This window comes from Pangasianodon hypophthalmus, chromosome 3 (assembly GCF_027358585.1).
Source record: "Pangasianodon hypophthalmus isolate fPanHyp1 chromosome 3, fPanHyp1.pri, whole genome shotgun sequence".
In the NCBI taxonomy this organism is placed as follows: Eukaryota; Metazoa; Chordata; class Actinopteri; order Siluriformes; family Pangasiidae; genus Pangasianodon; species Pangasianodon hypophthalmus.
Window position 1 is genome coordinate 28,453,820 of NC_069712.1, and position 51,649 is coordinate 28,505,468.

General features: G+C 37.8%; 2 protein-coding genes across 5 annotated transcripts; one reads left to right on the forward strand and one right to left on the reverse strand.

Annotated features, from left to right (window-relative positions):
• Window positions 1-6,990: 6,990 nt before the first annotated feature.
• On the reverse strand, window positions 6,991-38,670 carry myom2b (myomesin 2b). 4 transcript variants are annotated; one of them, XM_053232638.1, is made up of 37 exons: window positions 38,528-38,670; window positions 37,039-37,145; window positions 36,444-36,501; window positions 35,957-36,111; window positions 35,091-35,177; window positions 33,598-33,686; window positions 32,315-32,365; window positions 31,197-31,361; window positions 30,548-30,709; window positions 29,007-29,148; window positions 27,802-28,001; window positions 27,663-27,716; window positions 26,240-26,367; window positions 25,608-25,791; window positions 24,374-24,548; window positions 23,477-23,598; window positions 21,151-21,338; window positions 20,934-21,060; window positions 19,509-19,687; window positions 19,249-19,363; window positions 18,540-18,702; window positions 18,313-18,419; window positions 17,527-17,571; window positions 17,140-17,276; window positions 16,732-16,876; window positions 16,515-16,577; window positions 16,022-16,089; window positions 15,683-15,796; window positions 13,966-14,053; window positions 13,833-13,871; window positions 12,458-12,563; window positions 11,740-11,903; window positions 11,044-11,080; window positions 10,863-10,885; window positions 10,710-10,765; window positions 7,473-7,932; window positions 6,991-7,154 (listed from the first exon to the last, which is right to left on the reverse strand). In XM_053232638.1, exons 2-36 carry the CDS (start codon window positions 37,122-37,124, stop codon window positions 7,519-7,521), a joined length of 4,236 nt encoding a protein of 1,411 aa, XP_053088613.1. In that variant the 5' UTR covers window positions 37,125-37,145; window positions 38,528-38,670; the 3' UTR covers window positions 6,991-7,154; window positions 7,473-7,518. The 4 variants fall into 4 exon arrangements, with proteins under 4 accessions (XP_053088613.1, XP_053088611.1, XP_053088612.1 ...); XM_053232636.1 differs by having other exon boundaries at window positions 6,991-7,158; XM_053232637.1 differs by having other exon boundaries at window positions 6,991-7,170.
• A 1,895-nt stretch (window positions 38,671-40,565) lies between these two features.
• Window positions 40,566-46,977, forward strand: rnaset2 (ribonuclease T2). Its single transcript, XM_026939513.3, has 10 exons — window positions 40,566-40,847; window positions 42,550-42,645; window positions 42,784-42,838; window positions 43,952-44,001; window positions 44,104-44,161; window positions 44,597-44,661; window positions 44,766-44,879; window positions 45,108-45,153; window positions 45,696-45,770; window positions 45,889-46,977. The coding sequence occupies exons 2-10, from the start codon at window positions 42,578-42,580 to the stop codon at window positions 46,093-46,095; spliced, it is 738 nt and encodes a 245-aa protein (XP_026795314.3). The 5' UTR covers window positions 40,566-40,847; window positions 42,550-42,577; the 3' UTR covers window positions 46,096-46,977.
• Window positions 46,978-51,649: the final 4,672 nt, after the last annotated feature.

Here is a 51,649-nt window from a genome sequence, read left to right on the forward strand (position 1 = left end):
TAGTGTACTGATCAAGACAAAAATGAAATAAATAGCAGATAAGTAACTGTGTACTGTGCTGGGAATGTAAAAATGCACTAAACTTGAAACAGAATTTACTTTTTCACTCGATAAAAACAATGAATTTATTTATTTCATTCACAGCATGGTTTCTGTGGTTATTTTAATCATGGCTCAAACGTTGCATGTTTCGTCTTCAGTGAAATATCTTATGAATCATGTTTGTTCTACAAATTATTTCCTCATAATCTGACCAACAACCTTAGCATTAAATGTATTTTTTGACAAAGCCTAACATACAGCTCCCATCTTGTCTGGATGATTGTACATACTTTCAGTCTGTAGTGCAGCACAGTCAGAGATTCAAGTCAGTGTAGATGACAGTATCAGACAAACTGCAGTTAAATAAAATAAAATGGCAGAATGTGGAAAAAACCTGACTGGTGTGTGTTACTACGGTGTCCGCCCATTGTTATTCCAGCTGAAACCGTTCTCTGAAACAGCAATTCAATTTGTGCCGTAGCTTTCAGGGCAGTCAGAGCCGTGCTACTGGCACTTGATTTCTGGCATATTTTCAGTTCCATTCAGGGATGAAATCTGCTGGAATGCATCAGGGGTGTGTGTGTGCCATTGGGCCACTGTTGATTCATTTAAATTGGTTCGAAATTCATTTAAATTGGTTTGAAAGCTACTTGTGCTGCAACCCAAAATAAATTCATAGGCAGGACTTAAACTGTGCACAGAGAATGTGTTAAATGTAAGAGACTCTAACATGGCCCCTAGTGAGTTTATTGTACTAGAGGTGTGACAGCGTATCCGTACCACTGTGTTAAGGAAATCTGAAAAAGCGCAGTGGTGGAAAGAGTACAAAACATACTGACTTGAGTAAAAGGACTGCTACTGTAGTAATAATTCACTTGAGTAAAAATCATCAAGAAAATTGCTCATGTAAATCCATACAATATTTACTTTACAAATTACTTTTTCGTATGTCTACAATTGACACAACTAATCTGAAAGTGTTCTATTTTCTCTTCTTTTCTCGTGTTAACTAAGCAAGTGGAGCTATTCTGAAGTGCAAACCACCACAATAATCAACAGTATATAAAGAAAGGTAACTTTTGCTGCTTAGCTAACTTAGCCAAATGCTTTTGGGGTTTCAGCAGCTTGCTAGGTTTGTTAGCTCATCTACATAGTTAGCTTTCTAGTAAAGATGCCCTATACACATTATCCTGAGTGTTACTTATAGGCTGTAGCTATATTTACATCAACATCAACCTGACATTTTACATTTAATACAGAGCTTTAATACTGTAAAACAGCAAAAGGTTTGGCTAATCTTGGTAATCTAGATAGCTAATCTAGCTAATCTATTTGGCTAATCTAGCTCACGCAGCTAGCTAATGGCTTACTTGTACAGCAGGGTGGATGTTGAGCTGTGAAGTGCCGATATCTCCACATGTTTTGGCTCACATATTTTGCAGAATGGAAAGTGGAAGATATCTGATAAATTGTGCCAGGGATGCTCATCTGTCTTCACTCTCAGACAATGCTGTATTTGACACCTGAAGTGTAGACTTTTGTCAGGTTTATTTTGGTTGGGTCTTGAAATTGAATTATGTAAAACTCACACATACTGTCTTTTAATTGTCTTACAATATCTTCTGGGGTTAAATGCTTTTTTTTTTTACTCTGTAACGTTGATCAAATATAAATGGAGCAAAAAAAAGTACCACTACAGTGAAATGTACTCAAGTATTGTAATGAGATTATGCTTAATGACTACATTACCCCTCAGCCCCTGCACATCACATGACCTTGTCACATGTCTCCACTGAGCACTCACACCTGTTCTGTGTTACCCCTAATCAGCACCCCTACTTATGTCCTGCCCTTTGTCTCAATTTGCCTAATATCTGTACTAAGTAGTGTCCAAGATTAGAATTAGTGTGTCCCAAATTGTAGTATATTGAAATGAGTTTCCCAAAGGTACCCGGATGGTCTACTGTTTCCGGTATATTTTCAAAGTTTGGAACAGTGGACACTTTTTCAGCTAATATTGCCCACATCTCCTTGCACGATGGAGGAGGAGTTTTGTGACGGTTTGCTTCCCTGAATTCAAGGACACATTTCAGAGAGGTGTAAATGAAATGTGGAAAAATTAATCAAGGGAATGATCAATTAAATTAAGTTATATAAGGAATAATGAATGAATGAATGCTGAAAGGCAACAAGCAGTTTGTTTACAGTGACAGTGTGCATAACTAGGCAACAACGTTCTCTTCCGTTACATGACGTGTTAGTATGTCCCAGTACTTCCATACTCTTTTGCTACACACTCCAAAGTATGTACTTTTTCTTCACAAAAAGAGTACATACTTCTAGTACATACTATAAGTAGGCAAATTGAGATTTTTGCTTCATATCCAGTGGTTAGGTTTACGGTTCTTGTTTCACGGTTTTGGTTTTTCAATAAAATCTGCACTTGCATCCGCTGCCTCTACAAAATCCTTGACACCACCCCTGCTGAAATAGTTACACAGTTTAAACACTGAGGTCACTCAAAAAAGCATTATTCTAGGTGCAGATTTTTAAAGCAAGTTAAATTGCTTTTTAAAGAACAAACCCATTAGAGGCAAATGAAAAATGAAATGGTACTTCTACATTGTTTTGATAATCTAAAGCTCGCACTGCTGTGCAGTGTTATTTTTCTTTTAATGTCGTCTTGGGTTGTAAGATTTTTCATTATGTTCCACCCCTAATTTGTGCCAAGTTTGTGTCTTTGCAACAGTACAAGTTTCCCAGTCTCTTTACTATAATTGTCTATGAAGTCTGTAGATGAGCTTAACATACCCATAGGGCTAGCGTACTTTAGTCTGCCACATCATATTGATGAAAATATTTCTACATTATCCACGCTTCCATATTCTAATCATGTTCTCCTCATTTCCTAATTTTCTTCAATGGCGGAAATAGCTTGGAGCAAGGTTGGCTTTTGAAAGTGCTCCTCTTTATGCAGTTCAGAAGAAAATGTCTATAATTTGGGGACTCAAGACAAAGTTCACAGTAATAAGCATAGTGTGAGAGTCAAATTAATGATGTAACAGTAATATGTCCCTGTATTATCCTGGATGATACATGAAGATTTAGTGTTTGATCTTTATTATGTATTGTATTGAATTCTCGAATCTGTATTGGTGTATTGGTGTATAACAGCATGGCTAGGACAGGCATATATTATATTGTTCTGTAATGTACAGGTAATTCACGTGGAATTTAAGCATCACGCCATGCTGTCATTAATTATTTTTCTATAACAGCATGCCCCACTGTGCCTTTTTTGGCATCATCTAATGTGACGGCTACTCAGCGTAAGCATGCTGATATGGCCTACACCATTCTCAGAAAAGACTGAGTGTTTTGGAAGAGCCCCACTATGGCCAAAGATTTCTGCCTTGATGTGTGATGGGTTTTCATCTCACAGTTTCTCTGACTCACCAACTTTGATGATGGCTGTATTGCAGCTCCCTGTCCAGCACTGCCAAGAAAGTTCTTGATGCACTTTCAAAGTTTTCCAGCTCTTTGTAGATTTGGGAAAGTAAACCGGCAGTGCAGGGATAATTTCAGGTTTTAGTGCAATTAGATAATTTTGCCAAATATAGTGTGTAGTGAAAATAGCACCATTGACTTTTTTTGGGTGGCATGGTGGTGCAGCAGGTAGCGTTGCCACCTCACAGCTCAAGGATCCCTGGTTTCCTCCCACCTCCCAAAAACATGCAGCTAGGTGGCTTTGGCTATGCTAATTTGCCCCAAGTGTGAATGAGTTGTACATGGCACCCTGCGATGAACCGCCATCCAGTCTAGGGTGTATTCTCCGGTGATCCACCACAACCCTGACCAAAAAACACTTTCTGAAGATTAATGAAAGAATAACAAGTCTTTGTGGTGTTACTCACACTTTCAGTTGAACAGTTGACCATGATCCTTTTTAGCATTTGCATATAAGAAGGCAGTCAATGCTGATGGAGTGATTTAATAAAGTTTTCCATTTGAAAACTGAGTCGGTCTGTAAAAACAAAACTGTTTCATTTCAGCAATAAAATGTTCCCTTCTCATCAATGAAAAAGTTAAGAGCCTTCTTAACTTAAACACTCTTCTGAGGAGTAGCAATAAACATTCTTCATCTGTTTCAGAGGATATCACCTCATGCAAGCTCATTATGATTACACACTAATGAATTATCTGGCATGTGCCAAGTCCTTGGGCTCCAATCTCTATTTATCATATCCATGTTCTATCTTAAAAAATGAAAAATGTGTTTAAAAAATGAGCAAAAATAATACAAAATTATACAATTTCCTATGATGGAAACGATACCATAGTTATGAACTTGACACACTGCTGAAGTGGAAGAAATGGATTACTGGGTAACAATCTGTAAATTTACGTGAATATTAAACTCTATACAGGAATTTATACATGACATTTATATCTAACCAAAAGTGTTTTTAATCTACGTGCATAGAAAATGTCTAGTATCTTCAGGAAAAAAAATTAAATAAACATGCAGTAAGGAATAACAAACACTGGGGTGGCATAATATGGCGCATAATACGTGAAGCACGTCCCAAAGTGTGTTTTTCCTCTTATACCACAACGATTAGATTTGATGCCAGTGATTATGAATGAATGACACGTTGTGCTTTTTAACTGTTTTCAGTTATGTTTAAAGTTATAAAGCACTGATACTGGAGACTCCTTCCATAAATGTTCAAAAAACCCATCTCCTAACAGGAAGCCTCTCCAATTTTTCTTTATTATGTAATAGTATGTTTCTTCAATCCATTTTTTATTAGTCTTAGATTATGTACAGCATTTGCCACAGGAATCCCTGTGTTTGAGCTGTTACTATAGAAACAGTACTGAATTAGAACGAGTGCATTAATATAAACCTTTCATTTATGTTACAGCTGGAATCACGGTGTGCTGTTAGAAAATTAATGAATCCACACCTTCTGATTGGAGAATTCAACAGTGCTGTAGTGTCATACTAAAATAAAACATTGCCATGACGTCTTTTTATACATCTTTAATTTTCCTGATTGATAGGAATATCTTTTTAAAGAAAGTTTATATTCCTTTTAAAAGTATATATTTATAAATGGATATTATTACGTGGAAAATCTCACAAAAAATATTTGTAGCTCAGAGATAATATACTGAATCATAGCCATGATTAAGTTTAGAAGAAAGACAGCAGGCAATACAGCAGCATAAGCTGGCTCTGCATGGTTCATTCAAAACCAACACGGCTTCAGATGCACAAATTGCTCAGGCTGTCTGAACAAGCAGATGGGACAAGGAATGGGTTTTAAACTGCTCTTGACTATACACAAGTACTGTAATTCATTTTGTGCTTCTGGATGTTTCTGTTCTATTCCTTGTGGTGAAAACTGGCAGATCCTCAAAGCACTTATATCCATTGAAGGATTAGCTGTGAGTGTAAATGTCTGGTGCACTCAGCAGTGGGACCATTAGCGGACATTTTGGCCCACCCCATCAAATGCCAACCAATCACTCTGCTGTTCCTTTCAGGTTTGCTCTAATGCTCTAATGATTTCTGGTTACTGTCTGTGCAGAGTTTCTCCAGTTCTCACCGTGTCTTCTTGGGTTTCCTGGGTGTATTTCTGCCTCACACCCAGATGTGTGAGGACAAAAGACAACAAAAAAATATATATATTCTCAATCTTGTGTGTCCAAAGTTTTGACTGGTAGTATATTTTCCTGAGAATACATTTGTAAACTTTCAGAAAATGTGGGGAAAAAGGAAGCAAGTCATATTCTTTTAATTTTGCAGTGTTGAACTTGTATACACAAACACCAAAAACCTCCCACTCTGTGACCGAGCCCCACCAAATACACAATCTTCTAGAGCTGAGGCTGTGTAGGTTATATTTCATGCTGTCATACTTGCTGTAACACTTGGACAGAGTCTGGTTTCGACAGGAGATTTCTGACTCATCCAGTGACTTAGTGTATTTGGTGTGGTATTTTGCCCACATTTTGCTCCCGGTTCTGTGATCCACCTTCCCACAGCAAATCAATGTGTAAAAATTGAGCCCCATAATTTGGTGTCAGAGTGGTTTCTCCCATCAGTGAAGCATGTTTTCCATTGATGCACCAGTGCCACCATGTGGTTATCTATTTTGCAGTGTTACACACTCCGTTTCACACTGTCCTACAAGCAACAATAGTTTTGAGTGCTGCAATCTGTTACAGACCGTGGGATCTCGCCCAAGTAAGTGTGCAAACACAATCAATATTTTTCCATAGGGTGAAATGATACATCATGAGGTGACATCTTGTAAACATGCTGGGGGGGGGAGAGTGTAGGATTTATGGATTGCCTGAGTTTCCATAGAAACATGACTTCTAAGCAAATCATTTCCAGTGATTAAATATGCACGATTTAATTAAAAGTCAAATTCAAAATCTAAACAACCTCAATTTTCACTACATTTTAATTATTTTAATCAAATTCCCATTGAAGTGCAATGACTGCTTGAGCAGTTTCATCATTAAAATGAGAAGGCTAGAAAAGAAACTATTTTTACTTCATATTATATCTGAAATGGTTAATCATCTTGTGAAGGCAGAGAAAAAGGATAATGAAAAGCAAAGTGAGAGCAAGGCAAAAATTAATGTATTTCCTGCTAAAGAGATCTATGACAGTAAGACTCAACTAAACTTATTCTACATTCCTAAAAATATGTGATGCAAATCAACATCATAGACTGAACCTGGAACAAGGCTCCGGTCCACACAAGACATTCCATATACATGAAGTGCGTGGAAGATCTTGTGAGTGGGTAAGATGCTGATGCAATTCAAAAACGCTTGACTACTGTTATCGCTTTTGTGCATTCATGGACTGAACGTGTGTGTGTGTGTTTGTGTGCATGTCATAAAAGCAACACAAGCACAACACAGTGAAAATGATTACTACATCTTTTTTAATAACACAAATGCAGGCAGAAGGTCATGAAGGTGAGGAAAGGAGAGGACATAAGAGGAGAAGAGGTTTATCTGAAGTGCTGTAGCAGAAACCCAGCACTCTGTGGGCCATCCATCCAAATGCCTCAAGAGTCCACCACCTGACTGAAAGTGCAGCTTTTAAAAAATAGAGATAAATAGAATAAACATCAAAACACTGGCCATTTTTCACCAAAGGACCTCCAGGCAGAGGCAGCCAAATCCATTAGAAACCCATACTGCTTAAGGAAGCCAGATGCCAAACAGTTTAGCACTTGATTTTGTAGGCTGTGGAAAAGGAATCTAATATAACCTGACCCGCAAACCCCCCTAAATTTTTGCTCTTTATTTACTTTACTCAATTCATTAGAGCCCATAAATCCAAACAATGTCAATGATGAAAAATGGCATTTTTTTTTTTAATATAACTTTCAATATACCATTATTCTGTTTTCTGCTGCTTCTTTTTGTCCAGAACAGGACAGCTTACTTCCTCCGGGAAGGAACTGGGGACTTCATGCCAGTTGATTTGACACCTGTGGTCTTGGCAGGTGCAGGAGCAGGGGTGGGGCTAGACGCCTTGGGGGTAGGGAGTACAATCGGCTGAGTTGGGGGCAATATTTTCTTGGGTGCAGGTGAGGGTTTGATGTCAGGGATCTTGTCGCCATGCTTGTAGACACTGACAATGACATCCGCTGACTCGCCACCATATCTGTTCTGCACACACATGGTAAACTTGCCCGAGTCATCTAGGCTCACGCCCTTGATGGTGAGGCTGGCGAACTTGCTTGAGTCCAGCGAGATTACATACTGGTCGCCTGGCTCCACCTCCTGGTCATTCTTGAACCAGGTGATCTGTGGTTTTGGGTCACCACATACTGTGCAGGTCAGGCTCAGGGTCTACGCAGAACCAAAAAAAAAAAAAGAGGATCTTTTTAAACCATCTATGCCAGAGAAACACTCAGGGTTGTAGTCTGCAGCAAAATACACAGGAGCTAAACGATTTTGCGCTTTAATCATCAGATCAGCTTTTAAATCAGATCTTTGTAGTCAGTGTAGAACTTGCTTGGATAATACTGGGATAATACTGGGATAATGTGGCCTATCTTTCTCTTTCAGGTAAGGTCACAGTCTGCATTCTGAACTAGCTGAAATTTGATTAAAGAGCCAGTAGGGCAGCCAGCCAGCAACACATTGCCATAGTCCATGGCTAATGGCTTTTTCCAATATTAATCTCCATTTAAAGTAAGGTTTGAGTCTTGGTGCAACATGTCCATCCAACTTCTCACATTTTCAAACATAGGAGCCATTATACAACACATTTTAGGCGGAAATTGATGATAAAATAAATATTCCACCTCAACTGCATTCATTATACCTGTGACTGTATTTCCCATTCTCCGTGAATGATTGAGAAGTTATGGATGTGTGCAAAGCATGCTGAAAAATATCAGACCCAATGTACGTAAAAATCTATACAGAGTGAAACTCCCCCTAATCACCTGTCTGGCACTGAGAGGCTGCTTGGGTGTACAGTCTGGACTAGAAAGAAATCAGCCCCAGCATTCTTTCTTCATGCTATTCTGTGTATTTGTTAACAGTAAATAATCTGATGTGGAGGTCAAAAATGAAGGACAGTGTGTTTATACTGTATACAGTATACTATATTAATAACAACAACCATTATTCAGTTTTCCTAAAGGCAAAGCAGTGTGTTTAGCCTATTTATGGTAAATAGACTTTTCTGAATATTTTCTTCTTTTCAGAAGAATTTTCTAGTAAAAATTCTGCTACAACATGTAACCGACACTCAACTTGTGCTCTCACTAACAGGTATAAACAAGGTTGCTCATTTGGACTCATAATGCTCCTGTGGCTATAATAATGGACCTGCTCCAGCAAGACCTTGGGATCTCTTTAACAATGACCATCTTACCCACTCTCTAGCTTTAAGGGAGCTCTCATTAGAGCACTGTCCATTGTAAGAGCCCTGCTAATGTCCCACGTGGTAGCTGCTTGCCTTTTAATGGGACCTAACAGCTATGGACTTACTGCATTCACTTGTTGTTAAAGAAATAGAGAGAAAGGGAGAGAGAGAAAGAGGGAGAGAGAGAGAGAGAGAGGGAGGGAGAGAAAGTGCTTGACATTTCCACTGTTGTCTATTCAGATGGATCCACTGAATAGACAACATTCCTTGCAGCATCCTCAGCAGTGGATTACAAGGCCGGAGACAATGAAGGAGTATCATCCAACCCCCAAGCACACGTTATTCATAATGAAAAGAGGAGATGATCCTCTGGCTTGTTCACACACCACCACACACCATTCGGGATCACTACAAAACTGCCCTGTGGTGTCTAGGATCACTAATGCAATCGCATCATTACCATGGGGGCCAAATTAATGATCTGCAAAATGCAGAACAAAATTCACCACTACCCAGTACAAGCTGTGCTGATTTTTTTCAGTGTTGTTTTTCTCCAAATCCAAACCATTTCAATGCCCAAACAAATGTGTGTACACACCTTTCAGTGACAGCTCATCCATTGGGGCAGGTGGGGCACCATGTATAGCAGCATTAATCTTCATAAAGTTCATTAATCTTACATAAAAACTTTTTACATTACATCAAAATATTAATAACATCTTTTGAGTGACCAACAGTGTAAAACAAATTGCTATTTGACAGATATAAATTAATGTTCTGTTGATTTCCTGGCCTCTATAGATGTTGCATAATGGTGGGGAACTGCTCTAACTGCCCCATTTAGCATTATTTTTTTCACCAATGGTCAAAATGGAAACTGCAGCAAGTGCTAAAAGAGGTCGATTGGGGAAGGAATCCTGCTGCCTCATGTGTGCTCTATGAACACTTTCAGTGTGGGAGGAACAGAGGACAACGCAGTTAATGACAGGGTTGCCAGGGTTGTGATATTTATGAATATTTGGGCTAGTTTAAAAATATTCTGCAGCTGGCAGGATCTTGTTTTATAGCAAATAATCGTAATTAAATGTAATAAATTTCTGCAAACCAAGGTAAAGTGTATGTGCAGACAGCGTGTCTATGCTGTACAGAACCACTTCTATTGTACGATATTGCTGCAAAGATTGGGGTAGGGCAAGACAGATTAAGGAGTGGGTAATGTCTGTACATCAGAAATACAAATGCACCACAGTGACCTTGTTTTCACACAAAGGCTGAGAAAATGAAGCAAAATGTGTCTCCCTTTTCCAATGTCTGATTTTTTTTTTTGGCTAGTTTCATGTTATCTGTGTGGTTTTTGAGATGTAGTTGAGCTGGAAATTTTGCTCCAACCTGGCAACGCTAGTTAATGCTATTACCTTGTCTGTGTGTGCCTTGTGCACTGACAAGGGTGATGGGAAACACACTTGCTGGGCTGAACACAGTTGAACAAAGATACATCTAAAACTGTGCTAAACAAGCTGCTAGACTGTATGCTAGATGACCCAGTGTTGTCAACTCTCAACTGCCTATTACGGGTTTACTGTAAATATTCGTTAGATAGTAGTGAGTGTGATAACCTCTTAACTTAACTTTGTTTGAGGCTATGTCATTATTAATGTAGTCCTGCCCCACAAAAATCTATGCTCACAAGCCTTTGCTGATGTCTTTAGTGTTTATGTTATGGTACACCAAAGCAGAGATGATGCCAAACCTTCTTTTCCATGATGGTTGCAACATCAGGCAGACCGCCAATGACTTTACCACGATCTGAAAATACAAACGTTGCACCCCAGTCAGACTGAAGGATGTAATTATATCAATAAAAGAAGCTGTGACAAGCGCCGACTTGAATGAGTGTACTCACTCTTTTCAGCATATGCTTCCGCTCTGAAAAGCAACAGAAGAATGGCGTTGTTAGCAGGCTCATTAGCACACACGCTAATATTTTATCCACACACTGACATGCGCCACACATGCTCTGCATTTCTAAACATTGAAGGGAAGACAAGAGAAGCAAGCAGCCTCCCAAGTGATGATTATCTTACTTGAGTTTCTGGAACTCTGCATAGGCATTGTCATAGACTAGAAGGGTGGATAAAAGGCAGAAAGAAGACAAATGTTAAGCACAGACCAAATGAGACATGAGAAAGAGAAAAACAATTCAACATTAGAACCCTCTAAGGGACAGCATAGAAAAAAATGATCTCTCATTATTTTAATAGCTATGTTTTGCTGAATTGCAAGGTACTGCTTTTTTTCTAATTAATTACTGGCTTTGCTCTACTGATTGAAAGTGCTCTCGGGCAGCACATGCGACAGTTTGCAGACTAACTGCTGCCGAAGCCAGTATCTGCACCTTTGATATGTTGTTACCAGTACCTCACTACTGGAATTACCCAATTACATCACTGGTCAGTACCACTATGGCACTATGGCAGATTTTTAAAAACGGCTCTTGAGATCAGAAAACCTGCCAGATCCTTGGGCAATACCAGCAATAGAGCTGGCCGATTTCCATTTAAGCCCATTCGACGGAGTGCTATTTTGCAAATGCATCATGTTTATTCAGAGATCAAATAGGGTGCACAGTCAAAACCTTTCTCCCAAATATGTTTTTAATTAGACCTTTGCCTGTGCCTAGAAGACTGCACTGAGAATGCTGCACTGAGAATGCTATAATCCATACGAAATTTTTATTTTTAAGGATTAAGAAAAGACAATCGGTTAGGAGCTTTTCTTACCTTGTCCAGACAGTTCAAGGGTGCGAGTGTACATCTTCTCAGTGTCTGTCATCACAAAGGTATAGACTCCTTTGTCCTTTTCAGTGGGTTCGACTATCTCTAGACTGGCCATGGCTGGGGTGCCACCAACACGCATCCTTTCAGATGCAGTAATTTTAGCGTCCCTGTTAAATATAAATAAATAAATATGAAGTTGTCGCATTGCTACTATGACCTTTGTAAACGGTGATAATACAGTACATTATACACAGAGTAGTGTATTGGTGAGCAGTTTGCTTTTCCAATCATTTTCTTATAGAAATTTACTAGTATTTTAGATATTCAGTTCATACAGGTACAAGAATGCCTGTGTTTACACGATGAGCTAAGGAAGAAGATTCACCTCATGTGTTAGTATTCTGCATGCTTCCAGTTTGCACCTCAGGGCTAAAGCATTAGTTAACTGTAAATCTGATAGATTTGATTTGTATTGACAGTCACACAGGTCTCTTGTCACTTGGCCCTGCTAATTTCCCATTGTTCAATAATCGTTTTCTCACGCCGCACACTAAAGCAACACAATTATAGACAAAAATCTCCAAATCGTGTTTACATGCAGGGCCGCCGTCATGCTCGGAGGTGTGAGCAGGCATGCATATCTCATTTCCATGGCTATTTCCATCATTCTATTCAGGAAGTTCCCTTCTCGAGAGGGAATGGAGGGAGAAAATAAGCATACCTGTGCAACCAGTGGATCTTCATTTCCTCTGTGTAATATTTCATATGGCACTGCAGCATGATGCCCTCAGCAGTGCATTGGATCACCAACTCGGACGCGCTGGACCCTGTTCAAGTCAAAAGACACTTCCTCAAACTTAAGTCAGACTGTGGGTTTTCTCTGTTACAGAACACATGAGCTCTTGGTTGAGGTGCTCTGTGGGGTTTTGGGGGAGAGTAACTGGTGATTGGTTTGGGAAAAGGGGATTAGTGCTGGGATGTTGGAAGACATGCATTACTCCCACAAGGCAGAAATACAGCTAATGAGTGGCTCAGGGTGATTCGGCCAAAAAGCTAGCCCACTATTTCTAACTAGCTAGTCATACATAACACATAATAAACTATCATGTCTGGTCGCTTATGATGTGTGTATTTTTATTCACTCCATTTGTGTTTTCTGTATATTTTATTGTCTAATTTGTGTATTGTGTTCTCCAGCCTGTCAACAACGCTAGACACAAATGATATAAACCAGACTGAAATACAAAAATACAGTGAGACACACCAACACCTTCAGCTAGACACTATTTGGCTAGCAAGGTGGATAAAATCGTCTGAATGTCTTTCTTTAGATTCTCAACAACATACACAATTAATGCATTACCTGTTCATCTTTCAGTCACGCCCGTTTGATTTGTTTACACGCTCACATGCTTACTCTTTCTCTCCCCTTATTGGTTGTCGCCTCTTCTTTTGTGTACCTGACGTTGAGGTATGATGGCATTTGACGCATCTGAGCTGTCATATGATGTATTCATACTAATTTTCCTCTGATTCTGACCCAAGACCCCTGACAAAGCACTGAGTGTCAATTACAATTACAGGAGAAGCATGACTCACAGCAGCATAGGAACATCATATTTTTTCCTCCCCTGACTAAATAATCATGTTTTTCTTTTCATTTTCAACAAAAAGCAAAACAATTGGGTGGGAACACAGAGACAATGTCAAGCAGGTATATATAAATTTCAGTCTTTGTGTGCAGTGTGTTAGTACAGACTGAAAGAATCATCTTCTTTTACAGATGTACTCTTGTTCAGAGGGTTGACATTTAGCTGGACTGCGTAAGCAGCAAAGGTTTCTATATATTCAGCTGCTCTTCATCATGAGTCAGCAGCCGTCCTGCATCCATGCTAAAGATGATGTGTGGGAAATCATAAAAAGCTTAATTGTAGTTCTGATTCTGTTTAAGATAGTGCTGATCTTTGTATCTACTGAGTGAAATCTGGTCGATCTGACATCGATCTTTGGTTACATACTGAATGCTGACTAGCTTTAGAGAAGTAAAATGAGCAGCACAGACCACAGACATGCTGAAATGCTAATGTGATACATACCAGCAATACGTGAGAGCTCGCTAATGATGTTGTCAAAGACTGCAGGTAAGAGAAAAGGTAAATAAAGGAGATGGGTTTTTTAGTGCACAAATATTTGCTAAACTGCAACAATCCGAGATGAGTGCGCTATTACCTTTCCCAGAAATATCAACGTGAGACTCGTCTTGTCCTCTGCCATCACTGATAGTTGCTTTGTACACACCCACATCCTTCTTGGAGAACTGGGGGCAGAAATTCAGAACACAATGTTTGCTGAAACAGGCCACTTGAGTATGTTTTCTGTGGGCTGCTCATTCAACACAGTTCGTTTATGCAGTATTATACGTTCTTTTCCCATTACTGGGACTTCAAAATGAAGTGTTAGGCAGCGGTGGTTGGGTGAGCGGGGGTTAAAAACATCCACTGCCGGAACTACTAAAGTGTCTGATTATTGCTAAAGCACAAACCTCCTTTCAACGTCTGCTCTGAGCCCATGTCTTTGTAAAGGAAGTGATCATAATTAGCTTTGGAACTGCGTCCTGCTCCCTGATGTTGTATAATTATGTAATTGACCACAACGTCTACAATCTAGTGTACATTCCCATAAGGACATTTATGTTTAATTACTCGTTAACTCACTCGCTTTAAAAGCCTGAATTAACATTTTGCTGTATTTTACAATGTTACATATGTTAAGAGAAAGCATGATGACTATGTCAAGATAGTCATATCTTCTAGTAACTAGAGACAAGCAGGGAATTTTTAAATGTCATATCAGAACAGCAGACCTTTACAGTGATGCCAGTGCCTAAAATAATCAGAATAATCAAATCAAATCAAATCAAATCAAAATAATCTGTTGTTAGGAATAAGAAGACAATATACTGTAGTTTGGTGCACTGGTGGACCTATGGTGCAACTGTCCAAGTTAGGGATGTAACTGAATGCAAATACATTATTCAGAATAAACAGATAATATGTACAAATACAACTACAGATATGAATAGGAGGCGCACTATATGTTTTTGGTTTTATTTTTTTAAGAAAACTTGCCAGAAATGTTCACAGGGCATCTGGCTGTGACTAGAACAACAAGGGTCTAGGGACTCAAACAAAAAAGTTATGTGAGAGGAAGGTTTTAGTTTCTTGTGGTCCATCGGTCAGATATAAAGGTTGCAAGACAAAGAAAGACAACATTTATGACTATGAATGTGAGGCACTGCAAAATGCACTTGCAAGGTTCATTCTTTCATTCTTAGTAACTGCCTGGTTTAAATTATTCTGCTAGTTTGTTTATATTTTGGGAAACAGAACCAACAATCTGTATACAGATATGAATATTTGGAGTACTAAACAGATACAGATACACATCTAAGCTAAACATTATTTCTCCATCATGAAATCCTATGTCCTTGGTTCAACAATTTTCTTTTCATCTTCAACTTACTTTCTCCTGTTCATCATATTTTCTCCTGAGAGTAACAAAAACTTCTATTCACGCAATTACACAGCTCATGTAAGTTATTACTATGAGCATCTGTAACATAACCGACATAAGAGCTTTGAATGCGATCTGCTGTGAAACATAAATCGACATGTTCATTATTATAAAACTAAAAGACTGCAAAAAATTTGATTAACCTCCACAAACAATGGGAACATAAAACTTATGAAGGAAGCTAAAATCCTTACCAATTCAGCAGGAATAAATGAATCATGCAATTATTCCATACAGATTACAATGTGCACTATGTTGTGCACTTTAATGACATCTGTTGCTGCTCAAGTTGCACTGTTATTGCAGCAGTTCTGTTTTATTGGCTAACAGAACAGTAACGCATTGCTATTTTTTTAGGAATCCAAGATCTCACCAGAGGCAGGGGGAGTTTGCAGACTCCAGAGCTCAGGTCAGCAGGGACATCGGGTATCACCTCCAAATCGTTCTTAAACCAGTGGAATACAGACTCTTTCTTCAGATTATCCACCTGAGGAGAGGAGAGGAGAGGAGACACGTCAGGTGGTGGGCAGCGATGAACAAGCCAGCCTGAAATATTGCTGTTCAATGCACCTCTGAACACCAAGCCACCACAATGATATCTTTATGACTGAGCCGAATAAAGCCTGACACATTAGTCATTCGGACTGGCACTGACAATAAACGCAGACCATTTGTTTGAGGTGTGTTGAGGCACAAACGTGGCTTCACTTGCCTTGCAGATGAGGCTGACACTGGCATCTTCCCCAACATGAACAGACAGGAACTGGCTAAAATGAGGTCCTAGCAAAAGGGGATTATTGGCAGTTGATGAAGCAATCACACCAGCAATCAAAAATGAGCAGATTTACATCTGAAAGATGATAAATGCATCCACCTGGCTTCTTATGAGTAGAATAACACCATCTATCCACGTCTATAAATACGTCCTGTAACAACTAATTCAGACTTAAATTTACCTAATATATTTTTGGGCAGGTATAAACAAAAGTAGTAACTTCCAGTTTAACCCACTTTGAGGGTTTAAATCTGAATACTGATACAGATATATTTGGAGCACTATACAGATACATATACAAAATCCATTAGTGTCATTGCATTACAGCCATAGTTTATAGGTTGTAGGTATGGTACATAAAAAAATAAATTGAGGGTGTGTATTAATAAACCACAGATTAATATTTCTAACGCTTCTCTTTGATTTATACCTTCTTTCACACGGATGTACTCCCGCCTCTGATATTCAGCCTCAGCCAGAGCTGCCTTGAAAGCTGGAGTAAAAAAGAAGCTAGGGTTAAGGGTCTGCAAGCCAAATCATAATGGGAAAAGCATATATATATATATATATATATATATATATATATATATATATATATATATATATATGAACGAATTGCAGGATCAGAAAAGTGCAGACAGCCTCACCAGCTCCGATTAGCACCAGGGAGGACTGAGCCTTTCCTGTTCCGTCCTGAATCTGCACGGTGAATGTCCCCTCGTTTTCCTCAGTGAAGTGATCCAGCACCATCTCAATAATGCCCGTGGCTACATCGTGTCTCATTTTAGTTTGCTGGGGCAAAAACAAGAAGAAAGCAAAACAAATAGGGAAGTAAATTGTCCTCATTGGTGCTACTGCTAGGTTTTTAAGGGAATTTCAATTTGATCGGCTCCATTATTATGTTTTCTTGGAGGCATTCAGGGTGAGACTTCGCATGGTGCAGTGCATGCTAGGGTCAACTTAATATAAAGCCTAAAGCAGTTCTCCCCAAGCGCTCAAAGATTTACGCTGACGTCACAAGCTGTCTGTCGCTTTGCATGATGCTCGTTGCTTACCTCGCAGTTGACAAGCTCCTTGTTATTGGCAAAGAATTTGTAGGTCACAGCAGAGGAGATGTTCTCAGCTTGCAGCCATAAGCGCACACGACCTCTCTCCAAAATTTTGTACGCAAGCTCGGTCTTCAGAGGGATAACTGAGGCGAAAAGAGAGGTGGCAGAGGTGAATCCCATGTGCTCTCATGCTTCACACATATGACCTTGAAAATGGCACAGATACACAAATCCTCACAGGCTCTGAGAATACATTGGTTGGTAAAACAGTGGTTAAGAAGATATTGGTCAAGGCTCACGCAATAATTCCCTGTCTTAACTCAGCTTCTCAGATAGTCATGAAATGAGTCGGCATAAAAATAGCAGGACAGAAATAGTTACTTGGTTACTTACTTGGATGGCGGATGTCATGGCTGAGTGCCAGCATTTTCTGAAGCTCTGAAATGAAGAAGAGAAATACATCAAATACCACCAAATATCTGTAAGCACTTTGCAGGAAAAATCATCATATCAAATGATGCATATTTTGCACATGGTGCATGGTTTTGGACAACCTGAGATTGCTTGCCAAAAATGATTTTAAGACATGACTGTGTTCCAGTGGAGAAAGCTGGAAAAATCTTTAACCCAAAGTTATGCTTTTGCACATTTCATGTGACATCACATTGTATAATCGCTGCTATTTTGAGAACCGTATCAATGTTGCTGTCACTGCTTGATCAAGAAGTTCATTTCCAAACCAGCATCACGGTCAAAGTCACTGAGATCACATTTTTCATTTATCTGCATGATTTTAAGCATTGCAATGCTGCCACGTAGATATTTCCACAAATGAGCAGATGTGCGCATATGTTCAACTGATGTTTTCTGCCAGTTTAAGTGGAATCTGCATTCAGGGACGGTACATAAGGATCGCAGTCTATTTCATCGGTTTTGTTGAAGTACCGTTTATTCTCTTCTGAAGTAAGGTGAGTAATCTTTTGCCTCTAGGTGCATTTGTGTTGTGCAGCATGACTGTGGTTTGCCACATCTTTGGCCACTCAAATCATATTAATGTGGTTACTGATATTCTCAACACATCACATGGATAGAAGATAATAATATATTAAAGGGATCATACAGGACATCTGAATAAAAAACGTGATGCATTATACTTCCTCCATAATTAATATCTCCCACCTTCTGATGAGATGTTGTAACTGGCTGAAGCTCCATCAGTGTTGGTGACAGAAACAGAGTAAGTTCCTATATCCTCTTTCTCTGGGTTCTTGAACAACAGAGTCGAGCTTTGATAAGCACAAAGAAGCAAACGACATACTGGATCAGGGATCAAATGAGGCTTAAATATGTACAAACTGTTTAATACTCAGATGCTTTGAGAACAGCTAGCCATATACACTGCTTACCAGTTGCCTGATGTTTTAATTACAATTCCTTTGGAGAAGTCTGTGATTTCTTCATAGGACTTCTTCCACACAAACTGGGATTTCTCCGTAATCTGACAGCTCTCGAAAGACAGATAAATATCTCCAGTCTCCTTGTCCACCCCACACTTGATTTCCTGAGCACCTTCAAAAGAACACATATGAGAATGAGTGTATACTCATAAATCAGCCTAATTCAGAAATACATAAGGGATATGGGGTAAACATGTTCGATTTATGGCACGGATACAGTGGGATTATGGGGCACACTCGCCTCCAACGCATCTGTCCTTCATTGTCCTGGGGTATCCTATCCTCACACAAACACACATCACATACACACACACACACACAAGTCCACAGTGCACTCTGCTGGTGGAAGCATGTACCTTCCTTTCTTGAGTATGAATGTTTTAAGCCAATTCAAGATGAATCATGTCGTCTGCTTTTTTTTTTTTTAAATTATCTGCAGCCAGGCAGACATGCGCATCCCGCACCACTTCAGAGTGCAGTCTCCCCCTCTCTTTCTGTTTTTCTCCCTTTCTTTATCATGACCTCTTACACTGCAAGCTGTTTACCTTGTTCCCACTTCTTCAGCCTGATGCATCCTGATATAGCTGAGATGGTTGGCAATCCATGGTAGTAGTGGATGTGTGGGTTGCTTATATTTGTGTGTTCATGTGTGTGTTACCTGGAAGTGCCTTGGCACACGCTGGGTCAGAGGATATTGAAGCATTTCCAATGCCATGGGCGTTCTCAGCACGCACACTGAACACGTAGGATGATCCCATCTCCAGGTCCTTCACCTAAGCATCGCATATTACATTATTTTTTTTGTATTATACATTATATATTTTATATATGCTCTAGATTTACATAAGTGTCTGACTTATAACTCAGTAAAATACATGGACATGTTTACTTTCACACAGACATCAACAGAGACATTACCTTTAGGTAGCAGTGGTTCACAGCACTGGCGTTAACAGTGGTCCAGATATCAGTACCTGTCTTGCACATGTCCACATAGTACCCAGTGATGGTGCTGGCACCGCTATAAACAGGAGCCTTCCACAACACCACCAGAGAATCATCTCTGATTTCAGTGACACTCAGGTCATAGGCTGGACCTGGGCAGAAAGTTTCCAAAAGTCTGAGTTCACTATCAAGAATAGTTGCAAGTTCATCATTTTTCCAGTAATGCTGGGATAGACTCTGGATCCACCGCAACCCTGCTCAGGATCTGAGTAAAAGTTTGTATTAGTTGTTGGACAATTTTATTCATTCAGTCATTCAATATACGATTGGTCATATTTTTGTGATCATAAGTCAAGCACATTATTACAAATTATGGCAGTGGCATTCGTGGGTGATATTTTTAAATGTTAACATTATTCTCCTACTTTACATTGTCTAAATGTGTCAGCGAAGGTGCAGTGTTTCTGGCCATGAGCACTGCAAGAACAGGAAAATACATCCACATTTGGTATGTAAGGAATAGGAATACAAACACAAAGCCTAATAGAGATGTGAATAGGAACTGTTCTATTATTCGTCTGTTTGTTTGAGAAAGATTGCTAGTAAGGTTCACATGACATCTGGTTGAGACTAGAGTTGTGAAAAAGTCATGCAAGTTGGTCAGATTTGAAGCTTGTAGGACAAAAATACTGTTTCCAAGGGTATAGTTGTATGACTCTTATATAATTTACAAAAAAACTTTCAGTTTAGGCCACACCCATTTAATGTTTAAATCCAAATCCAGATATGGACATTTTTAGTGCACTAAGCAGATACAGAAACAAATAGTGGTATTGTATTAGACTGCTAGTCCACATTATAGCACTAAGTAGTAACTTACATCTGCATGGAAATGACATTTGATTTAAAACTGACACCTATAATCATTTTAAGTACTTTTTTCACCTGATATTGGTGTCTGAGGTTTACAATTTTAATAAAAGTTAGTGTAGCTAACAACTGATGGAAGTCTATGTTCCATAAATATATGCTCAGATGACACTGTACAACTTTGAAATCTTATTTTTAATTTATGATTGTGTCAAACAGAAGGCATAGTCCATAGGTTCAAAGTGAAAATATATTACCATCAGCATCACTTCAAGCTTTCTGGTACAATTATGAAGTTTCAGTGCTTCTATTATCCAATGAAAAGTTAAAGAAGCGAATATTGAACACCAAAAATGCATTGGCTGAGAACATGTACAGAAAATTGTTTAAAGATTCTTCACCAAAGTTCTCACCAAGTTTTCACCAAGTTTTTTTAAAGAATGCAAAAGCATTTTCACTTGCATTGTTTAAGGCTTTCATCAGGTAATGTATTTCTTTAATGTTCAGTATGTGTGTGGTGTTTGTTACCTGGCTCAGGCATGTTCCACTCCTCACATACGAATGGAGGACTAGCAGCAGATGCTTCACCCAAGCCGACTACATTAGCACCATACACCCTGAACTGATACACTGCACCACGAGTCAGGGTTGGAACCTGAAGACATAAAAATCACACATCACTCCAAACTCTTCTCATCTAGAACCGTAAACTGTTGCAGAGTGTAGCAGGAAAATTTGTAGAAACCTTGTATAGCCTCTCCTTAATGGGCACGACGTTGACCTCGTGCCATGCTTTCTTGGCCACGTTACACTTGTCAATGTAATAGTCGGTGACCTCAGCACCCCCGCAGCTGACAGGACGCTTCCAGCTGAGCACCATGGATTGGCCATCGCAGTGGAGGAGAGCGATGTCATACGGAGCTGAGGGGAGCTCTGCACACAAGATAGATGACTCGCGCTTTACGTGCCTATTACTCAATGTCCACGGCAGCACGCTGTACTCTGGCTATCTCTGGCTTTTAATAAAGTCAATTCGTGGCCATTTATTGTCTGCTGTGACTTATAATCCAGGAATGATTTATGGCGGATGCAATTCATTACGACTGGTGTTTGTTGCGTATTATGAATACGATTCTGACCTGAAAGTGGTTGTTTAAATCAAACATTCAGAAAGTTCTCTGTGCTAAGACACAAAGTAGCCACTGTCAGAAACTCCTGCAGTATTAAAGCCCACACTGATTTATGAAGCAATTTTATTTACATCAGCATTATGGTGGATGTAATATATATGATTGTGTGAGCAAAGATACTGATTGTTCAGTATATCTGAGCTGAAATTTTTATAAGAATATTTTAAGTGCATAATGTATATTCACTCACTCACTTTGCGTAACCACTTTATCCTTTTACTTACTTTGTTCTTTTCTATATAAATGCTTCATATTAGTTTAGGACTTGAAGAACACTAAATAGGCCACAGTGTTCCACAGTGTTGATTATGTGTGAGACTAAATTAACACCAGTTTTTAATTTTTAAAGACTTTTGTTGAAACAAAAAGGATGTCTGCTGTCAGGTGCTGTCTTTCACACCCAGCTGCTCTGGAAATCAAGGAATGTAGTTAACATTTCATGGCTGAAATATAAACATTCTGTCAAAAGATCCCAGATGTCATTAAATAATAATGAATAATTTTTTTATCGTTTCAGTGTAAATTACTTATCAAAACAGAAAAAGTGCTTGAAACTGTCCTTGAAAATGGTTGAAGTTTCAAGTACTTGTTTTCATGTCAGAGCAAGTGTTTGCAGCTACGCCCACTGAATGACTAGTAAAGACAGAATGTTGCTTTTTTAATGTCATATTCAGAGTTGGTGAAAAAGTTACATGAATATTTACATGGGGAAAGTTGTGTTTTCAGAGACGAGTTGCACATGGGCTTAAGCTGTTTTTTCTGTGCACGCCATTCACATTATACACCTGCATTTAGTTTAGGTTGCCCGATTTCACTTGCGTGTCAGTTACGGGGTGTCTCAGTACCATCTTCACCACCACCTTTAAGCACAAGCACTTTCCTTTAAGCCCAAAAGAAATCGGGGGATTGAATATACAGACTTAAGAAGTAGATCTTAAGTGTAATACAATGTGAAATAAAAGTATGGGACAATTTAAAAAAAGAAAATTAAAAAAGCCTAACATGATAACATGAATGAGAAGATGGCAAGCATTGAAAAACATTTAAAAGGAGTCTAGTATATTGCCAATATATTGCTGCATGAAATGTCCTAGTTGTAATTATCATATTAATCAGTGCAAATTAGGTTGAATTTTATAATATGGTTTCCACCCTGATCGTTCTGAAATGTGTAAAATAGCACTTGATCCAGCATGTCCTATTTTGCTTAACTGTGCACACTTAATGTGTGTGCAAGATACAGGATATTTTATCATGCTTTTAATTCTCTACTTTATTTTGTAAATTAATAAAATAATGCCAATTCAATGTGCTCTTTTAAAAAGAAAATGTGCCCACAGTTTAAAAGATATGCTGACCAAGCTTTTTGTGGACGTTTGTGAGGTCATTTACAAAAGCGTGAATTTCAGTGCAAAATTCAGACATGACTGTCCGAGTGGCGCTTAAGCATGTTGTTACATCTGAGGTCTGAATACCAGTATGTGCAATTTCAGTGTTAACTCTTCACTACACACGCTTTATTCAACTCTGAATAGATCCTTTCGAGTTCAGGGTTTTTTTTTTTTTTGTTTTTTTTTGGTGCTGTAATGCTTTTTAGTCCCTTCCTGTCAGTCGAATAGCAAAGTGGGCGCATTAATTCTACCCTTTTTTCATTAATTCTGCATGGACTCACCATGCACGCCGTTATTTGTAGTTTGACATGTTGCTGTATACATAAAGTCAGAGTAGTATTTCCCCCAGTTTTTCGGTTAGTGAAACTTTGTACTGGCAAAGAAGAATATTGTCATAAGAAACTCAAAGACAAAATGTACTTTGTGTCCCAGCTTGACATAGAGTAGTGGGCTCAGTCATGTGATTGGAATGAAAGCTGGTGATACGTACTGAGAGCAGCTTTGACAGACAGTGGTGCTGATTCCTGCGACTCCTCACTGAGACCCAGCTCATTGATGGCCTGCACGCGAAACACATACGTCTCACCTGTTTTAAGGCCATGAACGACAAACCTGAAACACAAGCAGCATTGTTTAGGTTTAAATCCAAAATGGCTTCCTCGCAATGGTGGGAATTAACAGTTTTTAAGTATCTGTTCTCTACCTGAGTTTTTCTTTTCACCTAATATTTTACTTAGTAAAACTTTCTACTTGCTATATTTCCAAACACTACATTTCTCTATAATCATGTATTTTTAAAGTCATAAGGTGACTTTTTTTGCATCAAACAGCTCAGAGTTGATTGAAATTCCTAACAAATCAAAATTTTAACGAATGTCACAGCAAAAAAATAGACCTGATACCCATGACTGCAATCTATCCCTGGCACTAGTAAGCCTCAGTAAGTAAAATCAGTGTGTGATTAGAAGCAGACGTCTTTTTCTTTTGTGAATATTTCTTCTACTTTAGTTTCATGCTTTTAGTAAATTTAGGAGTGTATACTTTTCTGCTTTAACTTGAGTGAAGAATTTCATCCTTTACTAGAGATTTAGATGGGTCTTTTCATTGTTTAGGTGAGTGAAGAATTTCTGTACTTTTACCACCTATGTTCCTGGGTTTTTTTTTTTCTTTATACATTCTATTTACCACTATCAGATTGAAACATGCCCTGAAAGCTCCAAACTTATCACACAAAGAAGTCTGCCAGCTTGGGATTTTTCACTACACATTTCTATATGCTGTACAGTAAGTACAACTGCATACACACACAGTAAAGTATTACACTTAGAAAGAAAGAAAAAAAAAACTTTAGCAATATGCACTACACTGTTTAGATTAGAGGACATACTCTGTCTTCTTGTGTGGCTTGTGGTTGGCAGAGATCCAGTTCTTTGATCCTTTAACACACAAGTCAATATAATAGCCAATGAGGTTATTGGGCTCCTTTGGAGGGGCCCACTGGATCAGAACAGACGTATCGGTTTCTCTTGTGGCCACAACCTGACCAGGAGCTGAAGGAACACCTGGAGAAACAGAGAACCTCATTACAGTGATCATCCACTGCTGATTAAACTTCCAGATGACTTTCAGAGCATGCATTTGTCACGGTTTACAGCACCATTGGCAATTTAATTACTGTTCTCCTGATCTAGGCTTGAATCAACCTCCATTTGTGACTAACACTTCAGGCAGAGGTGAAGCAGGGGGGGTTGGGGTTAGTTTCTAATGCTAATGCAGTATTTGCACCTAGTTTCATTTATGTGTCCTTTAGTTTGTTCAATCACATTTTACTGGTTGCTGTCATTAGAAACAGGATTAACTAATCAGAATCACCCATTTTTCTTGTTTCTGTTTGTTCCAGATACACCCTGAGCATAGGGCTATCGAGCGGATGAAATACTGGAGGTTTACTGCAGAAGGAGGGAAAAAAAGTCGTTCCTAAGATAAAATTATTTTTCCCCCTATTCCCAGCATTTTATTTTAATCATTTTCAGTGGAACTGTGAGAAAGTTATTTTATGGCAACTTTATTAATATAGCAAGATTGGGTGCCTTTAAATTAATTAAATTGATTAAATAACAAATTTGTGCCCATAATGCATGATCATGTCGCATTTATCAGTATAATTTTTACAGATTTTTTATTTAGTATTTTACAGTTTTATTTAGTATATTTCCTCAAAATTCATCCCTGGCTACACCACTGACTTCAGGCCACCAATTAGATTTTATTGTAATTGTAAAATTTATTTTATACGATCCAATAAATATTATCCTGTACATGCACAAACATCCTCTTAATGGCAGGTGTGAGGGTTATAACAAAATATGAAAGACATTTGCCAGAAAAAATTACTATCTAAACATATTTCTATTAGTGAAATTATGCCAACACAATGTTTCGTGTTGGAAAAAAAAAAATTTGACCACTGCTTCATATTCAATAGAATAATAATAACAATAATAAAATTTGTTATTTTGATCTGAACGTAATATAACAGTAAATATAAGTATAACAGTATATATAAATATATCCTGGTCAGGTAAATAAAATGGCTTGAACCATTCTGTTCATGTTCTCACCCCGCAGTTCTTGAGTTTTGATGGGTGCAGTGGGCTTGGAGGGCTCACTGTTGCCGTGCATGTTGGCTGAGAGTATGCGGAACAGGTACTCCTTCCCTTCAGCCAGGTTGAAGACGGCGTATCGTGGTGAACGCACTGGCACTTGAGTGTTCACCCTCTGCCAGGAGTTACTGCCAGCCAGAGTCTAAGCCGTTGAAAAGCACTCCATTACTTCACCCAGCCGTGTCAGCTGACAATCAGGAAACTCTTACAATAATTCCAGTCTCTCAGTTCACAGATTTAAATGGATGGTTAATTACAACTGTCTTTAAAGCGTTAACATCAGCAGTGAAAGTGATTTGATGGGTGGTGTAGTGAGCTTTGTGGAGTAGAGAGTGAGATTAAAATCGAGTCTGTGTTTTTATCACTCTTTGCCAGCAACGGCATCCATCCAGAGATTAAACCAATCCATCAAAAAGCACTCCATTGCTTCACACAGCAATGCCAAATAGCAATTGAGAAATGCTTACACTAAACTGGGCATCTTAATTTATTTGTATAAACTGATGGTTAATTGTAAATAAAAGTGTGACCGTGATACAGACTCGGTGAGCGTCAAATGGGTTACCTTTACGACAATGAGGTGTACCAACCTTCTCAATGTAGTACCACATGGGGGCCCTGTTGTGGTACACCGGGGGGGTCCAGCTGAGCACAACATATGTTCGATCAGTCTCAGAGGCGTAGACGTTGGATGGAGCTCCAGGAGCTGTTCCCTCAGCTACAGCCAAATCACATCAAACAGAATTACTGCATGCACCAAACAGCGTGTTTCTCTTTCAATCCTTTTCTCACACACAGACACGCATGCATAAACACCTCTCAAAACCATCTCCATGTCATCAGTTCTGCTTTCAAAAGATATGATAGCACCATTAAAATGAGTGCATCATCTGCAATATTGGTGTAAACACCCACACAAACACACATGCTCCTGACACCAGTTGATGTGTTCATTCCAGTTTGAAAAAGCGCCACAGATGGTCAGACACTCCTTTCCTGATGGAATTCTCATTAAAAAGTAATCAGCACCTCTAGAATGTGAGCCAATTATGGCCTGTATAATTACTGTTTTTTTGCATGAGAGGAATAGTGAAAATAAAACAAAAGGTGACAGACCAAGGTTTAATTGTACGTACAAGAAATAATGAATAGAGATGATCAGAAGAATCCAAAACAAACAAAATAAGACCGAATAAATTATCTATTTCCTGAGTTCCTCATTTTTGGGTCTAAACATCTAGATTTAGCAAACATTAAAATATATTTTTATTTTTTTTACCTCTTTCTGAAATCCTTGTCTAATATATATTTGAATATTGAATATATTTGAACATTTTTTTTTCATTTTTTATTGTAAAACTACATATTACCATTAAATTAGTGAACAGTCATTATCTTGTTTAAATAAAAATTGATGGAATACAAACTTTGACAGAAGTCAAAATTGGTGTCATTGACCAATCAGTTTATTAGGAACACCTGTACAGCTGCTCATTCAGGCAACTTTGGAAAAATATCAGTTTCAAGTGAGTCTGTGTCTGCTGTAGCCGAAGAGTCCTGTTCTTGGCTTGCAGGAGTGGAACATGAGGTCATCTTCTGCTGTTGTAGTCCATCCGCGCCAAGGTTCGGCGTGTTGTGAATTCTGAGATGCTTTTCTGCTCACCGCGGTTGTAAAGAGTGGTTATTTGAGTTATCATAGCCTACCTATCTAATCTCTCTCAACAATAAGGTGGGGTTTTTTTTCCTGCACCATTCTGTGTAAACTCTAGAGACTTGTGTATGAATATGCCAGGAGATCAACAGTATCTGAAATACACAAACCAACTCATCGGGCATCAACAACCATGCCAAATTAGGAAAAGTCACTAAGAGCACAGTTTCTCATCATTCTCTGAACAATAACTGATTAGATAATTGCAAGAATGAGCAAGTGTATAGGTATTCCTAATAAAGAGACCAGTTAGTGTAGAGCAATATATCAGAGAATTGAATAAACGTGTGAATCCACACTACCTTCAAGGTCATCATGATATGTAACAACGTCAAGTTTTCCACCAAGCCTTGTAGCTGTTAAAATAAAAAGCAAAGGTAAACCCAAAATTTTACACAAAGGTGAATGATATATATAATTAAGGATTTGGCTGATTTTTACCATGAAGTCTCTCAAACTCCGTAGGATCCACTGCAGCGATGGGTTCAGACATTCTGGAAGGTCTGCTGATGCCATGTGCATTAACAGCACGCACGCGGAAGTAATAGGAGTGACCCTCGAACAGGCCGGACACGGGGTATTTACAGATCTTAATGGGAGAGTCATTACACTGTACCCAGTCCTCCGTTCCGACCTCACATCTGTCATGGAGTTCAAGCAGAATCAATAAAATGGACAAGGACAAGAAATATTTTTTCTAAAAGCATCCATTATCTCACCATACAATTAAAAAGTCAGTGGAAATTACAGCCTATTATTAACATGTGTAATTGTTTAAGACAAATAGTGCTTACTCATGAGAGACCTAAAAAAAAGTCCCAGTCTGTTACATTTCCAACGATATGATCACTATTATTGTGTAAAAACAAGATTTCTAGCCAAACAAACCATATAATATGGAAAAGTCTTTAAATGTTTGTAGTCCTCAGAGGTCTAGACCTGTTTTTCATATTTAGGTTTAATAAAAATGCCCCTTTTCCAAACTATGTGGTGTTTTCTATTATATAGATTGATGATGCAAACAAACCTGTTCCTGAATGACCTATGATTGGTGCAGGGACTGGCTAAACAAAATATATGATTGCACAGAAGGTCTTATTTGAAGATCTGGCTTGCTGTTTATAGCTCAACCAATTTGAAAATTGGAAAATCGGATAGCGAATAAATAAAAATACAAAACCCTCACTGAGTGCTGGTTTATAATCAAAACAAAATAGGGGAAAAAAACTTTTTTTTACTGCTAAACTATGAAGCCATGGGTGGATTTCCAATGATAAATTTTTATATTCTGTTATACCATGTATCTCTGTGACAAGATTTAAAGAATTATGTAAATTTCTATGCTAAATAATGCCTACATTTTAGAGCAATACGTAAGACATGATTTTTGGTACTGGCACCACCACAGAATTTCAAGGGTTAAAGTTGCATTTAAAAGAAATACCGAACCTTTTTGTTGTGTTCTGGGTTCTTGAAAATGAATAATAAAATGGCTAAACATCAGGAATATAAACTTATATTAATATTAATTTATATGTGTGAATGATGAGATCCCCTCAATGCCTTCCCACATGCTGGCAATCAGCAGCAATTAGTTAAGCTAGTTAGTCATGAGAGTAATCAGACATGTCAGCCTGCTCAGTCACCTATCAACAAAGTATCCAATGATGGGGCCCTCAGTGGTGGTGTTGGGTGGCTTCCAGGACACAATGACATAATCCCTGTTTGCGTCATGGATCTTAATGTCCATGGGGGCTCCAGGGGCCAGAGGAACTGGAGGAGGACCATCTGTAAAAGAATCCCGACTCTGTGAAATGCTCAAGAAGACCTGCTCTTGTTACCTTGTTAACATTAATACAGCAAGCAAAATGATGTCAATATTTAATGCCATTAAATATTAACTCCAGTGTACGTCAGTAACAAATATATAAAAAGTTCAGCATAGTATACAGTATCGTTTGCAGAGGAACATTAGGAACATGACAAAAGTCCATTAGATATCATACACGCAAACACACATCTCTAACAGTCTTATAAAGAAAATAACAACCAGGTTTGACTCCAGACTATGCAAAAGTTTAGGCACCCTACATGTATTATATACATTTTGTTTTACAACCCTATTTAATGCCTACTGTGTGCCAGTAGAAAAAAAAAAATACATTTACTATTTTTTAAAGCAATGTTAAATAATAAACCAAGGTTCTGTTAAAACATCATCAAAGTTGTCTAGGATTTTACCTGCAAAAAAATGATATCTTAGCAAGTGACAATAATATGTCAATAATATCTTGAATATGAGCGAATTCAGCTAATATTTCCTATTACAAGATTATTATAAAATATTAAAAAAAAAAAAAAAATTTCATATTCTATTAGCAAATAATTTTGCTTCTTTCTGGAAAAAAATTATTAAAATTTTAACAAAGAAAAGTATCTGCCAATAGAATAACACAATTTCAAGCTAGTAACAACAGGTAGAAAGAGGTTTAATTATCTTATATTTGGTTTATTGTAAGCTTTTAAAAGGGAATACTAGATGAATGTGATTATGTGCAAGATATTTTCGCTTGCTGATGTAATTTTTTGCAGTGCAAAAAAACTGTAGAAAGTTCTTCAAGAATCCTGGAACAACTTTCTATGGTTGCAGAAGTAAAAGTCCCACACTGGGGAGGTACCATCAGTGGAATACGTTTTGTACCTTTAGTATGTATAGTTTACCTGGAAACCTTTCAAAATAATTTCATATACAAAACTGGACCTTACGGACCACTGCTCTGAAAGCTAAGATACGTACTAAAGGTACAACGCACGCACCCTTGATGGTACCACCGTAGTGATATGGTACTATGTAGTAGTAGCATAGTACTTGTAGTACTGTAGTAGTAGTACTATGGTACTTAGTAGCTCCATGACAGCAACAACGTGCAGTACCTCAGAGAATGTATGCGGTTTTAAACCCAAAGGCAAGTTATGGATTGACTGTATTTTTTTATTGGATGTTTTCCTGTGTACTGTTCAACATACTGATTACTCTGATACTCAGAACTGTTTCATTTCATTCTTTTCAAAGGCATCTTCAGTTCATGGAACTTCTTGCACCTAAGATCTTTAAGGTTAAATATGTTTACTTTCCTCATAATGCAAGGAATTCACTGTCCTCTTTGTTGAGCTAAGAGATTTTTACCTTCTACATAGACGTAAGCCTTGTGCACTGCGTCTCCGCCTTTGGTTACCATGCGCAGGGTATAAAGACCCTCATCATCCTTGGCGAGGTGAGTCAATGTGAGCTTAGCGACACCTCCCCCAGACTCCATTTTCACCCACTTCGACTCCTTCAAAAGGTGCTCTGTAAGTTTTAAAAGATGCAGCTCAGCATTGTATCTCTTTTTTTCCCAGTGTAAATGAAAAACAAGCCTTCCTTTTGAATATGGCTGTGATGTGCAACAAAGGTGTAATTGAATCATGTTTTTGAGAACAGCAGGTGAGGAGGTGATACTGTGAGTCACAAAATGGAGAAATATCTCAAGGTCTGTGTCACAGATGTGTCATGACTTAGATATAGTTTCATAAAAAAGAAAAAAACACACATTAATAAAGTGTATGTAAAAGCTCACAGGTTGTAAGTGTATGAATGTATGTTTTGGATTGTAGAAAGCACAATTATACATTTAACATCATATTATTCACTTATTAATCTTAAAGCATATTAGTGAGTAACTACAGTGAGACTTACTGAGACTCACTATGTATTTAAGGGTCTAAAATAATACTCTATTTCTAAACGTGTGTAAACTGTGTTGTAGGCAGCATGTTGTACGTTTTATGTTTCGTACCATCTCTATACCACTGGGCTTCAGGCTGCAGATTGGCAAGATTAGGGTTTATAGTCATCTTACAGGAAAGAGTCACACAGTCGCCCTCTTTACCAAACATCACATCGAACTTCTCCAGAAAGCTGATGTTGATCTTTGTATATTTAATCTCAGGTAAAATTGCACCTAAAAGAAAACAATAAAAAGCATTTTTTTATATCAGATATTAATAAAAGATACTGGTAATATCTCAGTATAACATAACTGTAACAACATAAGGACTCAAAACAAATTTATCATACGTAAGGAATAAAATGCAACAAAGCATGGTGTTATAGGAAATCCATGCCAGGGTGGTTTGATACCGTTACCAAGCCGACGTGGATAATTTTCCTATAGCAGCATGTCCTGAAGTGCTTTATTCCTCGTACAATTACATTTTTCATTCATTAATAAATGACAGGTTGTGCTTTTTAACTATCTATAGTTACATGTAAATGTTTGGGAATGTCCCAAAGGCAAGTTTGTTCCTGTTATCAGTTACGTTATAGCAGCTATAAACAGTCGTTCCCCCTCACCAGCCTCTTTTTTTCTCTCTCTCTCAAAGTTAATAACACAAAAAATGCAGCTTGTCATGTTCCCAAGAAAGCGGAAAGAAAACTTACTGACCTTTACAAAGCACTGACACTGGAGACTCTTTCCATAAATGTTCAACATCTCCTTATCTATGTTCAACATCTCTCCATGTCAATGAGTGTACATTTTTCTTTGTTCAGTAACAACAGATTTTTAACGCCATTTATTATTAGCGTTCGTTTATGTGGAGTGTCCACCATACAAGTCCCTGTGAATGAGCTGTTACTATAGAAGTGATAACCTATTAGAATGAGCACATTAATATAAACTTCATATTTAAATTTCAGCCAGAAGTACTGTCAGAGCTGTGCTGTTAGAGAAAATTAACTCACAGCTTCATATTTGAGAATTTGACAGTGTTGTGGTATAAAGCACAAATGTAAAACTTGCTCATACAAGGTGAACATGAATGTAAGTGTATCTATAAATAGTATATAGACAGCAAATGCTTGTTGTGGATTAAAAAAATCATAAAATGTTACCAAAATAGCTTTTAGACTTACATTCATAAGGCATCCAAGAAAAAGGGGAGAATTTCTCTTCATCTTTGGCCCCTATACAATATGCACAACAAAGGTTTCCCAATTACTGAAATAGTGTAAAATAACATTAATACAGAAATTATTAAAATAAAACAACTTATGAAGAGTGTATGTAAAGTATAGTCTTCTAGTCTGATTTGGCTACCAGGAACAATTTCTATTTTGCCATTTTTTAAACACTAATATACTTTTCCCTCTCCAGACCGCCAGAGAGCACCCTCCCCTGAATAATAACCCCATTTCCTCCGTGTTATTTCCTATTTCCTGTGGAACTGCTATGCAAAGCATGTGAAGTTGAACTGTGGCGTGAAGCTTTACAGTTTGCCTGCATTCTTACGGAATGATTCTCTGTGTTTGATCTTGCCTTGTCTTGTTTTTGCCTTGTGCCTTGCCATTTTAATCCGATGCTATTTTTGGTATTTTCACCCTCCCTGGTATCTCAACATTGTTCTTAGACTGTGTCTTGGTTCTGTTCCTGTTCTGATGATTTTTCTTGTTTTGATTCCTGTCTGTTTTTGCCTTTGAGCCCTTGTCCCAAAAAACCTTGTGCATATGGATCCTTACTCTCCAAGTCACACGTTACAATATAGTTCATCTTTTTAACCTCATTTTCTCCCAATTTTTCTTCATTTCCAATTCTGCTTTTTTTTTTTTTGTCACGAGGCAGCTAGGAAGGTGCTTACTATTCACTTCTGCATACATGACCTCACAAACACCCACAGTTGCCTGGATGACCTGGTTACTGGCGTTAATTGATTTATCAATGAGTATTTAAAATGTAGGTAAACTTAACAATTTAAGTAATCCTTGCATAAAATCTCTATAGAAGTCTATAAAAACAGCTTTAGATAGCACACAGCTGGGCCATTACACCTCCATGTCAGCAGAGGTCCTCCTCCCCTGAATACCAAGGTTTGTGGAACATGGTTCACAAACACTCCTTCCGAAGTCTTGCCAACTACCTATAAGTGCCCTGGTAGTTCTCTGACTGCTTTGACCTTTGTTTTCGATTATTCTTTGGATTACTGTATTGTTGTGTTGGATAAAGATTATGAATTTTAGATCAAGTTACGAGTTGTTCAATTGCACATTGATCCTCAACACTTTTCCAAGTCCTTTAAACAGAATTGTAATAGTTTTACATATCTGATGGAGTAAAGCAGCTGTGGGTATTAGACTCAGACTATTTTATCCTACTGTATAGCTGTATGTTCTCCTGATAGCCTGTTTAAGGAGATACTCACTCTTGACAATCACTGCAGCCTGAGAGGAGGCCTGGCCGTGAGTGTTAGCAGCAACAGCCGTGTACTGAGCAGTGTCATCAATCCCACACCTGCACAAGGAACACACACACACACACACACACATACTCATTCATCCATCTTCCATCTTCTCCCAGGAATCACCCCAAACTTGGATCAATATACAGAATCAATAACAACTTCTCATTCGACTTGTTAATCAAATGATAAACCTGCCAGCGCTGCAAAATGTCTGCTTTGATCAGATATACAGCATGGTAATTTCCTAATTGAGAGCTGGACAGAGCGCAAAAGTCTCCCTAGTCTATAATACATACGCTGTCTTTGATCTAGTGCTGTGAGGGAAGTAAGCATGTTAAGCTGCGTGCTGTAGAGTGCTGCTTACACATAAGATTAAGAACAGATAACAGTTTTACACGCTGATTGAGTACTTGAGGTTCTCTAGATACAATCAGCTAGGACTGAAAACCAAAAGAACAGAATTATCTGAATGACAAGGATGCGGTCAGCAGTGAGGCGTAAATGGCAAATGTACTGAGCTGCCAGGAGAGGAAAAAGTCACGGTAATGTGACCTTCACCTCAATGCTGCTATTTTAAAGCACTCATCTCCCTTGCTGCAGCAATATGCATGCTTCTCTTGATGGAAAGCGAAAAGGTTTTTGGAAAAATGTGGACTGCTGACATTAAAAAAATGTTACTCATATGTGTAGTGCCTATTTAAGAGCAGGGCTTTGAGAAAGCATTAACCTTGTCATGAATTGTATTGTAATTTCACAGATTGTTTCAAAGTGTCCCCTTTTACAGAAATAAAAGAAAAAATGAAAAGCTCAGAAGCAAAAAGTGATTTTGAAGTAAGGGCCTATGTGGACATTATAGTGATATCGATGTAGGGACAGAGAACGTGATCCTGAACTCTTTAAGGTGCTGGCAGGTCGCATGACGCTGAGCTCAGCACTTGGGTATGAACAGCTGAGGGGAGCTCAAGACATGTTAGGGCTTGGACTAAATTGGGATAAAAGCTCGCTCACACACACGTATACACACACACACACACACACACAGCTTCCTTTTGCGGACGAATGGAGAGCAGTGTGCAAACGAAATGGCTCATATTCACTAAAATTTGTCCAAAATATATCAAATGTCTTTTACATGCTAAAGAATTCACTGAGGATCTGATCCTTAACCTGTAATCTTAATCTGAGGCTCTGGTAGGATATGAGCATAATTTTCATAAATTTCATTACAGGATTATGATAAACTATAGAAGGAAATGGGTGTAGTGTGCAGTATTATGTGAGTCATGCTAAAAATCTAAAGCTAAGAAAAAATTAAACAATCATCCCTGTTCTTTCTAAGCTTGCAAAGAGATTGAATAAGTAGCATTCCACAATCTGTAAGGCTGAATACAATGCCATGTCGTGATGATTTAACATTCAGTGGATGACAAAATCCACACTAATGCCATAATTACTTGATGATGGTCAGGCAGTGAATTCCACCAGTACTTTCCACAAAGTATTTTCCAGAAGAAATGTCGATCAGGACATCATCCTTGAACCTGACAAAATCAGAACAAAGAGTAAAAAAGAGGAATGAAGTGTAAAAAAATAATGCCATTAATGAGGTCTTTCTAGATGCCTTCATGCAAATTTCAGCCCGTGTTGCTTCATGCACCTGTCAGACTGATTCAAGGTGTGTATTAAATTTCCAGTTTTCTGGCACACTCGAGCCAAGACTGCTTTTCAGTTGAATTTGGTGATTCTGGGGTCTCAATGTGCACTGTCAGTATGAATCACCATTTCAGGTGCACTTTTTCTTCTTGTGTTTTGAGTACTCAGGAATAAATGCCTCACTGACTGGGCCGAGACAGAGGATTGATCCGCGGCATCGTGCCATAAATCCATAAGTCCAGGTCAAAAGACTTACTTTAAATTTAGTAAACATTATTAAAATAATTTATTTCTTTAATGACATGAAAGACATTTTGTATAATTTTGTATTAAAAAGATGATATTTTTGGTCATTTTAACCCAAAAGTAACAAGACAAATAACAAGTAAAAGTGTGGAAAAGGGACTGGTCTTTGTAAATATGCAGTGAAAGGTGACTACAGTCCCTGTTTCACTCCCACCTGTGAACACATACCGCAGATTTGGTACTCACTCTTGAGAAGCATGTGAAGGAGTGTGTACATTTACAGAAATATTATTTCTATTGCTAATAACCGAGTTGGATTATATAAAAAGAGATGGCACCTGGCAAACAGCACATCAGTTGCTAAGGACTGAACAGAAAAGAATGAATCTTGTTTCCTTTTGTATCTTTGACAGGGACTAACCATTTGACATGTGGGGTGGGGTAGCCTTCCACGGTGCAGAACAGCTTCACAGGAGTGTTTTCAAACACAGTGTGTGACCTGAGCCTCACCAGGAACTTCGGGCCCCTGATCATAGATGATTCACGGACATACTTTTCTGGAATCTTCCTCTGCACCTGTCAGAAAGAGAAAGGACTGTTTCATGACCTCGCAATGAGGTTGGTGTGGGAACATACAGTATACACACATAATTTCAAGCCTGGGATTATGGAACACATTGTATAAACCCAAATAAGGCCTGTATTTATTTCCGAGCCAATGTTAGCCCCTTAAACTCTCAGCTTAAAGCTTTTTTGTTAACGATTATTCAGTTACTACAGTGAAATACGAGAGGTACATAGTCATAAGAATGAGGAATACGAGGCGACCTGTGAGTTTAATGGGTTAAAATACATTTCTTAATTATTTCAAGATGTCACCTGTACACCTGATTGTAAATGAACCTTACCACATTCCGGATATTCTTCTCCGTTTTGTATTCATATCTCACTTCTTCGACTTCAGAGCTAAAAACACAGGCATTCACAGCCTTTACAAATGACGCAGTTGACTGTACGCCAAAACACACTTACACATCAGCATGCAAACATTTACATCCATCCATCTAATGAATACACAAAGAGAAATACATTTATTTTATATTGATTAAAATAATTCACTGCCTGCTGCTGTATTATTGCTTCAGTTCAAGACTGATTCTCAATTAGAAAATCATGAAATAGTACATGATCAAACACAGGCCATGGCTTTCAGCCCAAAAGTGAACTTAATTCTATATTTAATGCCCAGGTTTTTTCATGAACTGGTCGTTCACTAGATAAACTCATCTGAAAATGAAAACCAGAATGCCAATTATTACTTCCATGATGAAAAAATGTGTAAAAGGAAACTGTGCAACGTGTGTGTGCAGTAAAGTGACTCCAACAACACTAATTAGATCCGTCCCATTTTTTTGGCAGCATTATTCCTGCTGACAGAAATGATGAGAGTGGAGATCTTTTGTCAAAACATTCATACAAAATCCACCATGCACAGCATCTTACCTGGAGTATTCCTTGACCACATGTCTCGACTGCTTGCTATGATAGTCGTGAGTGAAGTGCTTGCGTCTGGCGACGGCTGCAGCCATGTTCAACTACCGGAAAAGGGCCTATGAAGTGAAACCAGTAATGAAGCCATACACTTTTGTAAACACAATGGATTCAGTAATTTAGTAGTCTACTACATGCAATATTAAACTAATTCTAAGTTCATTCAAAGCTATTTTATGGGATTTAGGTGCTACATCATTGTGAGATATTATAGCATAAAGTCGTGCCCTAAGGAGAAGAGGTTGCGGGTTGGAAGATCAGACAGGACTAAATTATGGGTTGTAGTAGATGTGCAATGATCTGCACAAAAAAAATCCCTTTAATTAAATGACTTGTTCGTGTTCATTAAAGGCTTTATTACAGCCACCATTATTAGTACATCAGGCCACAGCCACAGAGGCTGTATATTTAGGATGGAGGAATAAACATAATTAATTTTGATTTGTTTAACAAATTCAGTGATCTGTTTAAAATCTTACATAATTCATTGAAGTTATTTTATTGCATATGGTATTATTAATGCTAATGTTTAACAGCATCACATATTTGGTAAACAGCTTCTCTGTTCTGTTGGAAATCATGCACACACAATCGACACCATTTTATATGTATGATATTATAATAACCATAATCAGAGCTTTAGATGCCTGTCAGCAGAAAAAAAAATTAAGCAATTTTGCCTTCATTGCAACAAGGACTAGATTTTTGTCTTTTTCAAATAGATGTATACAGACATAAACTGTATTTTTTTCCACCATATTCATAAGACAAGTTGTATGGAAATTTGCTAAATGTGCAATATACACCCAACATGCCACCCACTAATTTAGTAGCAGCTGTATTAATTACGGATAATTCCAAGCCTAAAAAAGTATAGAGCTATAAGCATATTAAACATGCGTTTTCATCTACAGAATTTTTTATATATGCAACAGCAAAGCACTCCTCGCCTTGACACACCCAAAATGTCAAATTCTTCACACTTGAGCTGCTAATGTACTTGAGGAACTGAATCGTGAACAGAGACATTACAACTGCATGCAATACAGGAAGAGATATATATACACAGAAAAATAAGAAATTATACAATTCTGCAATTTCCTATTAATGTTCCACTTCCTAGGCTGCCAGCTCATGCACTAAACCCCTTTTTGCATGACATGTATAATAACAGTCATGATCCTTCAGTAGCAAAGCTAAAAATATAAAATAGCTTAATAGGTCCAATCAGACTATCATATTCCACACCATCATCATCATTACAATAATGATCATCACTGTCATTAATGTTCATTTAGGCACCCAAACACAGAAATCATTTCCAAGATGCAGTTTCAGAACACAGGCTCGTGCAGTAATCGATTTTTCTGGTGTAAATAAAGGCCATGTTAAAGGCTTAAGTGTAGAAACATTAAATGAAGGGCACACTTTACACACTTACCCAGGCAGAGTAGAGAGCAGCGCTTAACACACACACATCAGACTCAACTCGCCTGGGAGTCAGTGGCTGATGAAAACAAAACTCTTCATGCCCCCACACGGAGCTCGCAACCTCCCTGTACACCATTTATGGACAAGCAACAAGATTATATATAGCATTTAAACTCACGTCCCACCAACATTTCTTACAGAGAGAGGCTTATGTCTTAAAGGACAGTGTATTGTAATGGCTCGGACAAGTGTTTCATAGTATGTAAGGATGATGTGGTGGCTCCAGCAAACAGCTGCTTATTGATTAGTAACGGTTGCTGTGATAGAGTTTAGGCCTGGACTGAGCACTAAGAAATCTGACTAGATATAAACCAATTCAATTATAATGAAATGACCCAAGTTGTTTAATATTTCTTATGTTTTTAATAGCTTATGTTCACATCCAGGTTTGAAAAAACCAGTTCCTTCAACACAAATATGCTCCTGCAGTCTCACACTGGTTTCTGAGACCTTTGAGACGGCCTTGTAAAGACTGTAATACTGCCGAGCTCTATTTTTAACAGCAGATTAAGTTTACAGTCAAGACGACACACATTTACAGTGAGGATGATAGCCCTGAAGTGAAACACTCCCAGAAACATCCACATAGCCACTGTAGGCTATATCTGCTGGTACAGGATCTTAAGATCTGGTATCCCTGGTTAATAGGGGTAAAGGTTTATCATATGGGCCACGTCAAAATCTTGATTCTGTGATCACTGAACCATTTTGTGTGGATTTGGATGTACGTTTTGGATCATTGTCCTGCTGGAAGATCCAAACATTACACTTTCCTCGTAACTTCTTGGCAGAGGTAGCCAGATTTTTATTTAAAATGTCCTGGTTCTTCATGGAGTCCATGATTCCATGTATCCTGACAGCTCCACAACATCACAGATCCTCCACACTTAACAGTTGGGATTGGGTTCTTTTCTGTATAATGATCCTTCTTTTTATGCCAAACCCACCTTTCAAAGTTTTTTTCAAAGTATTTCAAGTTTTTTTCAAAGTATTTCAAAGTAGTTCCAGTGGCATCTAGAGAACTCTAGATACTTATTTCTGTGGTTAGATGAAAGAAAAGACTTTCTTCAGTTGCATCTTTCATATATATTGTTGTTATGGAGGTGGTGTCTAATTTGAGATTTGAAAAGTTGATGACTCCAAAATTCTGCCGTCTTCTGCAAATCTTCACGGATTCCTGACGGGCTCCAGACCCCACTTTGACACCCACTGCTCTCATTTTCCCCATGCTGATGAATTACTAAGTGAATTTGGCTTGTGTCACCTCATATACATACCCCAGTGAAACATGACGTCATCAATGACTGTTTAAAGGTTCCTAAACACTCAGGAAAACTTAAAAAAATTAAATATAAATGGAAACGCACTTCAGCTCCGTTTTTTCATAAACATTTCTAGGAGTGCCAACGCATGTGGATTTTGCTTTTTAAAAAATATACCCAGAAATGTATTACTGTCTGCGAGAAAACAAAAGTTGTAAAAGTCGTGGAGTTTCACAGGCCTATGAGTCATTCTTGCCCCTGCTAATATGGCGGGAGCGCTGACGTATTAGCATCACCGGCTAACACAGCTGCTAAAAACAAAGCAAAACTCACTTCACGTGACTGTCCTGCGTATCACGTGGTTGGTCGCACACCACAATGTTGCCAGATTGGGGATGTCAATTAAGCAAATTTTTTTTTTTTTTTTACAAAAAATGCAGCTGATTTGGTAATGTTTTATATAAAACCATATTGATATACATTACCGGACCTACTGAATAAGATCTCATTTTACGACTGCAATGAATATATATATATATATATATATATATATATATATTCATTGTAGCCGTGTAAAAATGATGTTTCAAAATTGGTCATAAGCATATTTCATATGCTTACATATTTATACAAAATCTCATAGCCTAAATGTAAGCAAGCAGTATACAAGCTGTATATATAAATATAAAGTTAACACGACAGGTTAAAAACCTGACTAAAGGGTATAGTTCGTACATCTGGCAACCATGTAGACAAACTCGGCACTCCTGGCTCAGCGTAAACATGTTTAGAGTCGGACGTTATCCACAAAGGCCATCACATGAGTGCGTTTGGAGAAGTTAATTAGTGCGTACTCGGTTATTTCTTCCTCCTTTGCTTGTTTTTTTAGTATGATTTTTATCGCTTGTTTATTAACCACTCAGCCTCAGTCTTGAGGAAGCGCTTTTACACGCCACCTTTTTCACAGCAAAGTCCCACCAGTTAAACCAGGACTACACGGACAAACGGGTGAGTCTGTCTCTTCTGACTTCCTTTAGACGTTCGTTTACATTAATCGTTATTATTTCCACTATTGTTCATTTCGGTTAGCGCTACATGATTACGTACAGCAACGAACCGATTCGTGAAGGACTCGTTCTTTATGAACAATTCTTTTATGGGATTCAGAAGAGTCGATTCTTCAGTGACAGAGGGGTAATACAGCTACCACCTCGAAGCTGATTATTTTCCTATACCAGCACATCACAAACTAACATTTCTAAAACTAACACTAAAACTAGCATTTCTCTTACATCACCACAATTGGCCAGCTATTTATTTATTAAAGAACAAACTTTTCATATTTTTTATCCGTTTATAATTACATTTAATGTAGCAGCCATACAGTTATTCCTCTTTTTCCTCTGTCACTTCCTCTTGAGCTTAATAAGACCAAAAAATGCAGCTTGTTACCATGCTTGGATTTTCCCGTGGCAGAAAACTTAAACTAACTCAGCCTGTTACAAAGAGCTGGCACTGGAGACTCCTTCCATTTTATTAACTAAACATCTCCTTGCCGAAAGCTTCACCGTATCAATGAGTATATGTTTCTTTGTTAAATAACAACAACCTTTTTAGTCCATTTATTATCACCTTAGATTATGTCCCGGTGAGTTTGCTGTTAGTGCATTAATATAAATCTGTGATTCTGACCAATCAGATTTGAGAATTCAACAGCACTGGAGTTTAAGTTATATTATATTAATTTTTCTACACTAAAACAAGCACAGGGTGATTATAGGGCATGGGTGCGTAACTGAAAAAAATGAAAAGATCCTAGAGACCAACCCTGATTATTAGCAATTAGATTTCATTGTGAATTGTGAATGTGATCTGTCTTCCAATTGTCGCAAAAACAATTGTTATTCTTAACAGATCACATCTGCACTGTTTTTTTTTTTTTTTTTTTTTTTAATTTACATAATTCATAACCAAACTCTGATGTAAACTATGGTCTGGGATTTGCTTCATGTAGGTTTAGGTGCAGATCACACCATGTGTAAATGTCATCTACTTCTGGATAATGAAGGATAAATTCCCACAAACAGCACCAGAATTCATTCTGGGTACAGACCCAAGCTATAAAATACAACCAGTTATACACAAAATATACCCAAAACCTACAGTTTTTTCATTACATATAATACAGCTCTGTAGGTCTGGTTGACAGTGCAGCCTGCTTGATGTCAAAAAACTTCCAGAAAGTTATGAATCATATGAATCAAGTGCTTCATATTGCATAATGTTTTCACTATTTATTGTAAATGTTTGCTACTTCTGGTTTAGGTCTCTGAGGAAACAACATGCTAGTAATAATTGTAGGGTGTTACTACATCCACTGCCTGTTTGCTCATTACCAAGTAGGGCTGTGAAGCATTTAAAAAGTCAGAAAAGCACATTGAAGAGAGGTGATGACTTATTGTTTATTACATCGTGTTTATTTTCCTACTCTTCTGGAAAAAAAAAACAAGAATGTTTCAGACTTTCAGAAGTTTGCCTCAGGTTGTTTGAGCAACCATCAACCAGATTTACCTACACAATTATGGCCTTGTTCTTTAAACAGAAACTGGAGCTCGTTGTGTAAGCTCCATCATTGCATTAATTCCTCATTAGCTACTGACTTTTCTAACGTTTCAGCATTAATCACTGTGTCCCTGTCTCTATATTTCAGACCAGCCTGGGCTAATTGTTGAAGAAGGATGAAGTCACATGCCATCATCCTGTGTCTTGGATATGTCCTCCTGACATCAGCCCAAAGCAGTGCTAAGTAAGCTTACATTTTATAAGGAAGCTTACATGTCAATTATTATTTTTTTTTTAATTTGAAATGATGTCAAAGACTGCAATAAGTTGTGAATGTGAATCAGTACTTATTAGTGTTTTGGACTGGTTGTGCTTATTTTAGGAAAGAATGGACCAAACTCATCCTGACTCACCACTGGCCACAAACGTTTTGCAGTGTAAGAATCCGAATGTTTTATGTATCTCTATACTTATTTATTATATACACCGAGTCAAAATCCTGCCTTCACGCACTAAAATCTTTGAAGACAGACCATGCAATAATTGTTGACATTTTAATTAAAGCAAATCAGTTACGAAGACATAATTACAGCATAGTTTTCTGCTGGATTCTGAGACACAGTGGCATTTTTGGTAATGAACAGACAGACATGGCTACAAAAAAAGCCCTCACAGAAATAATCAGAGAGTGCAAAATCCCACCTTCCGACCTTAAGCCCTTAATCAACCACTTTATTATTAGACAAATAGCAAGCAGAACGGGAAGAATGTCAAAATGACAAATTATTTGAAATAAACCCCTTAGTTGGAAAAATATACATCTACCCTTTTAAATCTAGATATGATCGAGTGGTGTACACAAGCTGCTGTATACAGGCCACACCACACTGACCCATGGATATTTATTGAAGGGCGAAGAACCGTCAAAGTGTCATTACTGTAACACTCCCTTGACTGTAAAACATATTTTTCTGTTCTGCCCTATTTTTAATGTCATGAGACAATGTCTTTTATCAGGACAAACTTTGAAAGACTTGTCTTGTAAGATGGACCCAGGAAAACTTTTACAATTTTTATTTAGAGTTGTCATGCTGCACAGAAATGGTTGATTTTTTTTATACACTGAATTTTATTGAATGTTTGATTAATATCTGTATTTGCCATGAAATAGGCATTGAAGCTGGTATGGCAATAAACTTAAATACAAACAAACATCTATGCGCCGAGACCCTCTATTATAACGCCACTCATAATAATATAATAGAACAGGAAGTCAGTGTTCCCAAATTGTGTCATTTAACTGATCCTGTTCATGTGTGTCTTGTCACGACATGCACTGCTCTGTGTGTTTCTTCTGCTTTGTAGAAGGTCCGCAAGACATGTTAGTTCCTGCTATTGCTTGCATTGTATCTGCTATAAAAAGTCATTCTCTTTATTCTACTGTCAGAGCCGTGCTGTTCTAGCGTATATAAGCTTAATCAACACCTTCAGATTTGAGAATTAAACAGCGCTGCGGTGTAAACTTCTGTAATATGCTTCTGTGTTTGTAGATGGAACAATGCACTTCAAACTTTAGTTACTGGACCCTGCATGGATTATGGTATATTCAGCGTCCTTCCATTTTTGGCTGATTTCATACTCAGACTTTTTTAAAGATACCCGAACTGTTCAGTGCGGAATAATAAAATGTCTTTGTGCACAGGCCTAACACTGGTATTGAATGCAACGTATCCTGGCATTTCAATGCAAGTTTGATTGAGGTAAGTAAGTGGGCAAGTGTGTGTCAGGGTGGGTGTGCATTGGTGTGTGTGGTGAATCACAGAATTTGCATACTAACCTCTAGATTTGGGCAACATAGCCAAAATTCTATATCATGCTATTTGAAAATATGTAGTTTACAAGGACTACTAAAGATGCTATTTACACATGGATCCAAAATACTCACAGCCATGGTATTACTGTTTGACGGATCTGCTCTGGTGCAAGGGGGCGTGGTCATAATCATGTAATTGTGATCCTTATAACTTTGCATTGCATATCCATTCCATTGGTATTTGTACCACAATGAATACAGAAAGAATCTAGCCTTAAGTCTTTAGAAAACCTGCTTACTGTGGGTTTCAACTGGTTTGTAGGTCATTTGTCCTATTTTTAATCATTATACAGCCCACTACTTACCTGTATTCACTTTACAGGACCTTCTACCAGAAATGAAGACATTTTGGCCAAATCTTCTTAAACCTGAATCTATAGTGTTCTGGTATGATCTGTGCCCTTTTATATATAATGTTCATTGTTTGCTGTTATGATAACTACTATGACTTTACAATTATGCTGTAATGGATTTTCTCTATGCTTATTTAGGAAGCATGAATGGACAAAGCATGGGACATGTGCTGCTAAAGCAGAGGCCTTGGACACTCAGCACAAATACTTCAGCAAAGCCCTAGAGCTTTACCACAAGCTGGACCTTGATGGGTGGGTGAAGCTTTGTAGTATTAAACTACAGGGATTTATCATTAGGTTGTTACTCTAAGCAGACATTTATACAACATTTTTCGAAGCAGTCTTCACTGTCAGCACTATTCGGTTCCTGTTAGCACAACATGATTTCAAATAACCGCCTGGGAAACGCTAACCTGTACCAAGTTAGTAGTTATCCTGTGTTTGCATGATTTCATAATTCATTTCTTTTTTTGGCTTTAGCGTTTTAAAGAAGAGCAATATCGTTCCCTCTGAAAACTACTACAAGGTAAGTCGCCATGACTTGTGTAATAATAGTGTGAATGGAACTATTTTGTCATATAGCTGTGTGTGAAGAAGGAGTTAATAATTTAAATAATTTATTTAGAACTTTGACCATAAAAATTCAGTAAGTTCAACATTAAAGTTTTAAATAATGTAAGATGTAGCTGTTGACTCCGTTCATAGCTCAGTGATTTAGTTCCATAAATGATTCGGGTGCATTTTAAGTAAACAACAGCAGCCCGATGGCAGACGTGTCCCAGAATCTGTATTGTTTAATGGTTGGGGGGAGTTCAGAGTGATTGTCTGTTAGATTTCAGGAAGTGTGGTGTCTTTAGTACTTTTTAATTCTGGATGTTTTGTTCTTAGATGATCATCAGTTTATATACCACATAAAAATTAAATGAGTCTAGCACATAAGGAAACTGTGATTCATTGTTTTGTTAGTCAGATGACCACATTGTGCCTTTCTGGTTTTTCAACTTCTGTAATCAGCTGTGGTTTTTATGCACTCGTGTCATGGGATATCACTGCTGATCTTTTCCTTAGCTAGCAGATGTGGAAGGAAGCATCAGCAATTCATATGGAGTAACCCCAAAAATTCAGTGTGTTTCCCACACAAAGGTAGGAATCAGAATGGATTTAGTCCAAAACATTTATTTGTCTGTATTCTCTAATGATCATTATAGTGCTGTACATATTGTTCCAAAATGTCTGACCTTCTTTTTTTTTTTTATTAAAGGAAAGTGAGTTCCAGACCTTGGGCCAGATAGAGATCTGTTTTGACAGGCAGTTTCAGCTTCTCGACTGTGAAAACAGCATGGGTGAGCTTCAGAGTCGAGACAACGAAATTCTACCGTATGTCTCCAATGACCACCCAGGATTCAGTGTGTGTGATGCCTCTGTGCCAGTCTACTACCCTCCACTGCAGACGCCACGCTTTCTTTAAAGCGTTGAGGTCTGCAAAACTTGATGTGGTGCAATCGGATATGATGACACTGTAATTCACGCTTGTCCTGTTTGTGCCTGTTGAATATGAAGCTCTTGAGGGAGCAGGGTTTTCTTGACGTCCAAATTACAGTGCTAGTTTGGACAACACCTCGCAACATATGTGTGACCAGTGGACCTCCAGGTATAGGCTAGTAATTCTGTGCGTTCACATGTAGACCACTGGAGGTCACCACTTGCTCTGTCAATAACTCAAGCAGGCTGAAAAGTGTTTATGATGTTATGTAATCATTATGTTTTCACAATGTACTCAGTTACCTCATTTGGCTGTGGTACTCTGGTGGGGGGTGTGTGTGCGTCTGTGTGTGTGTGCGTCTGTGTGTGTGTGTGTGTGTGTCTGTTCTGGGGGGGGGTAAGTGAAATATAAACTTTTTTCCCAAATTAAGGAATGAATATCTAACCAGTATGAATTAATTTAGATTTATAATTATTACCCATGTTACGAGAATCGAATCCTTTTAAAACCAGTTCATTAAAAGCACATGAAGTTGTTCATTTTGTACACAGTTCATACTTAGTCTTTTACAGTACATTTAAGAGGATGCCAAGCAGTTGAGCTTCATAGGCAGTCATTAAGCTCAGAATGCTAATGTAAACCCTTAACCCACTGTACTGTAATATAGTCTGGCTTATTATACACAATAAGCCTTATTGCTGGTTATGATTATGATGTTATCTCTCTTGTTCCAGAGTTGTTTCTTGTGTTTTCTCTATACTGAAAATAACTGATTGAAATTGGAGATTTTTATTTGCATATTTATGCACACATTTCAAACCAGTATAGTGGACCGAAAAAAAAAATAAAAAGAAGAGCTTTTCTTTATTGGTGAATTATTTATTCCATGAAACAATTTATCAAATTAGGATTCTGTGAACAGATAAGACCCGAGATGAGCAGAAAAGCGTCTCAGAATGGACAAGAAGTTGAATCTTGAGGCAGTAGGGCTACAACAACAGGAATCGTAGGTTACAGTGGGAGGTTCACCAAAACCTACGTATAAGCGCATTTATAATCAGTTCACAATATTATCAATTCAGGTATTGATCACATGGCAGCACTCCAGTCTTAAGACTTAAGTGTTGCTGGGGATGAAAGAAATGAGTATGTGCTACAAAAGGGCCTGCAAAAAAACTGAAAATCCAACATGCCTAAAAACATGTACTAAAACAGTTTTGTAATTCCTGTAAATTAAACAGAAACCATTCATTCAGTTACAGTTTGCATGCAATAGTGCAGCAGATCCATCCTCAGTGCCTCAAGATCTAAGTCAGTTCTTGTGACATAGTTAAAACACATATCTCTCAGGTTGATTTGTAATTATAGAACTGTTTTAGTTCAGTGTTAATCACAGGTAGTGATTCATCATGCTCAAACAATACCCATTTTAGCACACGTTCACTTCTTTTATCCCAAGTTACACCTATGCTGTCTTATAGTTTGTAAGGCTGGCATGTGATCCATCACTGACGTGGGTCATCCTTGGCTGTCTTTCTTTCTAGACGTTCCTAGATACCGCCTACAGGCTGCGAAATTATACCAATGTGAGAGATAATGGCTGTCACTGAACACCATTACTTTAGAAACCTTTTTCTTCTTACCTGTCACTCATCGCACAGGAGAACATGAAGATCTCGATTTATGTGGGCTGATACCAACGATGAAGAGACCCTGGAAGGTGGTCAGGAGCTCCTTAGTTTAACAGTGGTAAGCTTTATCTGTGTGTGTGTGTGTGTGTGTGCGCATATACAGTATACAGAGCAAGTACTAAATATGGATTTGAGTTTTAATAATGTAAGGTTTTGAGGGAACTGATTAGGCAAGTTGGGTTTTCACTGGAGAATAGATAATATTTTTTATACCGTCTTTTATAGGTTTAGGTGTTTGATGAGTAAATCACCTAGAAACATACTTCATATTTTTTATAAAGTATGTTAGATTTAAGTGTTGAACTAGGTTAAGACCTGTTCCAATATTTTATTTTTGACATTATCTGGCATGGCTTTGAAAATCATAAAACCTGAAATATACTCAAAATCTGGATGTAGCATTTTGAAATCTATTTAACCTCAACTAATCTCCTGCCATTAACCCAGTGACAATAAGAAAAGCCTTTGCAGATTTTCTGACTAATGTTTTAATGAACTAGAAAATAGTATAAAAGCATTCAAATATCTCTGCAGATAAAGAAACAGACTATCAACCCATGCCCAATGCCCCCTGCTTTCTTCACTGAATAGCAATTATCTGGTAAATTGCTGGGCCCAAAAATATGATTGTCCTACTTGAAGATGTGCAGTTTTAATCTGACCATGTCATTAGACATAATTTGTCTTTGATTATACCTGTCTTTCTATATGCAGTCAGAGCTGTAACAGTGAGTGCAGAGCTGTTTTTGTGTGTCTGTTTTCCCAGTATCTCTGTGTGACAGAAAGTGCAAGCGACAGAGAGAGAGAGAGAGAGAGAGAGAGAGAGAGAGAAAAGATTCAGACTCTGCAGCAGACAGACTGAATTAAGCAGCAGGATTCCTGACACTTTTTCGTCTGATGGATTACTGTCAATATGGACAGAAGCACAGGTGCAACTATGTGACAGAATAGTTCATATATTCTAGTGACTGGCACAGCATGGAGAACACTGTGTTGTCCCTATCACGTCTGCCAGCACTGTTTATTCTGCCTCTTGCTTATCATTTACATACATAAAAGCGAAAATCAGAGCATGATTAAGCGAGGGCGCAGTACACTGAATCGAGCCATTTGTGGATCCTGCTGGCTGCTTTGGGTTCACAGATGTGGCCCTGCAATTATGAATTTGCTGTACATTGCTCAAATGATTAATAAGAGCTGCCTTTGAAGGATGACACTTAAGCCTCCCACCATATTAAAGTAATTATTACTTATGATTTTGCACATTCACCATTTTTTTCTAGGTTTCATGCATGATGCCTTGCATTCAAGAGGGTTATTTTTGCATGTTTGACTCCTCTAGGCTGGTTTATTTTAAACATATAGCTTGGTAATTGGGTCAGATTGCACCCATTTTACATCTTCCAATGACAATCTCAGAACAAAATGAAAGCAGAAAGTAATGAACTCTATGTATTCTGCTTACAGTACCTGAGTATATGGTTCACCGTAACATTAATTGAGTATAATTAAATCATAATAATTTTACCTGAGTTTTTTTTTTTTTTAATTCAACTTTGCTACAATTATTTTTTATCACTATTATGGAGTAAAAAAAAAAATTAATGCATTTATCCCTGGAAGAGTGTAAGCCAGTTAAAAGAGTATGTGCACATTTTAAATAATTCAATTTTGAGTCCCAATAAAGGAGAATAAAGGAGTTTACTGCGAATGGTCTACGCTGCAGGCATCAAAAGCTTAGTCAGCAGCAGCAATGCTGAGACAGTGAAGACAGATGAGTATCCCTGCCCCAATTTATCAATTATCCTAAGTTTTAAATGCTTCAAAGAAAACAACAAGGTAATGATCTGCAAATGAACAATGTGCCAAGACCTGTGGAGATTTTGGCACGTCACAGCTCATCATCCACCCTGCAAAAACATGCACAGGTAAACCATTAGTTACCTGAGAGAGCTAGACTTACTAGCTAGATCATTGATAATGTTCAGGATAATGTGTAAGGGTCATCTTTGCTAGATAGCTAACTATGTAGGTAGAAACATGTATGAATTAATATGAGCTAGCTGGCAAACAAATCTAGCAAGCTACTGAAAACTCAACAGCATTTGGATATGTTATCTAGGCAACTAACATTATCTTTTATTATTATTATTATTATTATTATTATTCATTATCATTATCTGTATACTCAAGGTGGTGTTGATTTCAGCATACCTCACATGGGTAGTTATCATAATTGATGAAAAAAAAAGAAGCATTCCTCAAATATCATGTCAATTGTAGACATGAAAAAAGTAATTGTAAAGTATTTACTCAAGTGTTTTTAGGCTCATTGGGTTAAATTTGTTGCCCAATATTCAAATTATTAGAGGCCAGTGAAGTGTTAAACATTAACTTTTATCGACAGAAGCCTGCTAGCTAGCTTAGCTAATGTTAGCTGGTTGTTATGTTATGGCTATTGTTATATAAATAATGGAATATACGAAAATACAAATCAAGTCTCAGATAGCACTTAGCTAGCTGCTTAACTAGCTGTTTGTTAGCATTCTCTTCAATTCACTGATTATTGTAAATAAATGTCTCCTCTTCAGATTTCAGTCAGTTTGAAGGTCAAACATACAGGCCTGTATTTCCCCACTCTTGCTATTTATAACAACAGTACTGTAGATACTAGCATAGCATAACCAGGCTAGTCAGAGGAAAGGATCAGAATGGCAGGATAGCATAAAAATATACTACAGTCTAAAATTCTGGGTTATTTTTACAACTCAGTTGCTGGGTTTAGCTTGTTGCGTCAGGTAGGTGGGTTAATGTGACCTAAATTGGGTTGGTAATGGGCAACTCAGCATCCTGGAAACAGGCACGTTGTGCAAAGTCTGAGGTAAAAGAAATCAGTTAGAGCTGCAAGTATTATAAGTTTTTGTTCACATTTAATTTATAATTTAGTTGAATATTTTAAACTTATATTTATGTAGGCTGGAAGTTCTATAATGTGTAGATTGGCTTGATAGCGAGAGTTAGTCTGCTGACAAAAAGTACGCTAGCTAATGTTATTTGAGGGGAAACTATGGCTTAAAGTTGTCTTCTTGTAATAAATACAACAAAATAGTAAAACATTAAGTTACCTCATTGTGGTACCTATACCATACCTATGTGTAGTAACTATTAATGTTAGTTAGTTGCTAAAATTTATAGCTAAGATTTTTTTTTTCTATCCCCGACTCTTTCCTACAACTGACGATCACACTACAGACACACAAAAAGTTTATCCAGGTCCTATATGTTTAATATATCTGTGATTATAGCTCACATTGACATATCAGAATGCAGAGGTTGCCGTGACACTTCATCATTAGATTTCTTGTGCTGATTGCCATTAAAACCAGAGAGTGTGTGAAATGAAATCATGACCTAGCACCTGCTGGTAGCACTTTGTCATCAGAGTCAGTAGCAGTATTTCTTTAACAGGCTTCTTATTAGTCACACTTTGTATGGTGTCAGATGGCTGAGTGGTGCATTTAATTCCTCCGAAGCTCTTTTACAAATGTCACGCTTCATTCACAGCAACATGTTCTTTGAAACGATTTAAGGGATCTTCAGTTACAGTTAAAGCTAAGGAAACTTCCTCTAATTTCTATTATCTACTTGATGAGATAACAACACTCTAAGACATTGTTTTGTGTGTGTGTGTGTGTGTGTGTGTGTTATACATTTTGGTTCTACTAGTAATACAATTGAATCAAAGTATAGTATGTAAATAGAATTACATAATTCTTTAATAATAAAAGTTTCTTCTTAAGCAGTAGGACATTAATGCTAACACGTTAGAAGACACTTGATATTGAGTG

Excerpts from the sequence above, each read along its gene's own strand:
- rnaset2 (XM_026939513.3), top strand. The coding sequence starts at position 42,578 with ATGAAGTCACATGCCATCATCCTGTGTCTTGGATATGTCCTCCTGACA. Across the intron at positions 42,839-43,951 it reads GGCCACAAACGTTTTGCAGT|ATGGAACAATGCACTTCAAA; the intron begins GTAAGAATCCGA and ends CTGTGTTTGTAG. Across the intron at positions 44,162-44,596 it reads TCAATGCAAGTTTGATTGAG|GACCTTCTACCAGAAATGAA; the intron begins GTAAGTAAGTGG and ends TTCACTTTACAG.
- myom2b (XM_053232638.1), bottom strand. The coding sequence starts at position 37,124 with ATGGCTGCAGCCGTCGCCAGACGCAAGCACTTCACTCACGACTATCAT. Across the intron at positions 32,366-33,597 it reads GGCTGCAGTGATTGTCAAGA|GGGCCAAAGATGAAGAGAAA; the intron begins GTGAGTATCTCC and ends CATATTGTATAG. Across the intron at positions 31,362-32,314 it reads TTCTTGGATGCCTTATGAAT|GTGCAATTTTACCTGAGATT; the intron begins GTAAGTCTAAAA and ends GTTTTCTTTTAG.